The sequence below is a fragment of the Scomber scombrus genome, chromosome 23, assembly GCF_963691925.1.
Source record: "Scomber scombrus chromosome 23, fScoSco1.1, whole genome shotgun sequence".
Lineage (NCBI taxonomy): Eukaryota > Metazoa > Chordata > Actinopteri > Scombriformes > Scombridae > Scomber > Scomber scombrus.
In genome coordinates this window covers 14,587,687-14,646,205 of record NC_084992.1, presented here as the reverse complement: position 1 = coordinate 14,646,205, position 58,519 = coordinate 14,587,687, and the positions used below count along the sequence as shown (strand labels likewise).

General features: G+C 39.0%; 1 protein-coding gene across 1 annotated transcript; it reads left to right on the top strand.

Moving 5' to 3' along the window:
* Positions 1-604: 604 nt before the first annotated feature.
* LOC134005983 (inactive ubiquitin carboxyl-terminal hydrolase 53-like) lies at positions 605-33,180 on the top strand. Its single transcript, XM_062445029.1, has 17 exons — positions 605-926; positions 8,907-9,623; positions 10,214-10,306; positions 11,076-11,210; positions 12,612-12,722; positions 13,760-13,842; positions 14,106-14,193; positions 14,481-14,627; positions 16,352-16,501; positions 18,943-19,111; positions 20,296-20,442; positions 21,779-21,925; positions 23,918-24,713; positions 25,656-25,729; positions 30,746-30,812; positions 30,906-31,648; positions 31,763-33,180. The coding sequence occupies exons 2-17, from the start codon at positions 9,480-9,482 to the stop codon at positions 31,837-31,839; spliced, it is 3,171 nt and encodes a 1,056-aa protein (XP_062301013.1). The 5' UTR covers positions 605-926; positions 8,907-9,479; the 3' UTR covers positions 31,840-33,180.
* The last annotated feature ends 25,339 nt before the right edge of the window (positions 33,181-58,519 follow it).

The window sequence follows — 58,519 nt, the reverse complement described above, 5'->3', positions numbered from 1 at the left end:
TATAATTGTCACCACATTGTTGGGGTAAAACCATGCAAGGGAATGTTTAACGCCCCTAAAAGCATGTTTAATCATTGCCCACCACACCACTGTAATGCATAGCTCACATGCAACTGTGCATCAATTTATTCTGACAGTGGTTGTTGGCTTTGTGACTTTCTGATATTATATTATTTACCTCAATGACAACAAATCCAAAAATACCCCCCCCCCCCTTTAAGATAAAATATGAACTTTTAAGCACAATCTGACCTATAAAATGTGTGTAAAATGCAGTTTGCAGAAGCACAGCTGTAAACTAACACTACACACTGTTGTAGTGGGCTGCAAACTGCAAAGCCCTGCACCATAAAGCAACATTAACGAGCCTGCCAGCAGAGTTGGCGCTCTGCAAATGTTGGGAGTGTGTGTGTGTGTGTGTGTGTGTATGAGAGTGTGCGCTCTGTAGCCGTGGCAGTGTACAGTAGCATGGCAGACTGCAGTAACTACAGTGTTGAAGAGGCGGGGTTTGACATCTCAGCTCTGAAAACATCTCTAATCCAGTATTTCAGGTGCCGAAGTCGACCGGGCGACCATTGCTCACTACCGCCGCACATCAGCGAAGTGCTGCAGAAGTGCACGCCTCTGACTAAACCGGAATATATCGCAAGTGGATAGAGACTGCTGCTGTGTCCGAAGTGGAATTTCTGACAGAGGATAGACCCTGTAAAAAGCCAGGGAGAGTTTAGTTTCAGCGGCGTTAAGACAGCACTTTTTTTCTCTGGTGGGTGCTTTAGTTTCCAGTATCTGTCCATTGAAGTATATTTTAACCAGCGACTCCTGCGGCTCCTCAGTTCCTCCCCCCTCTCCTCCGAAACTCAACCAAAATACTTCCAACGCTCCACACTGGAGGATATAACAACACTTGGGGGTTTCTACCGTATAAGGTGAGTGACACGTTATTTGAGTCGGTGCACAAGAAGTCCTTTAAACTTTCCTAGTTTGTGTTTTTTTATACAGCAGGGGCGTTTACGTGGGCCGGAAATGTAGCTTTACCTGGAGCGCAGGTAAACCAGGTAGGCCTAGCTGTTAGCCTCTTGTAGTCGACCAGGTGGCTTTAGTTTCAACACTTATCAAGTTAAAAAATGGAGTGTGGAAAAGTTTAACGCTTCTGACTCGTGTTGCCATTTTAGCCTTTTTAATTTAATCTGATTTACTGCTGGCATTTTCTTTTAAAAGTCGTACGGAGTCGCATTGTTTTTGACAGCTAGCTAGTAAGTTAGCCATGTGTCAGTTTATCATTTAATATTAATATAAGTAGCTTTACGGAAAGGAAGCTCAAGTTACTACTCCTCTCATATTAACTTTTTAGCACAATATTTCATTAACCGGATGGTTATAGTGGTATATAGACTCATAAATACACTTTTGAGGTTGTTTTTAAAGTAAGAAAAAACAAAACACCAGCCGTCCTTTTATTTTTTTTATAGTGTTGCGTCACCTCAAGATAAACAAGCACAATAAAAAGTTAACAGCCAAGTCTCATGTTTTGTTATGTTATGGACTTAGATAACTTAGGTGACATATTGCTTTATTATTACACACCCTTTTTTATAATGTGGACAAAACATGCAGGAGTTTACTGGAGCTCATTCTAAACTCATTGGCAGACCACCGTCCTGTGCACCCTGTGAACCGGTCTCTCCCACTTTAATTCATTCCAGTGATAAGACACCCCCCCCCCCCCCCCCCCCCCCCAGCAGCAGACCTCATTCACAGGAGCACGGTGATGATAAAGCAGTGAGATCATGATCCATGTAGGTATCATGCCTACTCATCCTTTATGTTCATCTGGAACATTTCTTTCACGGTGAAGTAAATATGGAGGCATGCTGAAGAACCAGTTTTGACTCCCAAGTGTTGTCACTTCTTTTGTTTGCAAGCATCTCGAGCAAGAGGACTTAGAATGACCTAATACACAATGCAATCTGTCTTCCATAAGGCTTTGGATCTGAATGCTAGGTTATGGAAGTTGAGTGTGAGTAAGGAGTTTATCACTTAACTTTTCTCATTAAGCTTAATGAATTAATTTCTATCGCAGGTAGATGAAATAAAGTTGTGGGTCATCACTGCCACACTTTTCTTGGCAAGCTGTTGTCAAGTGGGAGGACATTAAGGAAGCAATCTGAAGTATGAAGAGGAGGATGTTTTATTTCAGTCAGACCGTATTCAGTGTGTGTGATACTGGAACATGTGCTTTTGTTCTCCCTTTTCCTCTGTCGGACACGGTCAGGAATAATGGGTGACTCAGCGTGGTGTGGGTGACCTGTTCAGTTTCACAGGGTTGATCGCGGTGCTGGAAAGCGGCAAGCCTTTGAGCAGGAAGCCCACACAGGAAACGAGCGCTGCATTGTTGCCCAAAGTTTTAAAGCATGTCTGCAGTCTCTAGGGAATTTTACAGTGAAGTTTCACTGTTGTTTTAGGGGTCGAGCATGCAGGGTCACATTTAATTACCCCTTCTGTTATTTGAGGTGGCTTGCCTGTGCTAAGGCTTTTGCATATTTTCAGACAATTGTGTGTTTGCTCGGTTCTAAATCTACATTAAAACTAACAGGATAACAGAAAAAATAGTTAAAAGCCAAGAACACAGTATTGAATCTGGTGCAAGAACATAATTATATTCTAATGTCAGACACTTAAGAATATAGATATGCAAATACCAACAATGAAGTGCAAGTACAAGTCTGAGTGGGAGTCATTTCTGACTTCATCCCTACATTTACTTTATGAGTCACACTTCTGAGAAGTTTGCATGACTTAACTCAAAATAGAGCCTTTTTTTAAATTCCAGGCTTAACTCTTGATATGAAATATGTCTCAGTGAATGACAGATAAAGTGTGGTCAAATTTAGACAGGTGCAGGACTCGAAATGACAATTTATAACAGACAGGGATAGGAGTCTGTTAGGAGTTGCATTCATGTCGATATCTTTTGCTATTTCCCAAATTTGAGCACAACACCACCCAGGAAATTACAGGCAAGCACGCAGCTAATGAATCACAAATATAAAAGTTTTATATTTAAGTCTGTATCTTAAAACCTGAGTGTTTCATTGTTACTTTAGCAACAGTTTGGTTTAATTTTAATACCATCTAATTATGTTGTCAGCCAGCAATTGGTGCATATTATACATCAAAAGTAGTGCATCTGTGTGGGCTACTTCTGTGTAAGCCCTAAAAAAGGTGGACACACTCAATATAGTGCCCAAGTTCTTTTGTTTCTCGTCTCACAGAAAGTTTTAATGGTTAAATTCGACTAAAAATAGAGGAGATAAATAAGCACAATACTTTGTCACCTATGGGAGAAGGAGTTGCTGTTCTGTGTTATCCCTAAAGCCATTTATCACTCTTGAGTCAGAGCTGAGGAGTAACATGAGGGAACATTCTCAGCTGTCATGCAGGTGATAGAAAGATGTATTGAGAGGGGGAAAAAAAGAGGTTCTGGAGAGACTGAAAGTTGTTGCAAGTTGGGTTTTATCAAGGAAAAAGTGGATTAAGAAAGAATTTATAGGCTATGTATGGAGCGTGACAAATGTATGTGTTCAAACAGAGTATGATGGAGAGACTATGTTTCATCTCCCCTGCAGTGCTGCGTAATGAGTATTTGTGAGTGAACCTGCAAAGCTAAATAGCTCCAACAAAAGCCTCTTTATATATCTGGAATGCTTTTTCTGCCTTTGTGCTTTTCCCATAATGTGTTGCTGTTCACACGTCTTATAGATATTGAATTAGTGTGACTCAATTTCCCACAGATTGATTCATCAGAGGCTCCTGGCATATACAGGGGATCAATTGAATCATTCTTAATGAGGCCATCCATCAGCAGATCGCTAATAGATAAATTATAGCATGGGACTCCCCCCATGCCTTCACATTGTAGACATCCACATTGTACCGGTCCCGTCGGCCTGTCAGACTTGCTGATGCACACCACTCTTTGGCTGATTGCTCCTTGGTGCTAGCTTGAGCATTTCCCCTATGGCAAGGAAGAGAAAAACAGTCAACGCTGGACGTTTGCTTGACAACTTGGAGCAAGCCTTTGTTTATAAAGGAAGAGTGGACTTCCTGTACTGGAGTGCCTGAGAGAAAAAGTAAAATTACGACTTTTGTTGGGCTTCCGCTTAGATTTACATTTTTGGCCAGACTGACATATTTGGGCCTGTAAATAATTACAATAAGAAGAATGTTATAATTCTTATTCTGCCTCTTTAAATCTAGCATCACTGAGACGTTGAGTTGTTTTTAAGTTGGCAATTATGTTATTATTCAGTTATGTACATATGTTATTTTCAGCACTGTGTGTGTGTTGGGTGTTCTTTACTTTTGAATGTTAAAGATACAGCATCTGTCACACAAAGTGGAATTAATTTGTTGGTTAGCCAGCTAACTTTTGGAAATTAATCCTGGCATTTTGGTCTCATTTAGATGGCTTGAGTTCAAACTGAGTAACACTGCTGTGGTAAATAATGCCACAGACCAAACCTGCAAGGAGTATTATTTTTGCTCAGACTTACAGACAAAATATGAAAAATGTTTAAATTTTAATGCCTTCTCACCAATGTGCTGTAAAGAAAAAAAAGGCTTGTAAATTGATAATATAGCAAATACTTGCTGTACAAACTGTGTCCCTCTCTGGTCATAAAACAGAGCCGTTAACAAATTGCAGTCAGTTTTAGTAGCAACACTCATTAATAAAATACACAATAGAATATTAATTATTTGATGTTATTCCTTTTGGTTCAGTGCAGCCTGTTACACCATTAATGCATCACTGTAGCTCTGAAGAACGTGAGGTGACTTAGTGAGAAGTTTCATAGACTCAATTAGAGCTGCAACGATTAGTCCATGAATCGCTTACTGTAGTTGACTATAAAACTATAAAATTGATTGCAGACTATTTTAATAATCGATTTATCATTTGAGTCAATTTTTAAGAACATAAAAAAAGGTCAAACTTTTGTCACCAGTTTCTCAAATGTGAATATTTCCAAATTTCTTTAGTCTTCTGTGTCTGACTGTTCGTTGAGACAAGACATTTAAGGCTTTTTCTGACATTTTACAGATGAAGCACCTCATCGATTTAAATATATAGAATAATTAGCCGATTAATCAATGATAAAAATAAACGTAACAATAATGTAAACCCTAGACTCAATGAGACTCAATGGATGAATATCCACAAACTGAAAACCTAATTTATTTGACAGCAGTAATAATGCTCCTCTTAATAGTTAGATGTTATGGATATATTCATTATAATAATTCCAGTACTTTTCACACACTTACATAATATGTCATGTCAGCTGCAAATTAAAGTATATATAATATTTATACACAGTTGATAATACTATAGCTTTTAGTGCTATTCCTAGTACTGCTTTTTATATTGAGATGGTGTGCTTAGATGTTGTATATTTTGTCTCACTGCTTGTTAGTTTTTGCTGCTATGGTGACCTAATTTCCCAGTTGGGATCAATGGTTTCATATTAAATAGACAGCTCTTGATCTGTCAATGTTGCATGTGGTAGTGTTAGGTTTAGAAAAGCCAGGTAACTCAAAGTAAGATACTTGCTTTGTGAGACAGGGCTTATCTTATCAACATCAGCCAATTATGTTTTATTTTGTATTATTTTATTTTATTTTACATGAAGCCAGACGGTTTTGGAGGGAAAAGAACTTAAATATGAACAAACTGGTAAGGGTCAACTAGACGGAAATGTGTTCAACCTGAACTAGGTGGTGTTCAGCACTAAGACTTGAAACGGAAGGGTGTAAACAACTTGGCCTCCATTAGGTAATGATGCAAACCTGGCCTCTGGACAGAATTGTGACCAGCCAGTTGAGTCATTTTCTCCACCTTAGTTTATAAACAAGGAAGTAGATACTTCATGTAGCTGCATTCACTTGAAATTGATTCTGAGGGATCTGTTTTCAGTTTTTGAGATGATAAAACCATGAAATGGCAGCATATGAAATACAGTAAGATTGTTCTTGTTAGCAGAGCCACTTGTGGGCTAACGTGTCATGAATCATTCTCTCCCAACTCATCACTCTCATCTGTATCCTGCTTGCAGGTCACGTACAGTATGTGGCACTTTAATCTCTGTGCATTGTAACTCAAGCGGTCCACGTCTAAAAATGTGCGCATGTGCTCATGTTGTCAGACAAAAGGTGTCTTGCTTAATGCAATAAGCCTAAAATGCTTTCTGAAAAAAATAATTCGGTTTTAACATTCCACAAAAGAAAAGAGTGAAAGTAGTGTATGTTATTGTTAAGTACAAGGGGCATTATTTGCCTTTGTTAAAAAAAAAAACATGCTCTTTGCTCTGTGCTGTGAATCATCTTTTAAAATGATATTGAATTAGTCATCAAGTGCCAATTTCAGTCTGGCCGAGACATATTTTAACATGAGTGAGGTTGGCAGTTACTCAAGTGGACTACCATAATGCAATAAAATCTCCAGGACTGGAAAGCCAGGGCCATATTTACTCCTGCTGTTGTCAGCAATGTCACAATACAAAATGTGCATTGGTTTCACCATGTCATTGAAGTGACGTTGAGTAATGTGGACATGTGGATGTGTGGTATTGTTTGTTTTTTTTTTTTTCTTGCTGCTAAATTAGTTAGGAAGAGATGCTGCACAGAGATGTTTTTGTGATAGCTTTAAAAATAGCACCAAATACCCCTTAATCGTAGGAATAAATGAATTGGAATGTGGGTCATTGTTTAATTTGGTGTCAAAGTGATGACACCTTGCAGCAATAAGAATAAAAGGTAATAATAATAATTGTGCTATTAGATTTATAAGAGTAATAGCTTAAGGAAATGTGTTCAGGCCATTCACGTAATTAATTTCTTATTATCAAAAAACTGTGAGACAATGTGATGTGATTTTGGTTTTCGTCATATTTCATCACATGCCAACAAAATGGATGTTCATGCATGTGTGTGTGCCTGGAGACGGCGTACGATGAGACGTACACATGGTAGCAACATGTCAAGGCATGTGATGTAATTAATTAAAAGTGGGCTGCACAGGAGGACTGTACAGTTTTCCACTTGTCCCTCCAGCCCTGAAACTAATCCGAAAACAGCAGCTCTTAAGTAACTCCGAGCTTAAGTGATTGCATTGGAATGCTGTTGCTATGGAGCCCAGTTGCAAAGTACAGAGGCAGAGATGTTAGCATGTTTAGCTGAATCATGGGAAGATGACTATACATGCTACATGTAAATACTGATCTTCCACCTTTTTTAACCTGCTGTTCAGTTTCTATGGTGCAACATCATCATCCACTGACAACTCCTGAAATACCAGGATGGCAGTGTTGTCCAACTGGTTTTGGCTGAAACTTTGTGTGTTCTGGAGACTGTCACTAGAAGGAACTTTCATTGTTTGCGCAAAGTAGGGGAAGTTTTTTTTTTTTTTTGTCCTCACTGTGAATAACAAAAGGTTTGAAGTTCATTGTTTGAGGTTATTTTGTAGGTGTGAGGGCCCAAAAGAGGATGAATCACCACATATCACACAAGGAACAGTTGCTCATTGTTGCTTCTTTTTATTTTTGTTGCTTTGTCATCATTATTTTCCATGAATTTATCATCATATCGTTGAATGGCGTAAAAGAATATCCTATAAAATACACAATATACACATTAAAACTTACAGGCTCTGACTTTGTGTAGCTCTTGGGGCATTCAGTAATGGAATAACCTAGACGCAGCTTCCATTGCCTCACTCAGCACAAACATATTCATCTATCTACTCGGCCAATGGAGCCACACGGACTGCACGTTTCATAAATTGAACAGCATCTTGAGTTATGTGTCATAATGACCGATACTGCTCCTCTGATGTTAAAAATAGGTCAGGCAAGTGTTCTTTTGTAGTTGAGTTTATAAAAGAATGACAATGCCAGGCAAGCTGACTAAACGGGATAGGAAAGAAACTTGAGAGGAACTGGAATCCTCTCAGCACATGAAAACTTTTACAATCTTATTGTACAACATAACTGCATATTAAATGTGTGGGTTAGTTAGTCGACCAACAGAAGATTAATCAATGGCAAATTATGGTTACTAATTTGTCAGTTATCAAATAAAAATGCTAACTTATTTCCTGGTTAGTTTCATAAGATTGTAAAATGAAGACCTTTTTTATTTTCAACTGCTGGCCAAGCAGAATGATTTTTTTTGCCCTCTTAACAGGTATTCTGCACTCATTAATAATGTAAACAATCATGAGTTGTTTCCATCCAGTTAATGTTATAAATATCAAGAAGTGCAGAAAACTTAGAGCTGGAAAAGGCCTGACAGTAGTGACAGCAGCACTTCATGTTGAAAGTTAAGCTCTTCCTCAGCAAAATGAGTGATTGGAGCTTAATACCCTTAAACTGCACATAAGACATTTTTACAGTATTCTAAGTGCTGGACATCTCATGTACAGATGAATGAAAGACACATTATGTCAATGAGGTAATACTATAATGCAAAGTTTGCTTTAGTTCCATGTTATACTTTTTAAAATGTTACCAATTATGAAGTAGTAATCAATACTGTTGAGGAAATGGAAATACATTGTCTGAAAGTTAATATACAACTCTAGCTGGGGTCAACTGTAGTGTGACGCTGCCTTCAGTGCAAAGGGTGTGTGTGAAAGTTAATGTGCAAGCTTTGTTTTCAAGCCAGAATTGGGCTGGGAAAAGTATATTGTATCACATGTACAGTTCACTTCCCTGTTGTTGAAGAGTCACTTTATTATTACAATTGTGTCCAATGAAAAGAGCACTAGAAAACAGCAATGCATAATAAAATGGGCTCAGCAATGTCATCATAATGTCAAAATCTAATTTATTGTTCTTTCTCTAACACAGCTCAGCCACCTTTGCTGTGCAGTACTAAATGATGCCCGGATAAAACCTGATGATGGATGAACCTCGGAAGGGGTCAGTTTACTGCAGCTGAATATCCTCAACAGCATCATGACCATGTGGCAAAATTTGCTGACAGGGGGTCCACAAACCCTACTGCAGCTGTTGTGAAGCCTTGGGTGCAGAAGACTACAGGATGACTGATTTGTCTGTGGTTAGAATGCACTTCATCGCAAGTATCAGACCAGTGAACATCAAAGGCTTTTCAATACGAAGACTTGGATTGTAATTTTGTTTGTTTGTGACAAGCTTTATTTTATTTATTTATTTATTTTTTTTGGGAAAGACTACTAACTAGCAGACAAGGTAAAAAGAAAGAAGATCTTCTATATGCGCTGCAGACATGGACTAGGAGCCCATGTGTAGCAGGGCAGTTGCTGAAGCTTGTGGAATAACTTAGTCCCCAGACTGTTGGGAAGTCACTCCTTCAGGGGCAGAGGGATTTAATCACAGCACCAACCGACCCACCCTGCCGCCTGACTATCCCACCTGTCAAAAGGCAGACCCCACTATCCAATGGCATGGGTCAAGTTCTTCAGGAAGCCGGGGGGCAATCTGGGGAAATCGTACCAGCCGGGGAGCATGCTGTCTTTGGCCCCCACCAAAGGACTACTGAACGAACCGGGCCAAAACAGCTGCTTCCTCAACAGTGCTGTGCAGGTAGGCCTGTCCTTTTTATTTTGGTTGTTTCTAGCTGAATGCTGCTCTGATTTTCTTAGGATGACAAAGTGATCCACAATATATGGCCAGACATTAGATGCAACATTGTATTATAAGGTGTGACCACCGCTTGTTTCATGTAATTCAGTCCACTTGTTGCTTTCTTTCTCCAGGAGCTGTACACCATGTTCCACCCTATTAATATATGACCATTATTTATTTAGAAATTTCAGAGCTTAGTCACTGTCTAAATTCGCCAGAGCTTCCCAGCAATTTATGAATGTACTTGAAGGTTGCTTTTGACTAGTGGGGTACTTGCTGGTGAGTTAGTCTGTTATTCCAGTCAGCCCACAGTGAGGTCATTCTTTGAGACCGTGACTCAGAGGGTGAGACAACTGATGAGCTGGTTGAGGATGATCATAACCTTCGGCTTTTTTTCTGCGCAAAGGCAGTTGTTCCTCTTGCACAGTCCTCGTCTGAATGTCCTTGGAAACTTTGTCTTAAATGCCATACGTAATAAAAAACTCAGGGATGTTGCGTTTTCTTGTAAAGAGTCCTGATTGACCTCCTGACTTCTGTCCCTTTTGTAGGTACTATGGCAGCTGGACATCTTCAGACGCAGCTTGAGGCAGCTACCTGGACACTTCTGTCTGGGAGAGTCATGTATCTTTTGTGCATTAAAGGTAAGAAGATGTGTTTGTCACTGTTGATGTGTTCACCGTCGCCATGTCAAGTCTAAAAAGCAGTGATAAAAATGCTCTCTGAGACTGGACTGAAGACGTCAAGTACTTCCACAGAGATAAATTGAAAATCCTGACCCTGTAACTTATGTTTTTCTGAACAGCTCTGCTGCTTTACTCTCAATAAATCTAGTCAAAATACTGAGGGAGCTTTTCCCTTTACATAAACTGCTAAACACTGCTAATATTACATTCACATTAAATCCTCAGCTGAGGACCTTCACATTGTAGATGAATATAAACAACCTTTGCCCATTGACTCAAGCAGATTATAACAAACAAACCTGTGTTATAAAGCCTATAGACTTATTATTCTGTTTGTAAATTAAACCTCACTACATCACAGCAAAACTGAAAAAAAGTCATGAAAAGTAAATATTTTACACTGTTACACTGCCTATTATTATTATTTATTATTATTTATTATCATTATTATTATTATAATCCACCCCAAGTGGATTCTCTGGAAGTCTGCAGAAAGTCCACTTGAGGGCCCTTGTGGGCTTGATGATTTGCAGGTTTTTGACAGCCCTCAGCATTCAGTCTTCCCAGGAACCAAGTCGGCCAAGTCCACAAATCTGCAAGTTCGGGGAAGTCCAGACATTTGGATTTGGCTTGTGTATTGAGCGAGGGGGGGCGGGGGCACGAATTCATTTGATAAACAAAATGTCCCGTAGTGCATGTACAAACAAGTTCTTCTTCTCCTCTTCAGGGCATTTTCTCACAGTTCCAGCACAGTCGGGAGCGCGCGCTGCCCTCTGACAACCTGCGTCACGCCTTGGCAGAGACCTTTAAGGACGAGCAACGCTTCCAGCTGGGCTTCATGGATGATGCCGCAGAGTGCTTTGTAAGTTCCTGTGGCAACCAGGCTGCCCTGAGGGAGCGTACGGAGAGGGATGTGTGTATGTTTATGTGTTACCCTGCCACACAGTTTGGGTAATGCACTGCAACAAACTGTTTGGCGAGGTCATTGAAAGAGCTTCTGTCCCTCCCTTCCCCTCCCATCAACCCCTGCCACATTGCTGCTAAATATCATCATGACAGGTTATATAAGCGCCAGGGTTGTGTTTGAACCTCTCTGTTTTGTGCTATCATATTATGTTGCATAATTCTTTTGCTCTTTTAAAAGTCAATTTCATGCGTCCTTTATCATTTTTATATATCAGTTCCAGTTTTTTTCCCTGCTCATTTTGGCACAACAAGGTATTGTTTGGCCAGAAGTTGTTTTTCTCTAACTGCAGTATAATTTTCATGGTTTTGTTTTTTTACTTTTGTTCCAGTTTTATTATGACTCCAGCGATCCAATACAAACCAGATCCTGCAGCACTTTTTTACCCTTCATGTTTTTCTTTTGTCCATCAGGCTTAAAACGTTTATTTTCTTCTCCTGATTTTTATCCCTTCTGTTTAATGACAGTACTCCCAGAGAGCACAGAGCTATTTTTTTCAGATTTTTATCCTTTATTCACTTAGGAAGTCCATTGGCACAGCAATGGATAAACAAGCGAGAGAATAAAATTACTCTGGACAAGCAGAATTGACGAGAATTGTACAATATTTGTACAACATTTGATCACAAAATTAATTGATGATAATTATAATTACTACTGCATAATGTAACATCTTTTGCCTTTTGAATTTGACACAGAGAACAAACAACTTTGAATCCCCTAACACAAAAATGTGCTCTGAAGTCACTTTTTCCATCCACAACTGAAGCTCTCCAAAATTTATATCTTTTATAGACAATCTTAATTCTTAATCTCACACAGATCTTTGGTCTTGAGCATTCATGGTCTTGGTTTGGTCTTGAACTGCACAGGCAGCAGCATGCCAGCAGAGAATTTATGTGAGGAGTTAGCCAGTGTCAGATTAATAGGCTGTGAAGTTGTGCCTGTAACCTTTGCAGGCCTACATTGCAGCCTTAATATTTTATAAATCCACTAGCTCTCCATAGAAACGGGAGAAGGGGGGGATTGGGTGGCTAAACTGGAGTATAACTTGTTGGAGTGTAACTTTTAAATATGTTCCTTCCATTGTCATGTTTATGAAACTACTCGTAAAATTGAATTCCTTGAATGTAACGGTGTGTCCTGTTGCACTGTGCTTTTGTTCCTGGAAATACCTGCGTTGAAGTAATAAAAAAAAAAAAAAAAACCCTGTGGCACTTGTAAAGAGGTGGCATTCCTACAAGAGAGCAGGGACTTTTTTTTTGTCCCATACCTAATGGATGTCACATTCTGTCACAGGAGAACATACTTGAGAAGATTCACTTGCACATTGTGCCTGAGGAGACAGATGCCTGCACTTCCAAGTCCTGCATCACACATCAGAAGTTTGCTATGTCACTTTATGAGCAGGTCAGTAGAAGCTTAGAAAGTATTAAATAGGGTTATGTTATATTTACTTAGAGCTTTGTCATTTTTTTCTGCTGCTCTACTCATCTGTGAAAAGATGGTTTATATTGAGTGTATGTTAATTCACAAGGATTACTTTTTTTCTTGTCTGTGAAAGAGGTAGTGATCATATTATGATGCTTTGTTTTTCTGCTGTATATGTTTTAGTTCATACAGTGTGGAACTGAACACACCCTTGCCAGCCAATGTTAGGATTAAGCAACACACACACACACACACACACACACACACACACACACACACACACACACACACACACACACACACACACACACAGAACATACACACACATGAATACACATGAGTACATGAATCACTGTCTGAGACAGTAGAAATCCAATACGTCATGTTTTGATACTGGGTCGGCCCAGTGGGATAAGTAGGGTATTATTGCTCAGATTCCTCAGTGCAGGAGCCACCACCATCACCACCACCACCACCACCAGATAAATCACAAACAGTCTACATATAAATTCCAGCATGACACACCACCCTAACCTGTGGCTGTGATGCCCATCACTGACTCTGTCCCTGTCCCAAACCAGTTCTCTCTCTGAATCAAACAGGTAATACCCCTTTGGACTAAATCCCTCGGGGGAACAGTCAGTGGATTTTGTTCCACCTCGACTTCACGGCACCCAATCCAACAAATATATTATCAAGGCCTTTAATGAGAATTGCTTTGGTCAGGGGCAGATTATACCTTCAGAAATTAAAGTGGATGCCTTGTAATGTCAGTGATTTGAGATGGTAACAAAAAAGGATATTACAGAGCTCACAATATATAATTGACTACAAGAAAAGCAGAAAGACAAGCATGTCCTAGTGAAAGTTTAAATAAAGCAACTGTGACAATGCTGACTTGATAATTAGTGCTTGGCAATAGCTATGAGTGCTGAAATCACACCTTTTTGTATCATTTTGAGGGACTTTTTTGTGTTTGTCGTCTTCTTGGTCTCTTGACTCTCTCCTCTCTGCAGTCTGTGTGCCGTAGCTGCGGGGCATCCTCCGACCCACTGCCGTTTACAGAGCTTGTGCATTATGTCTCCACCACCGCACTCTGGTAAGGCACAGGCAATATCAAACTTCTTTCGCCTCCCCATTGTCATCTGTCCCACTCGGTTTTTGCTTCTCATGTATCCCTCTGCACATTTTTCCCGAGGCCGTTAACTTCCATTTATTTACCTGACATTCTGCATATGCTGTTTTTTTTTTTTTTTTTTTAACTCTCCACATGTCTTTAGTTTTTTATTTGTCTGTCTCACTTCCTCTTCTTTGAGTGTTTGTGACAGTGCCTCAGCTGACAGTGTGTCTCTTCTTTTTCAGTCAACAGATTCAGCTTCAGCGCAGAGAGGAGTCATTTGGGGAACTTTTACAAGCTGCATGTACAATCGGGGACCTTCGTAACTGTCCGGTTAGTGGCCTTTTCCAAGTCTTATAACACTGAAGGCTTTAAGAAAAAACACTTTCATGTTCCCTGAAAGAGCAATATGTGTTGCCACATGTTCTCCAGTGTCCTGCAAATACCTTTCATCAGCAGTTCAGCCATTTGTGTACACCATAAGTTAAATAAAGTTTGTTTTGGAGTGACAATTATTTTGTTTTAGACATAAACTTTTACTGACTCTCCAAGTGTGGGAATCTACATGGTGATCGGATGTTGCTTTTTGGTAATGCAGTTTTTCTTTCTTTCTTTTTCAGAGCAACTGTGGCCAGAGGATTAGGATCAGACGGGTCCTCATGAACTCCCCAGAGATTGTTACCATAGGCTTCGTCTGGGATTCTGACCAGTCAGACCTCACAGAGGATGTTATCCGCTCTCTGGGGCCTCATCTCAGTCTGTCTGCAGTAAGGGTTCATTTAATTAATTTATGCACACTTTCCTGATTTTGTGACCTCTATGTGGCTTTCTAATATGATATTGTTGAAAGTGAAATGTTTTTCACCCTGGCCTACACAGCTACATAAAGTACTCCGATTAAGAATTTAGGCTTTAATAAATTTTATATTCAACAATACATACAGCCATAACATTAAATCCAACTTCTCACATGAAATAAACTCAGTGTATTGAAACACAACCTTACAGACCGGATTCAATTTGTAGAATCTGTTCATTCACACAATTACTTCACACAGCTGCCATTTCTTCTCACTGTGTTTTTAGGGTCAGTTTATTTTTGTGCAAACGGACATATGTGGGAAATAAAGTGGGGATTTATTTCTCTGTAAGTCGGGGCCGTTGCATAACCAGTCAACGCCCAATGCCCAGTTGGCCTGCGCCACTGATCAAAAAGCCCCTGCTGGCCTTGGTCAGCTTGTCAGAAACCCCTCCCCTCATCTTTGTGTGCCTTAGCGTGTGTGTGTGTGTGTGTGTGTATGTACATGACTGTCTGAGGGAATGTGGGCTTAATAGATGTCAGTGAGCTCGGGGGGAAAAACATGTGTTCATGACTGCTTTTGTTGTAGTGTTTATTTTTCCACAATATGCACAAATGTGGGACAGTGTTGCTCCTTTTTTCTCCGCAAAATCACAACTTCTCATATTTGTGTGAGTGTGTGTGTATATATATATATATAGCATATAGCATATACATATATATATATATATATATAGCATATAGCATATATATATATATATATATATATATATATAGCATATAGCATATACATATAGCATATATATATATGTATGTATGTTGTCTGTTCATATGTTTAAAAAAATGTCAAATGACTTACGAAATATTCCCCAGTAGTCTGTTCACATAAGCCCACTGTGTTGGGTGAAGTTCACAAGCAAAAAAAAAAATCAATCAGTTCAGTTCAAATCAGGGCAGGCTCATACACTCCACATTACATAACTTCTTTATTGAAGTATTCAAACCATTTATTTGACAGCTCTCTCTTTTGCGTTTCCAAAGCGTACCATCAGAAGAATTTGTTGGACCCCCCCCCCCCCCCCATCCCTCTCTCCCCCTCTCTCTCTCTCTCTCTCTCTCTCTCGATCCCCCTCTTCCCCCACATTACTGCGCCACAAAGGCCTTGATTCATTAGGGAGAGTTTCATGTGACTTTATTGGGTGTTAAGGGAGCCCTCCACCCCCATCGTTTGCTTTGAAATCTATTGTTTGAGAGAGTGTGAGACAGACTGAGAACTGGCTGTGCAGGAAAAATAGGAGGAAGAAAGGAGTGAAAGTTATAAAAAATACTTTCTTTTTATGTCTGCTTAATGCTGTAGCCTTTCTGTGCTTTCTTTCTTTCTTGATATTTTTTACAATATTTATGAAAGAAATTAAATTAGAAAATACTACTGCTTATCAATATTTAGGCCCTCAATAAGAATGGTGTGTAGAACTGCAGCTAGTGAAGATATCAAGTCTATCTAATTTAAACTAGCCCTTATTTACACTGATTGTCAAATCAATGCTGGTTCATTCCCTCAGACTTTAATCCATAAACAGATGGAGTAACTGATTCTGCTACCTATCAGCATCACTCATTTACTGTCGCACTGATGCCCATGAGTAATTGGTGTTTGTATTTATGTACATTTGTGCGTGTGTGTGGACACAGCTCTTCTACAGGGTGACAGACGAGCATGCCAAAAAGGGAGAGCTGCTGCTTGTGGCGATGATCTGCTACTCCAGCCGTCACTACTGTGCCTTCGCATTCCACACCAAGTCTTCCAAATGGGTCTTCTTCGATGACGCCACAGTGAAAGAGGTAAGGAAACTGCGCATCGATTAATTAAGTTGATCGACAGAAAATTATATAATCAATTAATTGTATAAGCATTTATCAAGGAAAATGTACATTCGTTGACAAGCTTCAGCTTCTCAAGTATTAAGATTTGCTGCTTTTCTTAGTTTTCTATCATTCATCTTGTTTGATCATCATTTTGGATTTTGTACTGTTTTTGAAGATGATGAAAATCTTCTGCTCTGGGAAATTGTGATGGATGTTTCAGTATCTTCTGACTAAACAAATAACCGACTAGTTGTAAAAATAATTGACAGACTAACTGATAAAGAAAAAGTTTGTCTGTTGCTGTTTTACAAGCAGCAGTAGAAAGTAGCAATGTTCAGTCTTTTATCGCCACCACAAAGTCTCTTTATCGCCCAATAAGGACCACATCGATTGCCCTTCATGAGCCCCCGGGTTGATGAGCCTTTATGGTGCTGAAGAGTCAGCTAACCCCTCCAACCCTCCACCCCCACCCTCTATTTCTACTTCAATTCCCCAACTGTCATTGCAAACTACTGCAGTAGTGAAGTGAAGCTTAACAAGTAAAGATCTTTTTCACGGATCCCTTCACTGGTTAAAGTTGAAGGGTCAGTGAGAACGCTGAGTTGAGAGGTGTATGTGTATGTTCTGTCTATGTGTGTGTGAGATAAAGAAGGTTTGTCTGTGTTTCTGTCTTTCTGTTTTTACAGGCAAGTGGTTGTGTGTGTGTGTGTGTGTGTGACAGTACATAGCTGCCTTTTTCCCCCCTGTATATTGGAGTTATTTCTGTGTTGTGCACATGTGAGCATTCCTTTTGTCTCACATCCTCGCAATTTTCTCGGGGACTGTGGTGCAGCGGCTGGCTGGCTCCGTGTCAATCCATCAGCAGCTTGTGCTGTGTGTGCAGCCCCCCCTGACTGAGATGGAGGAGCACTCAGCGCCTGCCAAGTCCATACCTGGATCGAAATTTGCCAGCATTTCTGTGACTCCCCAAGTCCCAGCCGCTAAATGACTACAGCAGTGTGCCCTGATGGCTGCCTTTCAGAGCACAAAAGAGATTTCTTTAAAGTAGACTACAAAACACAGTTATTTGAAAAGGTTATTTTAAATCATATTATTTGTGAATAGCTTTTACTGATATCATAGCCACTGAGAGTTCTGATTGCCTGGGAGTTGTCCATTGTTTTCTTGTAATGGAAGATATAACTAGGCACATTATACTATTTAGAATATGTCGCTCTAAATTGCTGCACCAATAGCAAATGGCAGGTACAGCGAGACTTCAGTAGTTAAATTTAAGACCTTGAATTGTAAACTGTGAATATATGCAACTCTACTTAGAAGAGTGGAAAAAGGGGAATTCTGAATAATAATGGCAAAGCTGGTGTGGGAAAAGTCCAGTGTGGCCAAAATTGCCGAACCGCTCACTCAGATAATGAATAATGTGCCTCAGTAGCAGTAAGGATCTAAAAATAGCAATTGTCTCTTTAATTTTCATCCATCCAAACAGTTTTGTTTTCTGATGCGTAATGAGCACTACAGCTTCATGGGACTACTGCAGTGGCTATAGACTTTTTTATGTAATTTGCTAATACATTGCAGAAGTAGAGATTGTTAAACATGCTAAATTCAGAGTGGTGCATATTTTTATCCATCTTTGCTGAAATCCCTCCATTATCCTTGTTTTGCTCTGCATCGGATCTTCTTTACCTTATCTTTCTGCCCATCTCTCCCTCTCTCCTACCTTCTCCTCCTCTCTTCCCCCGTCATTTGCTTAATTAAGGAGCACATAAGCATCTGTTAGCCTGCAGCCTGCCTTTGTGGTGCCTTTGTGGCGAGACACGCACCTTACACAGCTTAGCTAATGTGATTGTGTGATTTGGCCTCAGTGTGTTATATTCACAAATTAGACTATGCAAAGAGAGGTTTTGTTTTAAAGTTGTCCGTGAATTTTATTAAAGCCCTTTAATGCGTTTTTCACAGGTTAAGATTGACTTGTTTTGCTTGGGATGCCACTAGGGCTGGGTGTAGTTTATAGTGTTTATTTCTGATGTCAGATAAAATGCTTTTTGTCAGATGAGTTATACAACAAAACTTTTTTTTATATACTTCTTTGAAGATTGAAAACAGATGGGTCACAAAATATTTTGTTGTCTACAATCTGTCTGCTTTTCTAAATTGAATCGGCCTCGTCCCTTAATTTGCATATATGTGAGGACCTGCAAGGAAAATCCTTCATTTGAAACCCTCTTTATTATCTTCAAATTGATTGATACCAACATGGAATTTAATTAATCCCTAAGAAAGCATGTAGATGGCAGACTGTGTCACACAAAGAAATGCTGTAAATCTTTTTGGTTTCACTGTTTATTATCATAAAGACTTGGCACATCTTTCCTGTTCTGGTTTTTGACCACCTTTTCCTTTGTCTTTCGCTGCAGATTGGCTCCAGGTGGAAAGATGTGGTCAGCAAATGTATAAAAGGTCACTTCCAGCCTCTCCTCCTTTTCTACTCCAACCCCGATGGTAGTGCCATTAACACAGAAGACGTCTCTCGACAAACCAGCAGCCAGTCCTACTACAAAACCCCTGTCAATGGAGAAGTGCAAGGTAGTAGCCCTGCATACGTAATGTTAAATCACTTTAAGACTGAAAGTTTCATAATCAGTCTTGATTAAGTGTTTATATCAACAGATTTGAATGTGTCAACTTTTACTGGAATGAGAAACCTAAAAATGAAGACTACTTAAAAAAACTCCTTATTATTAACTTCAGCTGTAGTAGTTTCTGTTGTCAGTATTATGGTATTACATCAGGTAAGATTAAGTTAGATTTGTGTCAATTTCTGTAAATTGTAGCATCCAGTCCTTTGAGATGCACTTATCTTGGTTATTAGTGCATTAATTAACCATAATGCTACTCTAAGTAGCCTGTTTGATTATTATGCCATACTATAAAAAACCCATTAATATGAACTTAAGCTGTGGAAGTCTTTTTGTGCATTGAAAGAGATTTGCTGTTCTTCTTGTGGAGTCTTTTCTAGTTGTTGAAGAACTACAGAATGAAGAAGGAGTGAAAAAAGATTGGTTAAAAGAGTTTTGCCATTCTTTGCTGGTTGAATGTACCAGTAGCGTTTTGACTTGTAATCAGATGATTGAGTTGAATGTTTTTCTGGTGTTTTTGAACCGGTAGTTTCACTTTAAATGAAAATCTTGAGTGCTGTGGGTTTCATGAAATTTGTTCTGAGGGACCGTATGCACTACTGAATTAACTGTAAATAAGAATATCCCTCCTTTACAAATGATTTAAAAAAGAAATCAAATTCCACAGACACAACAAACAAAAAATAAAAAAAATCCCAGATTATATTAGTTGCCTTTGCAGGCAGTAATGAAAATGCGTTGATGACAACAGCTGAACATCTATGCTGTTTTGGATTATATATCCCTGAATTTGTTTGGTAGGGGAGGTTTTTATCCCCTTTAAAGATCCTCCTCCAACTCTCAATGCTGGCCGTGCCCCAGGTCCAAGCTGTGGCAGCCGCTCACTGCCCATCAGAGCTGACAGGGCGCCGGACCAAACTGGATGATCCTCCAAAACCAAGAAGAACATTGTGTGGATTTTGTAATTGAAATGTTTCTTAGTTTCAGGTGCAGTCTGTGTATTTGTTGATGTTGAATTCATGTTATATCATTAAATTTTAATATTGCGTCTGCCGGAAAAAGACAGTTGTGCAAAAATGGCCCTTGATTAAGAATTTAACATCTTTGTGTTTCCTCTTTCTTCTTACTCAGGCGTTGAGTCTCAAGTTTCAGCTCCCAAGAAGCTGGACCTCACCAAGGAGAATCTGAACGCTCTGTTGAGTCAAAACTCTTTCAAACAGAAGACCCCTTCAACCTTTAGCCGGGGAAGTGGTCAGACCAGCGGTGGACGGGGGCCAGGTAAGGGACAGAAATAAAGGAAATATGGAAGGACTGAGCATGTTGAGATTAAAAATCAAAAGAAGAGGGAGAGATATTCATAACCCAAGATGTTGAGGCACAAATTGCAGTAAATTAAAATCAAGAGTTTGGGACTTGAAAAAAATCTGTAAGGATGTAAGATAACAAACTTTAATTTAAACTTGTGTAAATATAATGTTCTGCAGTGAAGATGAAGTAAACATGAAAAAACAGGGATGAGTCAAATTGCGTGGTTGCTTTCGTTATTTATCATTGAAAGACTTTAGTTTATAAATATTTTGCTCTACAGAGTTGTGACAAACAAGGATCTGGCATAGAAACCGGAGGAATAAATTAAATGTCTTCGCTGTAAAACTAAAGCTGTTCATGTTAGTAATACAGAAGGGATTAAGGATCTATGTTGAGGAGAGAGGTCACAAAGAGCTGCCAGTTATGCACATAAGTACAAGTTGGGAGAAGAGTGTAAATTGAGATTGAGATTTTCCAGGATGAGTAAATGGCCTTGCTGGAAAGACTAGGCAATGAAATCTGATGTAAGAGGACACAAAATTGGTGAAAATGCAAATTAATTTACAGCTTCAATGATTAGTTTATTAATTGATATGTCGATTGTCATAAAACTAGAAACTTCAAAGCTGGTTTCCTAAGCTGTTATGCAGACAGGGAAGATTGCAAGACAGTAAAATGTCAGCAGTTGCTCAAAGATTTCAGAAGTGGAGTATCACATTATTGATTTCTAGTTTATCATGTTGTGAGTCCCAAAAATATAGTCTCAGGAAACACGTGGTGTTTTTTGAACCTTGAATCATGTTCTCTTCACACTGATTCCTGTTGAAATCTCAGACAGCTAACAGAACCACAGTATGATCATGTTTTCCAGCGCTATGACTAATCACAGCATTTCAAAGTTGATATCTGCCAGCGACAGGGCGGAGAAGCCTCTACATTGCCATGTTTCCACCTGGCTGCCTGCTCTGTCTCGTAGCAGAAAATGTGCCATATACATCAGCACAAATATGTGGCATCTACACACTCAGCAGCTACTCAGTGCCTGGGAGTTGCTGGGACTAAGGTGGAAAACAGTGACAAGGAAATGAATAGTGACAATAGTCATATATATGCACACTGTGATAAAAATACTTTTAATGGTGTCTGCAGTGGTGGAAATCCCCTCCTGATTCAGCAAAAGCTCAGCTGAGACTAAAAAAAGATATTCAGCATTAATTACACACTGGCTATATGCCCTTTGTCTCTAATCGGGGGAAAATGTGTTAAATGCATGATTGTAATACCTGACATATCTTTGGTTTTGTAGTGAAAATTGGCACCTTTGATCCAAAGAGTCGCCTCAAGGAGCTTTCTAGAGAAGTCGCCCAGAGAGCAGGAGAGGTGCGGGGGATGCATCCATCCAGAAGAGAGCCTGATCGGAGCGGTCAGCGGAGGCTGGAGTCACGCTACAGAGGTTGGTTGCAGATATGTAGCATGTAGATCTACAGATGCAATTTACCACATACACATACACACAAGAATGACCAGGGTTTATGATACAAAAGGCTAGCCTTTCCATTTCTCCAGCCCTTATGTAACCCTCGGTTTGAGAGCGATGTGTCAGAAAGGGGATTAAGTGCTGACATCCGTTGGAGCCTGGCTTCATCCCACTCTCTCATAGTCAGATCATTGGTTCCCCTTTCTGTTGTTTACATGAGCATTTAAAACAAACACACACACACTATAAATCAAGCAGGTCAAACCCAATAGTGATGAATGCTGTGTAATTTATTTAGAGGGTGAATTTAATTTCAACCTTTTTTTTTCTTTTTTTTTTTTTTTTTAATTTGTGCCACTATTGTTTAAAATCCATGTCTCCTCCTCCTTGTACCTCTTAGATTGAGTTGGTTTGTAATCAGTGGGATGATTGGTCGGTTGCTGTAATGCCCTTCTTGTGCATCATTGGTTTCAGTTAAGTATCAGTGAAAGCATTAGGGAACACAATCGTAATATGCTCCCAAATCCTCGTCAACAGGAGCGGCCTGTGTTAGCACCAAGCTCACGTCCCATTATGATTGAATGCAGTAGGCTAAAGGAGGCTAGTGTCATTGCTGTGATGAATGGCAGGGCTGGAGGTGACACTACAGTTAATGTAAGTAGTATAAATTTTCCGCAGCACAGCTCATGCCCAGGCTAGCACTTTACTAAAAAGTCGTCTCTGGGAAAATATAAACACTTAAGCAACTTTGCTGCTCACATTGGACTGTGGGATAACCCTTTGGGTAAATCTAAATTATCTCTGGCTGTATTGATTTCTCTTCCAAAATGATGTGCAGCCTTGTGTGCTGTTGACAATACTGAGCCAGCAGCAGAAGCTCCTTAAAACACGCTGGTATCATATATTTATATATATATAATATAGTATATGAGCAAAAACGCGGACAGGAGTGTTTGAAGTGATTTAAGCCTGGCTCACAGTCAGCAAAATCCAAAGCAACAGGGACTCCATCTCTTGAGAGATTATTTCTAATGGATGACAGGTCTGTGTAGTATTAAATTCACTTTTTTATACCTTCCAACATGAAGTTACCACATATCTCATTTCGATGTTGACACCAGTGTAAAGCACATAGCCCCTGATTCATAAATTATCCTTATAAATTAAATAAGGAGGTCCTTTTTCAACGTTTTAATACAAATTTATAATCTTGTTGATTGAATTTTGAAATAAAAAAACTTGATGCTGTTCAGTAATCTCTTTTTTTCTCAGTGTCGGTGCATGTGTTGCTGCACATGAGTGAACCAATTTCCAGGAAGGATGTCTGGCTGTATATTTTTGAAAGTGGCTATTATGACTAGAAGTGTCCTTGAAATAGCAGACACGCATCCGTAGCACAGTCATGTGCAGACGGGTCACTTGTACACAGAGAAACACACAACAGCAAAGTGCTGCCTTTTTATTATCAGTATCTGCATGGATGTCTGAACATGAGGCTCCCCTTCGTGTGCACGCCATAGAGGAAAATCAACTCCTGTTGGCTGTAATTTACACCTTCCTGTCATCCGCAGACATAAATGTCAGTGACCCCTCTGTCGTCATGCTCTTCCCTCACTTTTCTGACAACATGCTGTGTTCTTTAGCACAGCTTTGTGTCTTGGTGTCAGTGAAAGTCAGTCTTTGGTCTTGGCAGTGGTATTCAGAGCAATGTTTTTGGCATTAGGTGCAGCAGCAGAAACATGTCAAACAGATGAAAAATCTAGCATTAGTTTACACAGAAAAAACATCTGAATTGTTTTGTATTACCATATGTTTCCTGCTACATAGAGCATTCTTAAAAGATGATTAAAATATAACAAATGCATTAATGTGTAGTATTGAAATGGCTTTTGACTCTTTTTTAAAAGTTTAGTTCAAGTCGAGTTTCGTTGTTCAAGGTCTCATGACACTTATTTTATTTAAACTCAGATCCAGGTGAAGACAGGATCTACTCCCGCTCTGCTTCCCCTCCAGAGAATGGCTTCAAACAACACCTGGAGAGTCGTCTGTACAGCAGCCAAGGAAAAGGTCCCACTCGGAATGAGCGAACCCCCCACCTTGGCAATCGATCCTCCCACGAGCCACCTCGCTCTCACTCGAGGGTCCAGGTGTTACCCACCGTGCCCAGTTTCAGTAGCGGCCATCACAGCAGGAGGCTAGACCAGATCTCCAATGGATACGATACTGACAGCAGCCAAGACTCTCGAGAGCGTCCTGGAAGTGGAGGGAACGGCCGCAGCAGGTCCAGCCGTCCATGGAAGCCCATGCGGGAGGTACTAAATGTGGACAGTGTTGTAAGCGGCATTACTCCAAGTGGTGGCAATTCCTCAAGTGAAGAGCGAAGGCAGCACAGCCCCAGGAGAAGACCCAACAGTCAGTCGCCCTCCCGTGACCGAGAGCGAGACAGAGATTTTACATGGGGAGGCCGGGAAGAGCGCAAACCCAAGAGCCTGATGACCATTTATGAGGACGAGCAGAGGCATGAAACTGGTGGTAGCCGAAGCTCGCTGGACTCAGATGGCCGGGGCGGCTACAGTGACAAGGACAGGTCAAAGGGCACAGCGACTCTTAAGGTCCGCAGTGACAACTGGAAGATCCAGAGAACTGAATCTGGATATGAAAGCAGTGACAGACTAAGCAATGGCTCAGCAAATCTTGACTCACCTGTGGTAGAGAACCTTTCTTCAAAGGACCTGCGGCCAATACCTGAGCTGCATCAGACAAGGTATAATGTTTTAATCAGCCTATTACTCCCACATATTTTGTTACCTAAGTACACAAAGTCTGACAAAAATAGCTGTGCCAGTACTTAATTTTCTAAAGAATTTTTGCTGTGTGATGCCGGTGTCAGAATAATGCTTTGTCATCCTGTACCCTCCCCGTTTAAGGATTTGAGTCTCAAAAGTGCTGCCATTTTTAAATAATTAAACATTACAAACAAACTGTTCTAAGAATAGCCAGACCCATTAAACATAACTGCGCATGATGCAGATACACCAGCTTTTATTTATTTATTATTTATTATGCTTAGCTGTCATTCGTTGGCTTTGTAGTACAAGTCTTGTTTGGAGATAATGATCCCAGCTAGCTGACAACTCGTGTACACAGAAGGGAGAGCGAGCAGATAGCTGAGTTCCTCAACCACTAGTGCATTATTCAAGCCTATATCTTGACAGTATATTGGTAAAGTGCTCCTTAATTATTAATTCAACATATGGTTAAGATGGTCCGTGACTGGGTTCAGTCTTTAAATCAATGAGAATGTGTAAAGTTGGTTATTTTAGTTTGGTAATCTTTTGTACCTTTTTCCACCAGCTTCTTTAGGTTTATTTAACATCTTACATCAGATATAGAGCACAGCACTTAGAAGAGGCATACAACTTAATAAGGTTACTGCAGGACAAAACAGGATTACTTTAAAAGTTATGGGGTAGTTGTATGTGTGCTGTCTTTGCATTTAAGCAAATAATGTTGCATAAATTAGTGTCAGATTACACCACTGTAAATCATTCATGATGAAAATATATATTTAGGCTGAGGTCATCATGGTTTATTTCCCCCTTTTTAGTAAAAGAAAAATGTGCATGTTGAGCAAAAGATCATGCATTGGAATATCTTGTGGCGTTCCACAAAGCATACATAATTGTTAAGTTATTTTGTATTTTAGGGATCACCTCCCTCAGAGAAGAAGTGATGATTTGAAGGCTGACATATTGCACTCGTACATTACATTTTCCTCTGGTAAGTAACTCTCTTCCCTTGTACACTGACTTATTTCTGGACAGCAATAATTTTGTTTGTAGCAAAAAACAAAAACAAAAAAAAACATCTGCATATTCTGTCTCCTCCTGACAAAGCTAGAATTAAAACCATGCTCTAGTTCTGATTTGTTGTGTTACCTTTTATAGTTTTTAAGCCAGTTATTTACCTTTCTTATTTAATGAAACCACTGGATCCAGGATTATTACATTGTTGAAATGAGTCACCAATTGAAGTCTTTCACCAAGCTTGGCCCTGACATTAAAAAAATTTCCTCTGCAGACTTCCGTTTGCTGTAAGGATCTGAAACATTAAGATAGTACTCAGCAATTTCCTTGATTTATTGTTCCATCAGTTGTGTTAAGGTCACAGCCTGATTGAAGGGATACTGTATGGGAAACAAGTGTGCTCCAGTTCCACACTGACTGGCCTTGACCTTTTTTTCCTGAGTACAGTTTATGTCATGCAGCACGTAGAAAAATGTACATGGGCATAAAGAAAAAAAATCAAACCAAGTAGACAACAGGTTTTGTATCTTGAAACTGTATTATGCTGTAAAAAATCTAGCAAAGCTCACTCGTTTTTGACATGTTTTTCAAATTAAATTCATGTCTCACTCAAGGCTGAAGGAAATATTTAAAATCCTGGTTAGGCATTATTTTGCTTGTCCGTAGTTGCACATTAAATAAAAGGACAAATGGAAAATAGTGAAATAAGAACCTTGAGAATTTTATTAATTTTTAACTGCAGTGAATGATATTTTCGTGTAGCAGTAAACACAACATCTTCTGGATCAATGGGGATACAAGATTTGGGGAATAATATATATCTGTTAAAAAAAAAAAAAAAAAAAAAAGATAAGCGAATATATGCAAGGAGAATAGATGGCCTGAATAACACTGGGAGTTTGTTGACAGGACACCCTTCACAGGCTTTATCTAGCACACTCTGACTATCGAGAAAAAAAATCTTATAATTTCACAAATATCTTGGAGGGAAAAAAAAGCCTTACTAATTCTCTCAACAGGAAGACACAGACTTAATCCTGAATAAGAGGGGGAGATGAGTGAGCTTGTAGGGGCTACCCAGCTGTGCTCAGCCGGGCAGAAAATACCATGACTGGGCCTGTCAGAAGGTGGTATTCAAACATGAGGCAAATAAAATGCCTTTTTTTGTAGCACTCTAACAATTTCAAGGTCCCAAAGAGCTTCAAAGGAAGGCATCAAAAACAGCAAAGATATAATTGTGAATTTCTAGCTACTGAGTTTTATTCAGAGCTGCAAACAGCTTTTAAATGAGTTTGGTGAGTTTGGAAAACAGAAGCAGAAACGTGTAGTGTTTAGGTGGTCTTGATAGTGGCCTGTGAGCATCTGCACACATCGGCAAAGAGTCAAACATGTCTGAGGCATGGTCATGTTTTCACTGCTGAATATATGCCTTTTGATTGGGATTTGCCCTGGTCTTTATTTGGTAATGCTGTGTTTGTTATTGATTACACAAACCTCCATTTTTTACATATTAATTTGGAAATAGTTTGGGTAAATTAACCTTAGATTATGAGGAAAGCATTAATTTGTGCATTCATTTACTCAGGTTATTTGCCCCCTAGTGCCTTTTAAAGAGATATGACAGTGTATATCACACTTAACCAGGATCATTCACATGCCTCCTCTTGGATTTTTAAAATCTTAAAAGTTTTTTCTTTTTTCTTTTCATATTTGAAAAGTCAACTACTATAAATCTCCATCTTTGCTGTTGAGTTAGTGTCGGCTAATTTGATAAGCGCCTTGAAATGCTGACTTGTTTATTGATAGACCGGTCAAAATGTCAATGTATATGGCTAAGTCTCTGATAGGGCCTTTTGAGGTCTTTTCTATTGTAACTATTTTAAAATCAGTATAGGATATTTACGCCGTGCTGTCTGCAAATTGTATTGACAAACTGCAGTAAATGTGTCCAAAGTCAATTTGGCCTGAGTTCAGCTGTGGTAGTCTGGCGTGAGCTGCAGTTGCAGAGAAGCCTGAGCAGATTCTAGTAGTCCATTAAAGTCCAAAATCCTTTCTAAAAGCACATTCATGTGGGAGGGGAGGGGGGTTGCGAGGAGCACAGTTGACATTTTGACCACATGCATTTACTCTTATGCTGTAGATCATTTGTTGCATCAAAGGAAAGGACGTAATGTCTAGATCAGGGCCTTCTTGGTCGCCTTAATGACAATCCTTTGTCCTTGTTGCAAATAAACCTCATTGAGCTACATCATGCTGAAATGGAAGTGGTAGCAGAACATCCTGTCTTTAATGGCGTGAAAGGTCACGGCTGCCACAGAGACGGGTGGGAATTCTGTACACTTTAACCTGCTATGCAGACAGTAAATCATGCCTTTGCTCAATTTACCCTGATTGTCTCCGGTGGCTCCTGCACACCTCATTGAGACTCCATAGAAACACACTTAAGAAGCTTTTAGGGCTCTGTTTGCACTTGACCGTAGTAGCCATGTACTTGCACTGACACCTCAGGTTTGACACAAATATTATCCTAAGATGGTGTTAAACTATGCTTGCACAATTGCATGCCTCTGCCTTTGTGACACAATGCTCCTGATGCACGTTTCAGAAAAAGATAAATGGAGTATTTTATCCTTTATCTGATTAAATGGATATGTTATTTGTTGCAAACATCTTCTGTCTGTCCATGAGTTAGTGTGTTGAGAGCTGTAATACTCCTCTGCTTAGTCAGCTTGTTGATGCCACTCTACAAGACAGCGACTGATGCGATAACCAAAGTGTTAATGCCATGGGATGAGTACACATTTATATTGTGGCTTAATGTTCCCCTGCCTGCGCCACATCAACACACGCAAACAAAAGCTCTACTAAACGTTTCTTTCTTTTTTTGTGTGGAGGAGATTCAGTTTAAATCAGATGAAAACTTGACATTTTTGCAGGGCTCATTTTTCCTCCCCTCACAATTCACGTCTTCATGAAAAGCTGAACTGCAAATATGCATGCGATGCTGATTGATGTTCAAGAATTAAAATACCCCAGAAAGCAGGACGCAGAAAACCTACAAATGTTTACTTGACAGCCTTAGAACAGAAATTGGTAGTAGTTTTTGTTTTTGTTTTGGTCACATCAACTTAACTTCAAAGAGATGTCAAGAAATTTAGTATGTATGATTTCTCAAAACCTAGTTAGGGTGTGCTTTCATGGTCTGCATAAATGCACATTTTCTATTTCCTCTGGGAGTTTCACACTCTGGCAGTTTGAATAATTGAAAGGATGTAAAATAAAGTCTCTGTTCCCCTCAGATAAATGTCATGAATAACCTTTTAGTGGAGAACAGCAGCTCCCAAACAGGTGTCTCTCCTGAACTTTTGCAGAGTAATCCTTTAAGCTGAAATGGGATCTGAAACAGGTGTGTCAGTGATTTACATCGGGAGAGTACATCTTTATACTCACCGCTGTTTTAAAGCTGAATATACGGTAGCAAACACAGCAAGGGTCTCAATAAATCAGCCATACATTTTGCAAGTGCAGAAAAACTTGCATAAGCACATGAGATGGCTTCACTTCACTTATTACTTTATAACAACCTCACTTTATACATATGAATGTGAGGGAAATTTTATTGTACACCATGTTGTGCAGTTTATTTAGTACATTGAATGCAACTGAACCACAGTCTAATCCTTGCAATCAGAGTACATGGACAGTTTCCCAGGCAAGTGCAGTAGGCCATGTAAACAGCAGGACACCTTGAGTACATCTGCTTTCCTGGCATTTGCAGCTACAGCAGTGATCCCAAAATTCCACTGTAATTAATGTTCTTTGGATATCAGACAGACCCTGAACCTGAGGAATCGAAACGTTAAGTTCAGATAGAATCATGGTGATTATTTGATAGCTGTTGTCAGAAAAAGGTTTGATTTGAACAGTATCAGACAATCTGGTGACCCAACATCACAGTCTCCTTGCCCTTTTGTTATCCAGCTGCTTTCTCTATCGGCAACCGTGCACATGACCATAAAGATGTAGGGATTTTTTTCAGGAGAAAGACTTGTAAACTGCATCCCTTTTTAGTTTTGAGAATGATATTGTTACACTTGCTTGCCAACATTGCAGATCAGCAGCATCAAATTGTGAATTGCCACATGGACTTAGCGGCTTAAAAATGCAATAGTGTTGTGGAGGGGATCTGGAGTCTGGAGTCTGACCCCGGCGTAATTGCATGCCAGCACAAAGGATTTAGCCAGTAATGCTTTGAGAGAGCACAGAAAAAAAGAGGGTATGCTGACACATCACAGATGGTCCTTAGCCATTCACTCTCTTCCTTGTCCTGTTAGTCAGCTGTTGTCTGTCTCAGGCCTTGTAAATCACACCCACCCTGCTAACTTGGCTAAGCTCCACACCACCACCCCCACCACCCAGGGACATGTTTTTAAACATGTGTTTGTGTTGATCTAATGGGTGAAATCAGCTATTATCCCCAAATTACTGCAGTATAATTCATTGACATTACTCCATACCCTGATTGACCTTGTTGGGTGGATAGATTTTTACTCTCTTTTCATTAGATTGTGTATTTGGCAACTTCTAAATCTGCCCATCCCGGGTCCTTATGGTTTCATTAGGACTATTAACTCAAAGCTAAGAGGGCCTGGATATGAACCCAGTTTCCCTTTGAGGGGCCACGCTCTTTGGCTGGATCAGACAGTCAGAGTGGTACACAGGGGGCCTGAGGGCGCTCTGCCAGACTAGCTGCTTTGATACTTCCTCTCCCAGCACCAGGCAAAGGGCCTCACCATGACCCCTGTTAGGTAACATGTCTTTGCTGGAGAGACACAGAAATAAAAAAGGAAAAAAAAGTAGCCGCATTCAAATAGAAATCCATGACAGATGTTATTAAGCTCTATTTTTGAGCATCTGGTAGTGATGATCATGAGTTCACAAATTAGTATCTTGTGGTATAAAGTGCTGATGAGCTTTCATTATTTTCTAGGTGAACATGGAAGAAAATCTCCAGACCTGCAAGACGCAAACATCCTGCCTAGTCAGCTAATAAAAAGGTAAAACAAGAATACTGCATAATAAAAACAGGAGTCCGTTGTCACAAGGGCATGTAAAATACTGATGTTTGTTTGTTTTGTGCACTTTTACAGAAGTCGAGCTTTCCGATACACTCCCGGAATCTTGGAAAATGACAATGGCCTTGACAGTGAACAAGAGGAAAATGTGGATGGCAGTCCTGTGAGCCCCATGCCTCCTTATTTAACAAAGACCAGCAGTTCTGAGTGCAATAGCTCAGATGACCTTGCTGGACCCTTCTCTGAACAAGAAGAGACTGGTACTATGGCCCACATAGACCCTTTCCTGCACAACTACCCTCCACCTTTACCCCCAAAGACCTTCGGCAACAGTCATGTTGACCCATCTGACGTTCACCCTCAGCCGCCAGAGGCGGCAGTGCGGTTGAGTCCCCGCACCGAAACCAAAAATGGCGTGTCCCCACTCTCACACACTACCCTTCGTAGGTGGATTGAGACACCTGCTGAGAACAGGTTTTCATCCGATGCCAGCTCAAAGTCTGGGTCATCAGACCAGGACAGGAACGATCTGTCAGCCAGCGAGAGTGACGACAGGTTACCCAGTCCAAAGCCCAGCAACAGTGATGGTACAGACTCTGCTTCCGTGACGGATATGGTTCTTCCCACTTTTCCCACCACTTACTTTTCTGTGGATAACTGTATGACAGACACTTACCGGGCCAAGTACCATAAGAGGCCCGCCTTGTACATGAAAGTAGAGGAACATACGTCATCAGGGGAGAGTGATGTAGAAGGGAGGGGGCTCCCTGTACCAGATGTTAAGCCACCAGAGCCCTCCAAAAGCAGATCAGAATCAGGTATCCAGTCGCACAGTATATCAGTACCAAGACTATAACAAGTATTTGAGTGACATATTTTTGCCCTTTTTTTGAATGTTTTCATTGATTCACTCACTGGCTTTTGTTTTGCAGGCTACTCTACGACAAAGACTACTGCAAAATGGAATCCAGTTACTCCAAAAGGACTTGATGAGCATGGTTTCCTATGATTTTAGCAAAAGCATCAATGGACATTGTATGAACCAATGACTGGATGCAAAAAGGAACTGCTAAATAGATTGAATATTTCTTACAGGGATGTGTCTTTGATTGTATGTATACTTGTGATGACTTAAAGTTGGTCATCAATTTGAATGCCAAAGAGATTGTTCCTGAGACATTGTAAACAGAATTGCAGTGGTCCTTAACAGTGATCTTGCTGTTTTGGTATGAGCTACTAAAAGCCTTGAATGAATATTGAATTTGCACAGTAGAGAGCACCAGAAAGGTACATAAAGAAACATACCTATGACATTTCGCTGTTGATCATGTTTGGATGTTTGGAATTCAAAAGGGTTAGTTGAGTTAAGAATGTGTCACAAAGAAACATGTTACCACACAAGACATTAAGAGAAATCCACCTGAAGATATAAGCTTTTTTTTGCAGTTCTACTTTCTCTCACTATATGTAAATCTTTATATTTGTTGAGCTTCTACAATTTCAGTGTTATGAAGTGGTTTTGACATGATAAACCTACCTTTCAGTGGGTTTTAAAGAACACCAGAGGTTCTAGTAATATAAAACGTGTTTTTTGCAGATTTTGGAAAGTTGTGCTACTTATTGGGCATTCCTGGCATGACTTAAAAATGGATCCCAAGGATCCGTGTGAATATGAAGCCTCAGGACACTCACAAAGGTTTCTGGCTAATGAGAACTCTTCTCGGGACTGTAAAGGCGAGGCAACTTGCAACCTTGGATTCTTGTTGGTACATGGGGTTTAATGACCTACACGAAGGTCTCAAGTCAAATGTCCACCAGCGGAGGTCTAATAAGCCAAAACAACAATGATTCCCATTGTGGGTGTCCATGGGCTAAATGTCGGTGGGTACATATGTTAAATGCTAATTGGTAGAAAAGTACGTGACACATTAACTTAAGGCACATCCCTTACTTCTCACATGCACACATCCTGTCATCCCTACATATTAACAGCTTTATGTCTTTGCACTGTATTTCTGATTGATCATTTCTCATTTCACACGTATAGTTTTAAGCTTCCTTTTTTGTCTTCAGCAAAATTGATGAACTTCTTAGTTATCTTTCCTGTTTCTTAAAAATAGCTCCTATTAGCAGTAAGTCTGCACTGGTATGCAATGGACATGTCAGGATGTAAAAGTGTCATCAAGAAATGGACAGGGCTTGCTTTTCTTTAGGGGGGGGGGTTATTATTCTTGTAAATGACTGTAGTGTACTATTTTTTGGTTCAAAATGTTTTCTATATGAAGCAGACTTTAATGCACAGTGCCTTTTGTATTTTTCTATGTCAAGAGAAGATTTAATTGGAGCCATGATTTGTACAATTCTTTGATTCTGAGATTTTTTGTAACATTTTATTTTATTTTTATTGATTAAAAATTGTTAAATAAACAATTTTATTTAACCATATCTCTGTCTCAAACTGTTCTGCATTCATGAACACAAAGTTGGTCTAAGATCAGCATTGATATTATCTTAGGTATGAGGAAAATCTGGACTGAAAGTATAGAGTGATTAAAAGCATTGTTTTAAGTGAAAAAAAAGTGAATGTTCATGTGAAACTACAGATGAGCCGATCTAACAAATGTTAGAAAAGCTGGTGTTTTGCCGCCACCTGCTGTTGTTTGTTTTTAATGCACCTATGATGAAGTGGTTGATGTTCAAGAAAAATCCCCAGCATGTAAATCAGCATGTAGTTATTCTGCTTCACATTAACACTGAAGCATCAGTGATCAACGTAGTTCCAACTTTCCAAGGATGTAAGGTAGTGTCTACATTACTACTAGTTTAATAATTTACAACCATGGATTCAACTTTATTCCATTTGCACTCATGGGCAATGTAATAATGTAGAACTAAGATTAATATTCAGGGATATTGGGAGCTTATTATATCATCTGGCCAGGCAGGCATATTTATGAATTCCTTCCAGTGTCTCAACTGCAGTTTTTTGAATGGCCATCAATTTAAATAATTCAGATTTTTTGTTGATGTAAGGCTCTCCTGTAGCATGACATTCCTTTATCTTGATGAATCTATCCAAAAAGTAAATAATACTTGCTTCATCCTCAAGAGGGAAGTAGAGCACTTTGCAACCACAATAAAATGTGCAACCTAATATAGACACCCACAAGACACACTATAACTATATAGAAACACTATAACTTTTGAACTTCATCATTTCAAGTTATCTATGTTTGCCAATTTTAATGTAGCATTACTACACAAAAGTAGTGGAAAGTGTATTTCATTTAACATCAGACCTCAACATGTCTTCATTCTCCAGGGGTATGACAAAGAAGATGATCAACTAGAGATATTTCACGATTTGACTTAGCCTTCAACAATGCTGAAAATATCTAAGGTACGTTACTCAAAAAGACATGAAGGTGTGGAAACATGATGAAACAAGTACCTGACCAAAATGGTAATGACATTGCTGGCTTAGAATAGATAAATAAATCATAAACTATTTGTTGACATTTCATTGTAGAAAGACAAATCAGAAATATCATTAAGGGTAGTTGGTGATTTATTCAATACCAACCTGAGACCAGAAAATAATTCAATCTTCCAATGTTCACTGGAGGAGGAAAATGAAAATTTCATACCATACAATGTATTCTGAGAATCCTGACAATGTCCTCATTGCACGGCATGTCTATCACAGTTTTGGTATGCTTAAATCTTAGCTGTCTGCTTTTGTGTGTGTGTGTGCGTGTGTCCTCTCCACCATCCGTCAGAGTGGGACTCAGCCTGTCAGTGTGTGCTCCTCCTCTGCAGCTGCCCTACTTCATTAGGGGCCATCCGCTGAGCTCAGTGCTCCACTGTCAGAGTCAGACTTCTGTTTTCTCGTTTCTCCTCCCTTTGCACGCTCTCTCTCTCTGTTTCGGTCTCTCTTGCTGGCAAACTGACCCTCAAGCTCACTCACATCCCTCATCCGTAAGATTTTCTCACTCCGTCAACTTACCTCAGTTTTTCCCCTCTTACTAAATTTTTTCTCCTGCCCTTGCTCTGCACTGTCTCTTCTTCTCATACTGCTTTTTTTCAGGCAACCTCCTCTTGTTTTTCAGGATTCCTTTAAATCGACTGTTTAAAAAATCCACTTGTAGTTGTTTTTTCTGGCTCTTTATCTGGTTGATTATCTTTCTTAATTCCATTGTATTGTTTAAAATACATTTAGGAGGAATGTAATAAGGACAGTGAGGTACTTTATACTTAATATAAAATTTGTGTTTAGCTTGGATGCCCTTAAATGTGGTCAGGAAAAATCTTCAATGATATCATAGTTTACACAAACTAACAATGTTGTTTCTATGAATACTGACAAGATGTGGCATTAGGAAGCTTCTTAACAAAAATTCCTAATGCAACACGAAGTGAAACAATATGCCATGCTTCTGATATTGTTTGCTACTCGAATGTTGAAACTTAAAGGATTAAAAAGATGCCAGGCTTCTTTTCTTGTAGTCATGATTCAGGACTGAAGGCTGGAGGTTGTCCGTCATTCCTCATTAACGTTGTAATACAGCTTCCGGCCACAGCTGGCAGTATACTGCCTATTTGGGAAATTAAGGTTGAAGAGTGTAATGAAATTCAACTGCATTTATTGGAATAGGTCGTATTTTGTTTTATTAAATACATCTGGCATTGATATTTATTCTTCGGAACTGTTACTGACAAAACAAAGCAAATAATAAAAACATGTATATATGTATTGAAGTTAAGAAATTGAAACTGTGGGGGAAGGGAAATTCACGAGCTGTTCCTGAACGCAGCATTTAAAACTCACCTGTGTGACGCGCCGCCCTCCTAATGAGCAACACCTGGTGACAGTGCTGCTGCAAAGAAGATGCCAACGATAACATTAAATCGCCCAATAAGTCGTTTAAAACTTAACAAAAGTAAAAGGAGACGAACACTATTCACTTTATGGTCGAATATGTTGGTGATGGAGTCCTCAAAGAGTCCTGGAAAAGATAGTTCAGCAGGACATGACCCTCTAAGAAATAGAAGACACCATAGTAAGGATGCCTCAAATCAGCGTTTCCCGCCATTGGTGAGTCATTCTGTTTGATACCTTTTTTGTGTGAAAAAACAACCAACACAAAAACCCAACAAAAAAACTCAACTAAAATAACCTCAGACTAGGAGGGTTAGTTAACTGTTTAATTAAAAAACTTCAGCTTGTAATGTTGTCTTCCAAATCAATCACCAAAACAGCCTTCTATCAGCTTAAGAACATATCCAGAGTGAAGGGTTTTATGTCTCAAACAGACCAGGAGAAGTTGATTCATGCTTTCATCTCCAGTAGACTCGACTACTGTAACGGTCTTCTGACTGGACTCCCACAAAAAAGCATTAAACAACTGCAGCTCATTCAGAACGCTGCAGCTCGAGTTTTGACCAGAACAAAGAGATCAGAGCACATTACTCCAGTTCTAAAGTCTTTACACTGGCTCCCAGTCAGCTATAGAATAGATTTTAAAGTTCTGCTACTGGTCTACAAATCACTGAATGGTTTAGGTCCAGAATACATGAATGACATGTTAGTAGAATACAAACCCAGTAGGACTCTGAGATCTACTGACTCAGGTCAGATAGTGGAGCCCAGAGTTCAGTATGTGTTTACTATAATTGGGTTTATTTTTATTTCTCAAATTCCATGTTTTTATGTTTTTGTTTTATTTTCCAATTTTTTCGGTTAAATGTTTGTTTTATGTAAAGCAAATTGAGTTGCCACTGTGTATGAAATGCGCTATATAAATAAAACTGCCTTGCCTTGCCTTCCTTATAGGTCAGGGGACATCTCTAACAGTGAATGAAACACAATTGAAATATGGTCATTTAAAGTCTGTCTAAAGTAAGAATAAATACGTGTTCTGAGTTTGACATACCACAGAAAAGTGTGTTGTTAACCACCCTGCCAAATTTGAATGATTAAAAAAATCGCCAAATATATGAAATCAGGCTTGTTGTGTAAAAACCAAAATGTGTCAATCAAAGTCACCACCTCTACCAGAAACATGGACGCTATGTCTGAGAGCTTTCTGCTGCTAACTCAGCTGCTAGCTCGGCGGCTAACTCAGCTAACTGAGCTAACTGGCTAACTGTAGAGATTGTAGTAGTAGTGTATTTATTTATTTTTAGTGAATGTATTTATACCTTCAGCAGCAGGGGCGGGTTTACGCGGCAGTGATTTTCAGACCCGCCCACTAAATCCTGAACACTGTTTGTGAAGCCTAGCTCCACAATTCAAATCTAAATGGTTGAAATGCTTTTTACACCTTTTTTAGTTATACATTTATGACCTATGTAATGTGTTTAGAAGAAAATGTCTGAATTCACTTTACACAGTCTTTAAGACTTGCACTGCCTCAGAAAACCATGTCCCAATATTTGAAAGTGCAAACTGTAAATTGACCCCTTAAACTCTCCAATACAGTGAATTCCTTATGGGTTAATTAATGTAGCCCACTGTGTCACTTTGTATTCTAGTGTCAAATAATGAGGTGAATGTATGTAGAAGTAATCACTGTTAGCAAAAAGCATGTTTCAGCCTGCTTTGAATGCTTTTTCCAAAAGATTTAAATTTCAACCTTAGCTGACGTCAGCCCATGATGGATTTCTATATATGGTCATCTGCTCCATGCAAACTGCTTGAGCTCTCCTAACTTTTTTCCATTGTCTTGGATGTAGTCACGCTGAGCCATGATTCAAGTGGAACTAGCACGCTCTGAGTGATTTTCCATTACACAGCATAGCAAAGTAAAATAAGTAGTTTACGTGTTGGAGGTGTGCACCACATAATAACTCGGTGGAATTTCCAAAATGTTATGCTTCAGAGTTCATCAACATGACTGCCACAGTGAGCAGAGTGAGGCAGGTGGCTTTTTTTCTTCTTTGGAAGGCAGGTCTATATTTTCGAATTTTAAATTTTTTGCAGCCCATAATAGGCAATCGGTGAAATCACTCAAAAGTAAGCATCCCCATCTAGTGGGGCACCATTTGTGTTGTGTCATTATGCTGGCTGTTTGTTGACATTAGTGGGAGAGAGTGAAGGCATTTGGATTTTGAATTTTAGTGAAAATCCGTCCTGGGGTAATTCAAATAGAGATCAGTCCACAGGCTGTTACAGGCAACTGAGAAAATCAGGGAAGGTCTCATCTTTAAAGTTATCATCTGTTCACTCAGTGACAATAAAAGAATAATTAATACATGTATACTGCTTCACAATTCTACGTACAGTATGGAACATTAAAGGTTTTCTCACCATAATTGCTAATGCCAATAGCTGCAGCCCTACATTTGCTCTTTCAAACAATCCAAAATGACAGAGCGTGAATGTAACTAAGTGCAGATTTGAGTTAAAGCAGTTCAATCTTTTTTTCTCCAGTTGACTTTGATAGAATTGTGCTGAGTTGAGTCCAATAGGAACATGTGTAGCTTTCCTGGAGGAAGTGTCTCGTGGCCATTGGAGGAGCTGAACTATCCTTGGCTTAGTGATGGTGGTTGCTTGTCAAATGTTTGGAATGTATGTTTGCTCAGTGATATTATAGTGGTATTCATTCTCCTGTGTAGTGTACAGCTTGCTTGACTGCTGTTTGGATAAAATGTATTCACTGCTTGGTTTCTCTAACTTACAGCTTAGGGGGAGACAACAATGTTTGGAAAATAATGCCTTTTCAGCTTTAAGTTGCAACTTTATATTATTTTTTATTTTATTTATTTCATGCTGTCTAGATCTCCTGTTGTGAGTGAAAGGTAAATGATAGTTTATCCTTGTCCTCCTTAAGAAGGAGATTGACAAATCTGTGGTTAGAGTTGCGACTGGTATATTTTTATGTCAGCCAGTTTCCTTTGTGTCACATTTGTTCTTTTTTCATGTGTATTCTTTCTTACTCTCCCCACCTAATTTCTTCCTCAACCTCTTTTCAGATTATGTTGTCTATATTACTTCAGCAGACCACCGTGCCCCACACACACACACACACACACACACACACACACACACACACACACACACACACACACACACACACACACACACACACACACACACACACACACACACACACACACACACACACACACACACACACACAGCCCACAGGCTTCTGTTCTTGTTGTCATCCTGACAAGCAGTAGGAACAGGATTATGGGTAGAGGCCCTCTTACTTGGGGCAGAAGAAAGTGTGAAATCTGATTGCTTCGGAAGATTTAAAAAATAGGACCCTGTGAGGTCGGTGGAATCCTAAATATGAGCAGGCTGAAGACATGTAGCAGTAGGGTGGAGTCTATTCTGAAGATTTGCCAAATTTTCAGTCTTGAGAGGATGGCTTAATAGAGGACAGAGAGAAAGCTGCGGGGTGCTTTGGTGAAAATAGCTACTTTTTCCCAGCATATTTTTTTGCAAGTTAGGCAATAATGGAATACCGTTTTGATGTCAAGATAGTTTTGGTTTTAAATGCTTTTGAGAACGTATTGTGTGTGTGGTGTATGTATTTATACATACAAATTTGTGAGGTGAAATATTTAACATATGGGGTATCTCCTGTGGCATTATCATTATTCATCACTAGGGGGCATTGAAGCACTTGTTTTTTGTTTCACGCCAGCCTGAGGCTGTTTGGCAGAGCCTGCTTGCCAGTTTCCGCCACTTCCACTTATGTGCCTCTTCCACTTGCCTGCATGAAACAAAATCACTATAATGACTGCATGGTGCAGAGAAAGAGTAGCACAACACTGAGATGGAAGAGCTGTCTTTTGGGAAATAAAAAACATACATAACAACATGTTTCTTTTTGTTTTTTAATGGCAATGCTGGAGTAGAGGAGGACACGCAATGAGAGCAGTCAAATAATGCCAATCATGTTTTTATAGAAAGACTCTGGAGAGGCTGTGCTGATAGAGCTGGCTTCATCATGCAGCATCATATGCAATTGTTAGCTTTATGCTTGCCAACTTCATCCTTAAAAAATAAAATGTTCTTATTAAACCATGTTTCATATTTCCAGACATTTTCCACATAATGTAAAACTCAACCCAATATGACACTGTTTTGTTTGTTATTGTTGCCTACTCGTGACATGTTGTTTGTCTCTCTGCACCTGCAACAAAACACTATCGGCTTTCCTCACTTGCAACAAATCAATATTATGCCAGAAGGAAGATTAGACTTTATTTAAACTCTAAAGGATTAGAATGATAGACAAATGTATAGAGCAAAAGAGACGACACTGAACGCGAAATGTGTCTTTCGTTAGTAAGTGCTTGCTTTTAACTTTTCCCCCCAGTAACTTTTGGATGTTTTTTTTAATTGCAATTTTAAAATTGTAATCCTTTCTTTAGCTGAGAAAACAGTTTTTTTCTTTGTGCGGCTCAGAATCATTCTGCTTTTCACAGAGGCCACTCTGATTTCATGTTAGTGCTTTGACCCTAGCTGCTCATTTAAAAACTCATTTAGAAAACTGTTGACATCCTTTCTTTGCTTTGATCACTAAGCCCTGTAAGTTAACATTGCACTGTAAATATTCATACAAAAATGACACCAGCTGCCCTGCCTTTGAAAGGAAATGTTGTGTGTGTTGTCCAGGATTGTGTGTTGTTGAGGTAGACTGAAAGACTCAATTTTGCTTTGATGAGACTCATTGTTCTGACTAAATTTCCTGCATGCTACTCAAGGTTTCTGTTGGTTGATTTGGACTAGTTCAGTTTCAGTTTTGTCAGCAGCTCAATTTTACAAAGTGAGATGAATGGATTATTTTCTTTCTTATAAAAATATTGTTTGCATCTTACACAGTCTAACCTGGTGAAAAGAACATTGAATATTCATAGAGGCGCTGTCACTGGAGTACAGCAGCTATCAAGTTCCCTGAATCAAATGCCTTTTCAGAATGTTCAGAATGATATAATAGTATGCAGCTAACAAGTATACTGTAAATGGGTTTTATAGAACATCGACTTAACAGTAGTTATCAGCTGCAGTTAGTTTCAATTGATTGCCGTTAATTAATAATAGTCATATTATGGCAATTCCTCCATACAAATTGTACTGAAATATGTAAAACTGTTGCAAAATGAATGTAAATGTTAGGATTACTTACACCAGCTTCCACAGTTCCTCTTGCCTGAGATGATGTGGTAAACACAGGTTCAAGTAGAAGCTTGCTGGATAGAGGAGTCAGTGGCTTGTGCCTGTGAGCAGAAATGGGGCGTAACGCATTGTATCCCTCTACATCTAGGAGCATTGCTTTTGCTGTCTCCCTGGAAACCATTACTGCACTGCCACTCGCAGGCATTCTGTCACGGATTCAGGTGGAAACACAAGCACCTTGGTGTGCCAATGAAAAGAGAAGGCGAAGTAGAAATGGGGGGGGGGGGTTGCAAATGGCTCTGAAGTCTGCAGGCTTAAAGGTGTTGATAACCATGGATTAGCTCTGCCTTCTCCCTCAAGCAGCTTTAACTGCGTGGTGTCTTTTTCTTGAACCTTCTTTGTTTTATCTGTTCTAACAGCATGCACAAGTGCACATGTGTACAAAGAGCATGCTGGTGATGTGTTTGATCAGTGAGTTTTATTCAGTTTTATAATGATTTTGCTGTCTTCATGTTTTTCATGTCTTCTCTGGCTGTTGTATACATGCACCATGAACATATTGAACTCTAAATTTTATGATATTCATTTGCACAACTTGAAGCAGTGCAGCATTTGTCTTGTATACAGTCCAACCTCGACTATGAGGTCAACGAGGTCGTCTAACCTTTGGTCATTTAAAAGTATGCTCACCTGTGCTTAACCTCAAATTGCTTTGATACTTTGATTCATTTGTTTGATGCCAAGGAGGAAACGCACTGTTATCTTGCAACTTGTTTAAACAGACCACGGATGCATAGACTTTGTAATCTGCATCAACCACTCCTCATGTTTTTGTGTGAACAGCTTTGGTAGCAACGATCAGTTGATTGACATTGTGCAAGCAGACACAATTAATGCTCTCAAAGACTTTTAGTATTCAGAATAACTGTTTGTTTCTGTTGTTTCTTTGCATGCTGCAAATGGTCAGTGTCAATGCTCCGGTGTTCTGACAGAGCCAAAGCATAAAGCATTATTTAAGGTGGCAACGAATGGTTATTTTCATTATTTTTTGTCTATAACTCAACAAAAATGTTGTCTCTCAAATGTCAGAAAATATTGAAAACTCTCCATTACATTTCCCCCGTGTCCTAGGAGATGACATCGGGTGTCTTATTTTGTCTGGCTACCAATCCAACAGCAGAGAGAAACAGTGTTTTAACAATAAGATTTCCAGAGCTAGTGTAAAAAATCTAGTTTCACTTGTTTGGCTGCTTTTGCTTTAAAGTGTGAGTGAAATATTAAAGTGTGAATATTTTGGCTCAAATAATTGTGCCAAACAATATGATTAGCAATTAATTAAAATTGAGTTAACATGCAGTATTTCAAAGGTTTGATTTAAGAAAAAAAAAAAAAAGTTTAAGGCTATAACTTGATTTTGAGCCAGTATATTCAAATATATCATACAGTACAAAATCATATATCCAACTAATGTTCACCAATAACAGCACCATGATTGATTATCACTCTACACTTTGCTTGAATGCTTTTTGGGCGTCCACTGTGTGATCAGAGTCGTCCCTCTCCAAATGGCTCAAACCCCATTGCTCATCTCAAATAGCTCCAGTAAAGAGAAGATAGATACCCTGGTAATCATGCACATCATAAACAACTTCATTTTCATTAAGCCACTTTACGCTTTATGGTAAATTTAATTTAGACCATCATGTGATTAATGTTCTCAGCTGACTATACTTAAGAAGAGCAGTGGGAGAACATGTACAGCTTCCAGCATAGTGAAGAAATGCATCGTGTAGGAATGCATAGGATGTAATAGGGCTGGCGAGACATAACATAGATGGTATTGTTAATCAGTAATTTGATAGATGCGGATTAAAGCCTTTTTTATTGAAAAGAAAAAAAAATACTATTATTTATTGAATTACAAGAGTGATGTTTTGATGGCAGCAGGTTTTGATTTTAGGTTTTTCTCTTGATGTGAGAGGAAAATATACTAAAGTAGACTAAACTAGACTACTAAATGTTGATACTGTAGATTATGGAAGAGGGAGTTGCAGAGTTTTATTGGATTAAACATGAAACTTAAATTTGTGTATGGACCCTGAACAAATGGGACAAAACAGCACAATCAATAGAAGAAACAAAGCAGGTAGAGTTCATGATGCACTTAAAGGTTCAGAGAAAAAAAGGCTGAAAGTATAGGTGATTACTACAATCCCATTTCTTCCGGTATGTTTCACTTTTCTTCTTCTTTTGAAGTGGTGGGGTAAAAGTCATGTTTTCAATTTAGAGAATAGAATTGATAATATTGGTAAGAGGGGCAGTGGTAGGAGAGTCACTTTTACTGAGACCTCCGGAGAAATCAGGTTTCAGGTCCAGCATCTCTGAAACTAAACCACCCACTTCTTTCCAAAAAGGCTTAACCAATGAACAAAACCAACAAAATATGTGCATGGTCCCCCTAAACTGATCCACACTCCTTCAGCAGCGGTACTGAGACCCACTTCATTTGGATTTTGGTTTTGGGGTAATGAAGAAACAAATCAAGTTCTCTCAGCAGAAATCTCTGAAACAAGGTCTTAAAACTATACACCTCCTCTATTAGCTTAGAGTTTTATCAGATTTTTATTGAATTCAAATATTAAGAAGGTTAGGGTGAAAGTGATGAAACACGTACAGACATGTACATTGCTAACAGAGGTAGTGTGTATTGATTTAGAGCATCAATCAGAGTTGTCAGCGGTTTTTAGGATGTGAAAGCCCACATATTTTATCCATTGAGATTAGGGTTTGATGATATGTCCTGTAACTGTGTGAGAGTGCTTCACAAACAGCTACTTACTGTGCTGTACTCATTGCCCTTCTCCGCTTCATACTAGGGTGGTAATGCTGTGCTCATGTGCTTATTTCAGAAGGAAAAGTACAAGTAAATATTCTTTGACATTTGACAAAACTGCACATAGACAAACACGTGCGTACAGAGAGACAGATCACAACCCCCACTGGTGTCATCAAATTAATTCATTTTGGATTTCACAAATATGACCTGTGATTGCTGGTTGTCAGTAGGTGGGGGGGGGGAGGGGTGGGGTCAGTCGGCAGCTGATACATGAAATGATTGGGAGAGTGCAGCGTGTTCCCATTATCTTGTCCCTTGCATTGTAATTATCACTCCTGCTCTTTCTGCACCACTGCTCCCATCTCTCCTCGCCATTGTAATCGTGATTGACTGGTGCGGCGGCCAAAACAGCGCAGTCTGAAAAGGCATCAGACACACATCTCATAACCACCCTGCCATTTGATCTTCTCCTCCTCCTCCTCCTCCTTCACACTGACTGCTCCTCCATCTCTCCATCCCTCTCATTTTTTCAGGTTGAAGGGAAGTGGCAGCCAGACGATAAGAAAACATGCTTGTAGATGAGTGCAGATTCGACAAGCCAAAAGCATGTTATTCAGAGTTTTCTTATTCGATGTGATTGAATATAATTACAGTTTATGTTCAACCCATGCATGCATTGATAATACACGCATTCAGTAGTGCTTAGGGCTGCTTTAAGGTCTTGGAATTTGACATGATGCATTCACATAGTCTTACTTGTATCCATTAAAGTTAGCAATAGGTGAGAAATCATTTGCGAACACAAATGTGTTCTGGACACATTTGTGTTTGTAAATGTGTCATGAACATATATTCAGTAGTGTGGACACCAGTAATAAAAAAAGGCCCTCTGTTTCCTTGATGCTTTGAAATGCCAGACAGAGTCTTGCTCTGCGACAGGTCTGAATGATACACCTTGTCAGAAAGGGAAGTTCATCAGCAGCCACTGAGAGTGCCATCGATTGAGCTGCCCTGAGCCCCGCCAGGTAATGGATTGGATTTATCCCTCTCTGGATAAGGCTTGTGCTTAAATGTGCACACACATGCACCCATACACATACAGACAAATACAGTAGTGCTCTTTGTCATGTATATGCATTTTAACACAATCAAGCACTTACTTATCACATTATACACAGTGTACACTGCAAAACACACACTGACATCCTGACTGAAAACATGTGACATTCATCAGACAGTTTAGATATTTGGGATCAAAGGCAGTGATGTATTGTCAGCAGCTGCATGGATAGGGAAAAAACAAGACAAGGAGATAGTACTTTGATAGATATCAGAACATTTGTCAGGCATCTGTCCGCGCTTATTTTAGGAGTGAGAGATGAGTATCATCAAATCCATATTTTGAGGAGGAAAACTGCTCAAAGTTGATGGAAGATGTCTTTGATGTGGAAGAGTCACAGTAACTCAAATGTTCCTTGTGTATATCTTGTGTTTTTGTGGCCAGAGTTTCTTCAACAAATATTAAGAAAACAATCATAAATAAATTGTTTCGTCGGCCATTTAAGCATTTCAAGTCTCATTATGATGACAAGGATAAACAGATTTGAAGATGTAAAACACTATTAAAGTGACATTCTTCTTACTTCTCTAAATTTTAAAGAGGTAATGCATCATGAATGTGTCCAACCAAAGATGAGCAGAGTTGAAGAGCGAACTAATTACACTAATCTTTTTGCCAGGAGGTTTACCTATAATGGTTATAATCCATGCACTGTAATATGATTCAGAAAACACTTAGTGGCAATCAATCTTCCCCTATGCCTCCAAGGCAGTGTTCTGTGCCTGTATGTATGCATGCACATACACAGTTGCAAGTTCTGAATTTGCTCACCCATTTTAACAATCATTGTTAATGTGGAAAAGTGAGGAACCATCAGTGCACCATATTCAATATTATATTGAATTTCAGCACACGAGCATCGCATGTGTTTTGGATATATTTATTTTTATACAAATATCTTGGTAATACATCCCACTTCAAATGCATTTTTTATGCATTTCATTACATATGATACAAACTTATATATTCTGTAATAAAAGTAACTGAAATCATGATATCTTTCAGCGTAGACACTAAATTGGATGATGAAAAGGAATAACAAAAGCAAGTCCATAATGTATAGGCAAGAACACATTTATTTACCTTCAATAATGCAGTCACATCAATTGTCAACTTGAAGTAGAGTGTGTCAAATCAGCATGAATTGAGTATAACTGAAAATCTACAATCTAAATGTCTTATTTTCTGGTAAATCAACATTTCCCTATTGCAGTAATGTATACAAAGCATGACAAAAGAGGGAGAAAAGAGAAAGCATGAGAATAGTACTTATATTGTTGACTAAGGCCTGAAAACATGAAGGTATTCAGTGCTTTGTTGTCATACTTTTTTTTTTATAAAAGCAGATAATGCCATGTAAGGCCAATATCTGAAAGATATGCTCTATGTAGGGAACACTGTTGTGAGCTCACAAGTCGTAGTGACCATTTTTCTTCATAAAATAACTTTTTTGGAAGAACCAGAAAGTTGTATTTGAGCTTGCACACAGTCATTTTATATTCCACCATGAACACATATTCATAAAAGCCCATCACAGTCCTGAAATGAAATTAAAGTACATCTGATGCTTCAGTCTCCACTAATAACACTGAAATCAATAGTCATGTCCTCAAAATCTGGATCAACATACCAGTTCTGCAAGTTAGACAAATACACCCTCAAATTTATACTACAATGGTCAAGATCGATCAACAAGTAATTACGATTCATACTGTCACTTTGTATTTACACATTCGCCTTATTAAACAATGCAATAGCCATTACGGATGTATTCTTGTAAACATTTTTTAAAATAATACTATGTACATTTTAATGTAACCTAATTTATTTATATCCTTATAAAATAACTTTCTTACACATGCTCTTAAAAAAAGTTCCAAAGGAGCATAAGTTAGAACTCAATATGCCCTGTCTTCAGTGCTGTGACTTAACATGTGATTGTAAAACAAAAAAAACAAACATGCAAAAAAACTAGAAAGACGATAAACAGGAACAGACTTTTTGCAGTCAAGTGTAAAGAATGCCTTGATATCCTTGTATTCAAGAAACCCATGAACACTTTTCTCTCCATTTGGACCCAAACTATATCTAACTCCTCTTTAGGGCAACTACCAGGATCAAGTACTTTCATGTCATGCATTAGCTTTTTGTAATCATGGGACACATTTTCTGTCATGGGAAGAGGTTGTGCAAGTTATCTGGTGTTGAATGTTGTCTACCAGACCGCGAACGTTTATAAGTCTGCTGTTCACATGCAGGGTAACACCTGTGAAAGTGTTTTCTTCCACAGCTGCATGAGTTGTAGTCACATGTGGGCCAGGAATGGAATCCATGGACTCAAAAACTCGAGTAACTCAAGTTAGCAGTCCATCTGCTTTTTTTGTTTTTTTTGGAGAGGTCGCCAAGCTTTGTAAGCGCATCATACATCAGTCCCAGATTGCTGACTTGCTGTACATGTAAGCATATCATCAAACCCTTAATATTTTTCCCTGTCTGTAGAATCTCTGCTCATGTCACTTACTGCTTTTCAAAAGTGTTCACGAAGGACTCTAATTTTGCCAGACTTTCACTTGATGCCACCCATTTGATGGACAAAACGCATCCTATCATTACCGCCAACTTCTTGTGCACACAGCCCTAATTCCCTCGGATTTTTTTGGAGAAGCATAGTATAACCAGTAGCGTATTTCAAAAAAGATCTGAAAAAGATTTCGGCCAGAAACTTCCTTAATATGATCACTTACTGTTAGTTCAAGCCGTTTGTTCTAGCAGTGCCACAATACAATGCCCAGGAACTTACTGCACAGCTTGCTGGCAATGCCTGTGCTATTCCCAAGGATCACTGATGCCCTGTCACACTGATCTAAAAAATCCTCAGTAACATGCCTTTCAAGGCACTCCATCAAAGCCTTAGTGATGGCATCTTCAGTTGTTCCATGCAACTTCAACTCAACTCTCAAATCGACTCAAAAAATGCAAAAAAAAAAATAGCATCCACTAATGCTGAACGTACACAAACTGCTAGTACAGATATGCCACAAATAGTGGTCGATTTATCAGTTGCCTGTGATTTTGTCTTTTGCCATTTTTTTCCTTCATCAAATCTGCAATTTGATTGTAACTCCATGTTTTAGTGGATTGTAAGACCCTGCCACATTTAGTCCATTCAGCTGTTGCAAATTCAGATCAACCAGCAAGCCCACCAGTGGCTAGCCATGCTTGCCAATTTGATATACTGTTTGAAAGACTTCAGCCGTGCTCTCGTAGTCTGAGGTAAGCATAACCTGTGCTTATTTCTCAAATGTTTCATGTGAAGCACATTTCAGTATATCAGCGTTTTTTTTAATAAGTAATTGATTCTTTGTGGTTTTTGAGCTTTTTGGTGGGGCTTAGTTGTTGTTAGTACTTATCACGGCTGAAGTCTCTTACCACACAAACAGCCCATTCAGTCAATAGGTTTAGTCCTTGTCCAGTGTACTCCCGAAGATTGAACTTCTCAGCTGAAGGAAGTTTGCTGCCATCCAGTGATGAATTTGCTTCAATGAGCTTACTAGAGAGTCTCTCGATTGGAAGTCATTGGTGGATAGTGAGATAAGAAGCTGCGTGTCATTGGCATAATTCTTGGAGCTGGTATGTTTGCTGAAAATATTACTAAGGGGAAGCATAATAGATGGACCATGGATGGACACTGGTCTGTTGGAGTGGAAGTTTGCAAGTGTGACAATGAATTAAAGCTACAGTCAGGTCATAACAATTGCAATTCTCATATAAAGGCAACAAAGAGCACAAAAAAAGTTTAGTTGAAAAGACTGCTGTGATATTTTGCAGAAATACTGTTTCTTGACAAGACTGCTGGTAATAGTTTGATCAGTAGTTAAGCGCACTAAAGATGACACAGTAATGGTCTGACAATGTAACATTGTTGACAAATGACAATTACTCTATAAGTACCCATGGAATGACAAGTTGAAGTATGTGTCTGTGCTGATGAGTTGGCTCCTTAATGTGTTGTATCAAGTCAAATGACTGCATAAGCTCATTTCAACAGACGGTGGTGGATGCTGTGGAATTATTGATGTGGATGTTGAAATCACCAACAATAATTACTTTGGTGTAGTAAATACATATATTTGATAACAGATCTGCAAAATCGCTCATGAATTCAAAGTTGTAGATTGACAGCAAGATATTTAAATCCCTGGTACTCTCCAAGTGAGTCCTGAACAAACTTTAAGAAACCAGAGAAAATGCCTGCTACTCCCCCAGTGTGCATAAAGTTATAATTGGGGGGTGGGGGGGTTTGTATCAAGACATGCTTTAGTAACAAGAAGAGCGTCAAGGTCATTATCCTTAATAACTTTGCTGACCATAAATGACTTTTTTAGGCATGGTATGGATATTCAATAAGCAAAATAGTAGTATGATTGAGAATAATGTGGATGAGGTTATCAAAATTAACTTCAGCAATACCTCTGTTTATGTTACCAGATGTATCAGACATAACAGAAATTGTAGGTGGGCGTACAGAAAGGGACCTACAGGTTCAAGGTTTTTGGAATTAGGTCGATCTATTGATCAGATTGAGGACAACTAAATGAGAATACTCAGCAGCCTACTGAAGCACATGCGTAAGGGTAGTTATTTGGACACATATCAGAAGTAGTATTAGTATTCACAAGTACTCAGTACCAGTGAGCACTAGCCGATATCAGGTAAACAGATTTCAGTCACCTACTAGAATTACATTAACCAGTAGAAATACCACCACACTTGTATTTCTTGTGTAGTATTATGCAAGAAATGAAATTTTCAATTAACTAATTTTGACTTCATAATGCTCTTTGAAAGGATACATGGTGTTTTTAGAATACAGATGGCTATGGTCATAGTTGTAGCTACTGGTTCAGAACCTTGATGGCCTTTGCTAATGAGTCTGTGTGGCTGAAGCATCTGTCTGGATTTCGAATGTAGCTCACCATGTGGAGAATGTCATCCACTGTCTGGCCTTGAGCCACAGTCAGGTCTCCACTGGCAGGGTTAATATTATAATTAGTCTACAATCAAGGCATCCTGAGAGGTTCAGCTTACTTTGTGCTGACCATGACCTGTTAAAAGTGTTTTTTTGAATCGAGGTTGTGCTTTTTCATGTTACACTTAAATAACAACAGAAGCAAAACTGTTGTCATGTGTCATATGGATTTATCCATCCTTATTGTTGTAGAATATAAGAAGTGATGCTTTGTGTAGTTTCAGCAGGGAAGATTTAAGTAGGATTATACAAGGTTTTATGAGTGTACTAAAGTGTCTGTTATGTCAGAGCTGCAGGATGGTCGTTTGGGTTTTGAATTGTCACGCCGTTCTGAAGACTTTTACAGAATATGACATATCTTACAACTTCATAGTGCATTATATAAAAATTATCAGGGGTGAAATGGATGGTTTGGGTCAAAAAATCATTCTTCCATTTCTTGGTTTGAGTGAGACCATGAAACTTGCAATCACTACAGTTTGAGACTTTCCTGTTACCACATAGACAGCATACAGACATCAAACTGTTACAGTCAAGGGCTCTTTAGGTGCCTTTTAACTCTACGGAAATCAGAAAAACTACTAGTAAATACAGGCAACTCGGCATAAAAGCTAATGAAGCACCCACATACCCGCTGTTGCGAGGTAATGAGTGTACTTAGCTCTAAGGGAAAGGACATCTCCAAAGGATTTTCAGTGTGTGCCCACTTCCCCAAGTGCTTAATCATGGTGCTTGATTACGAGCAGCCATTAGAAGCCTGTGAGTCAGCCCCACTCATACACTGTAAGGAATTATGATGTGCTTGATTGAATTCAACATTTTTTGCCACTGGTCTATGAGAGCTTGCCAGAAGATGGCAAAAAGCCTACAAAAGCCTCCCGGTATTGGTGTATCACTTAAAGCAAACAGACGGGCTTTGTTTGGAGTGTGGCTTTTATTAGATGCAAAGCACCTCATGGAACTAGCATGAAACTCACAATCTGAATTACACTTTTAGCCTGCTATACATTCTCTACCAGCAGGGTCTGTTCAGTCCTTCTCAGTCCAGTTCCATACATGCCAACACATGCCACCTTTAGGAACAGAAAGGAATAGCAGGAGCAGACACTAATCAGTGTTTCAACAACAGTTTCCTATACCCATGTGTTTTTACACACTTGTTTAAGATAAAAGGAATATTATTGTGTAACACTGTGTTCCAGTGAGTATTAAACACTAAAATAGAATACATTATAGTATGTTCCTCAATAAAAAATCTATCTATATCAGCACTTAATAACTATTATAACTTGACATTTTCAGAAACATTGCAACCACATGTCAAAAACAAAACACAGACACCCATAAACTGTACATTGCTCATTTGCTTCAGCTGCTTCCTCTCTTTGGGCCTCAGCATCCTCCCACCATCTCCCAATTGTTTCTTTCTAAAAATTGGTTGGGAACCTCCTTTTGCCATCTTGAGAGTCTTGAATATGCAAAAAATGGTAAGAATTTCCCTTTGTTTAAAAAAAAACAAAACATTATCACTCCTTTTTCCTCATCCCATCTTGTGATCCCTCTGTCCCTTTCTCCTTTGTCTCTCTCATAGTGCCACTGTGTCACTGGGCACACCTGCTTCATCCAGCTGTCAATTACAGCACAGAATTACAAACTGGCACGCAATTAGGGTCCGCCTCACGCACTGGCCCACGCTGGTAATGAGTTTCCCCAGTCATTGATCAAAGTCACAATCACACTCAAGCCCAGAGTTTCCCAATTAATTTTCCTTTTTTACGCTATCCAGAGAGCATCTATGTTGAGCCGCCAGAGACTGTTGCTATATTTATATGCCAAAGCAGCAGAATTTTCCATCCAAGAAAAAGAGATAATCCAATTTCAGTGTTATGGTTGGACCGTTTTTAAGCAAACTGTGAGGAGGCAAGTTGTTTCCCATAGCTTTCACATTTGAGAAAAGAGTAACTAACATTCTTACAAGGGAGCCAATAAGGTCACTTACCTTTTTTTATTGTACAACTTGCATATTATATTGATAACATTTGATTAAAAGAAAAAGTATTGTCATCATCCCCTGTGAGGAGCTATTTTGAAAACAAGAATGCAACTGCTGAGCAAAGTGTTGCCATTATATTGGAGCGAATATCCACACATTATACTACTGTGTATTTTTCCTTATCCAACTAACTCATCAAACTCCTTGGGCTGTTGCTGCAGATCATTTAATAGAGCTCTCATCTGAGAGGGGGCCACATGTACATCTACTTCTCATTATGCAAGTGTCAAGACTTGAGTAGTGGGCTTCCTGGCAAACAATAGAGGAATGACATTTCTTGTTTGTTTTCCTTTAGATGTGAAATGCACTGAAGCAGGAGGAAAATAGGTAGCGGGTGAGGCGGAGTGAAGAGGAGAGTAAAAGAACAAGCTAAGTGTGGTCACACAATGTTCAAAGTGGCCAGGCACAGGATTCGGTGACTGACAACTTGCTGTAGGTGGGAACCGCCCAGTCACACTTTCCTATCTCAATAAAATTGCTTCAGTGATATAGTGAGACAGTCTGTAGTCATCTTCTTTGCTGTATTCACTTGAGCAGTTATATTGTCTCTTCACTGTTTCATCAAAGTTATTCTAATTAATCCACCTTAGTTTTGTGAGAAAATATAGAAAATGTCAAATGTTTGAGTTTCAAACGAGAACTCAAATCCGGCTAAGATAGCAATCTTGTGGTGAAGACAAGGTAATGAATTAATTTTGGTTCATGGCTCAGTAGTGAGGAGAAGTAGGTTGAGTAATGAGAAGAGGAAGCTGTGATAATGGAAATCTAAATGATTAAAGTGTGTTTTTGCATGGGGTTGGGACTCACAAGAGGGCTAGGGTGGTGTGATGGGGTGCAAAATTGAAGCAAACGCGCTTCTGTGTATATATTGTTGTGGCTGTTTGTTGCCCTGTCTGTAACCATTGACCCATGCAGTTTAAAAGGTATAGTTTTCAAATGCTTGAGCTTTATTTTGCTTATTGAACATTTTACATATAGCTGTGTAACACAAGGAAATGGTTTAAAGTATAACTTAAAATATGTCTAGAGTTGCATTTACAAACTCCATTAATCTACTTAAATCTCTGTCTGAAAGTGAACCAAAAAAAGACGGTAAGTAAAAAGAACAGGTGTCACGTACACTGAAAAAGACAAACGATGCATTGTAATATATATGTCAACAATCGTTTCACCACTGTACACTGTATTTGCTACTAGCAAGAGTCATGAGTGAAACACATGACGCAGTTACAGCAATATGGTCTGTGACTTCAGGAGCACACACTATTTTGTAAGTTTGTATTTTTCATGTCATAAGCTTTTAAGCTGTTTGGCTATGTCAGATTAATTATTTAGTTGATACTATATTGAGGACTTTCCCCAATATTGAGTCATGAACATATATGTTCAGCTGTTATAATGTATTGCAGATTCAGAATTTGAAGAAATTAATTTGTTGTATTTCACTGACTTTTGGTTCAAAAAAAAAAAAAAAAGTGCTGGTATTGATACACTGCATTGATTCTTTTTTCCCCCGGAAGTATATTGTTCAAGAAATACACAATTTAGGAAACCAACATTTAATTGTCATTGGCATAATTGGTTTCCATTTTTGGCAGGCTTCTTTCTCTGCAACCAATTTGATATCAGCAAGATAACAAATAAAACATGAACATGAAAATACTGGAATGAGCTGAATCAATGAAGACCGCTATCTTTAGGAAAAAACTTTCATCAGTAGACCCAAAACACAAAAAACAAGGTATTGATTTAGAATTGTAGGATATGTATTGCTAGAAGAAGGTGATAGTAACCATAATATTTAAATGCACCACCTTTAGGCAGTAAAGCATTTACATTTGTAATTATTGCAGTAAATTACTATAATCACACAAGTATAAATGATTTTTGTTTTGCTAATATTAGGCATTACTAAGCTTGGATATCGTTAAAAAAAATTCTATCTTGACTGTGATACCAGTTCCTGAACGATCCTTAATTCAATACTAATTTTATAAAATCCATTTTAACAAAAAGAAAATATCCATATACTGTAATCATTGTTAAAGATATTGCCTAAAGCAAAAACAATGTTTTTTATTAATACTTTAAATTAAAATGGCCATGGTAAATTTGATTAATTTTGTATGATTAGGTCTAATAACCATCATGCAGTTTTACAGATTTTGTTAACAGTGCAGTACTTTGTCATTACACCATGTGACTCTGAGGGGTTGGGCATAAGCATCAAAACTCGATTGCTGTCTTGAAGGTGGCAGGTGATGTGATTCACTACACATGCACATTAAAAAAAAGATCTCTGATATTGTTTATTTACCTTTTAAAGTGCAATTCATCACTGAGGTTCCTAAGTGAGATGCCCTTGCGACACAATGAGTTATGGCTTATTAAATTAAATGGTTTCACTGGCACTTCTCTAACTGAAAATGACCTCACTCACCATCCACTTGCTTCCTCTCTCTTGCTGCAGTGATGTAGTGTATGCAGACCATACACACACATAAATACAGTATACACACACACACACACACACACACACACACACACACACACACACACACACACACACACACACACACACATACAGCACCTCTGTGGAGGTATAGGAGCAAGTAGATATTTCCTTAATGGAAAAGCTCATTGCGAAAAAATAACTGTAAAACCAGCCAGTGCTCTGTCAAACTATTTTACAGTGTCAGCACAAATGCGGCAGTCTCTCTTCACTCTGCAATGAAATTTATGGCCATTGATGACTGATTGCATTTCTCCCCCTCACAGTACTCTGAGCCTTTTGAAAGTAACCCAGCAGCACATTAATTTCTCCACAGTCATCATTTCAAGTGCAGTGACTTGCTGGAAAATAATAAAAAAAAAAAAACCTCAGATGAAGAGAGCCTAATTTTAGTAGTTCTTATCAGTTCTGGCAATAAATGCTCCTAAATCGTGATTCAAACATTTAAAAAGACAGTTTTGTACAGATGGACCGTGAGGAACTGTGTAGGCTTTCATTTCCATGTAGACACCACATGATGATGTATGACGTCAACATCTGACTACTTTGCTTCTATTATTGAATCAACCAATCTCATCTCAAATTAAAGGGTCAGTTATGTCATTATGCCTGAGGGACCAAGAGCAAGCGAAGTGCCTCAGAGCTTTCTCAAGACCATCAGTATGCGGCATGCATTTAGTGGAACCACTGAGGTAGACACACTGGCTCAAAAGTGTGCCTCTAATTAAGGGTCTAATGTCTCATCTTGTGCATGTCTTTTCCATTTCTTTTCTTGCCATTTCTTTTGAAGTCAAGTAATGCTCAAGCAGCGATGGACAAAAAGCTTGATGAAAAGACACTGATTAACCTGTCATGTTCCAGACAGGTATCCATTAGGCTCTTTAATCAAAGTCTATATGGCATGAAATTGACATTTTCAACTCACCATAATGCTTCACGAGAAGCATTGAACTGAACTGATACTGCCCCATACGTCAGTGCACTTGTGGCTGTTCCAACCTGTACTTTCATTTGCCATCTTCACGCATCAAAGCTCCTGAAAGACCCTTTGTTTTCCCAGTCACATTGAAAATAAACGTTTCTCATCTTGAACGTGTTGGAAGAACTCGGAGGGGTTCATAAATCATAGGGTCATCTGGCAGGTCTCATGTAGTGTCAACCCAACTGCTCGGCTAATTATGAGACACCAGCAAGACCGGGTTAGTATCCCCCCTTTCTTATTTCTCATAATGTCAGTGTATAATTACAAAGATTAATTTTCAAGGCCCTCACTTTGGCTGTTTCCCCTCACCCCAGTGGAGTGTTACAGTGTATAAGACATGATCCTAGGAGCAATAGCAGTGAGTTTGCACTTAGCAAGATTGGAGCCAAAGGTCCTCCTGGCTGGGGGCTTCTCTTAGGTCAGTAGCTTTGGTCATATGTTCCGTATTGGCCACAATTCTTTCCTTCCCTTTCACTACTTTTCCCTCTTCTCTCTCACTTCTCTCTTCTGCTATGTCTGTGTCCTTAAGTCACAGGGAGAGAGAGAGAGCATGGTTGTTTTGATGTAGGATTTGATAGATTTGTTTGCTGCTGCATTCATTTGCTCTGTATCAGGGAGCTGACGGGCCGTAAAATGAAAATTTGCCTTAGATTTTCAGCATGACTGTTTGGGGGCAAATGTGAAAAAACTTCCCATGCATTCCAGATACATATTTTTCTATATCCTAAAGTGCGTACGTGAATGTTATGCATGGCAATTAATAACAAGGATTGTAAGGTCCTTACTGACTTGAAAGGATGTGGTTATAATCTGTTTAAGGCAATTTTTTCCAACAAGTCCCCACAACAGCATTGATAATGCCCAAGAGGTTGCGATACTGTGATGAGAAACTCTTCCAGTTTAACTTATTTTCTTACTCTTGTAAGGGAACCTCATGATTAAAAAGTGACAGTTATGGATAGAGTCCTGCTTTTCAGGTAATTAGATTAAATTAAAATGCATGTTGTCGTCTTCAGCCCACAATCTCTAATTAAAATGAATGCGATGCAAACAACTGGAAACATTTTCTTGTTAGAAAACAAGTTGAAGGAGAAAAGGTCAAACAGCAGCTTCACCTTTTGTAAGGCTAAATGAGAAACCAGTTGTAGTAATGTCTGGTAACCTCAGGAAAAACATGTTTTAAATGTGTATTCAGGAGTGATGCTGGTCCACACCCCAACTTTGTGGTGACTAAACTTCAATGTACAGAAGATAAAATACTTTTTTGTATATTGTGGACATAGGTATTGGCCTTGATCATGAGCAGCCACCAAGGTGTTCATGTACAGTTGATGCGTGAGATGAAACCAAAGCAGGCCTGGTCGCGCCATGAGGAAGGTGCTTGTGGAGACCACGACACCCCATTGCTCTTTCCACCCTGTTGCCCAGCCAGTGTCACAGAGCGCGTTGGATGATGGAGCACTCTCATTCCGAGTTGAGAGAGCGCTGAAGGTGAGAGTCAGCCAGAGACCCAGTTCTTTAATCCTGGCCGGCTTCTGCCACCTTGTTCTGCAAGATAAATGGACTTTTGACACACAGTCAGATCACACACTGGCCCAGCTTTGATAAACAAACACTTGTTTGTTTGGACTTTCCCATCTCCTGAGACCATTACGTGTCCATCAGTGAGTCTCTACCTTGTCCCGTTCAACCGTGGCTATCTGGAATTTTTCATGCTTAGGAGGGAAACATGACTAATCTACCACAGAACTGACACAGAATGAATTTTAAATGTGAAGCTATAGCTGTGCATGTTACTGAGACAGAAGCATTGAATATAATTTTTTCAACGCATTAATATTGTTAATTGACTCAAAGTTCAGGGAATTCTGACAGTTGTCACAAAACAAATCTGTTCCTGACAAGACATGCAAACATGCTTTTGTGATAGTCACAACTGTCGCTGTGTTTTGCTGTAGTCCAGGTGTGAGATAGACAGGCAAACTATGGGGGGCAATTAGAGAGGATGTCCAACACCTGGGTCCACAAGCTGGATGCAGCCAGAGAACATCCAAATCGACATTTCCTGCAATTCAGAGTACATTCCTTATTTTCTATCAGAGATAAGTCACCAACAGTGTTTTCATCGTTCACTGTTATTTCTTAGTCTTACCTTAAAACCAGCTGGAATGCCACCATTGAATAAAATTATAAGAAAATATTATGTGTTAACTAGTGTTGGATTGTTTTGCAGTGTGCTCTGGTAAATGCATCTCTTAATGTGGCATGGCAGTAAATAAATGTATAAAAGTCAAGTTTTTACCCGAGTACCTAGTGATCAGTTGTAAGGTTCAATTTATAAAGAGCAGCTCTCACACACTTCCCTGGGCACTTTGCGAGCACTGAAGTCAGATCAGTTTAACGCAACAGTCAACACTACCTGTAATCTTTCCCACAGTGTCCATAGTTATAATAGGGGAAACCCTATAGCCATTGTTAAATAGGTATTTGTATTGCACACATAGGTGTGTGTTCACTGAGTTCATTATTACATCAATTCTACCGTTAGATAAAACTTGGAGAACATTATTTGTGACTGCATTTTCTTATGTCCAATGTATTTATGAATCCTGCTTGGACTATATCATTAATGATATTATGATCCTTTTGTTTTATTTACCAAAGTTTCACAAAGCTATTTTTTGCCCATTTCAAGGACTTTTATATTAGGTTTTATATTAATGCTACAATAAATTAGATCTAAAATTGTATTTTAAAATGCAAGTAGGTATACAATACACAGGACTTACTATGAAAAAAAGGCCACATGTAAATACATAACTGTTGCACATTTTAATTCTTGCTTTTGCTATAGCTGGTGGCTTTTTATCACTTATAGTTTGAATTAACTTGAACATGACCCAGACAGCCTAATTCTATAATAACTAATAAAATAATGTTGTCAGAATGTCATGATTGTCTTTATCCACTGTTTTAAAATAAAGGTACAGCCATAGTAACGAGTGTCTAAATATAGTAATATTTG

Excerpts from the sequence above, each read along its gene's own strand:
- LOC134005983 (XM_062445029.1), top strand. The coding sequence starts at position 9,480 with ATGGCATGGGTCAAGTTCTTCAGGAAGCCGGGGGGCAATCTGGGGAAA. Across the intron at positions 10,307-11,075 it reads GTATCTTTTGTGCATTAAAG|GGCATTTTCTCACAGTTCCA; the intron begins GTAAGAAGATGT and ends TCTCCTCTTCAG. Across the intron at positions 16,502-18,942 it reads ATGACGCCACAGTGAAAGAG|ATTGGCTCCAGGTGGAAAGA; the intron begins GTAAGGAAACTG and ends CTTTCGCTGCAG.